Genomic DNA, 72,089 nt, shown 5'->3' on the forward strand with positions numbered 1-72,089 from the left:
CAATGTCCATTGATTCCTCGATCGCTGTAATCTTGGCATGGAATCTCTCAGGCAGAGATCTGAGCACCTTTCTCACAATCTTGGGTTCAAGGATGGTTTCCCCAAGATTGAAAGCTGAGTTCACTATGTCCTTGAGCTTGGCATAGAACTCATCGAACGACTTATCCTCCTCTATCTTAATCTCTTCGAAGCTTGTAATGAGTTTCTGAAGTTTCAAATCCTTGACAGCCTTAGTTCCTTCGTAGGTTGTCTGGAGGATGGTCCATGCCTCCTTTGCAGTTTCAGTGGAGGATATCTTCTTGAATTCCTCATTAGTGACTGCACTGAACAAAGCATTCAATGCCCCACTATTGAAGTTTGTTGTCTTGATCTTGGCTTCATCCCAATCGGCTGGCGCTTCCTTTGGCTTGGTCCAGCCTATCTCAACAGCTTGCCACACCTTCTCATCTAGAGACTGCAAAAAAAACTCTCATGCGTACTTCCCAGTATGCATAGTTAGTGCCATCAAATAAAGAATGTATGATTAAAGACTGTCCTCTATCCATGACAACAGGGGTTAATGGATCAACACAACAAAGATTAAAATCTAATCAGAGTGTGCCTGCTTTGATACCACTTGATAGGCCAAAAATGAATTGACCACTTGTGATAAATTAATTAATTAATTAGCCAAGTTTATTAATTAATCAAATTAACATGCAAATGCGTGGTAGCATAAACAAATCACCAATAAACATTTCTCTCTCCGACGTCGTTTGGAAGAACCTCGGTGGTCGCTTGATCGGTCTATCGTGGAGTGAGGATCATACTTTGGTCTGTATCGTTCAGAGGGAGGGATTGCTGAGATTTTATTGCTAGCTTTTTTATCTTTGAATTTTTATGGTTGCTGGTTTTTTTTGTTTGGGGTTTATTGCTGAGATTTTATTGCTAGTTTTTTGTTTAGGGTTTATTGATGAGATTTTATTGCGATGGTGGCAAAAATTTTCTGGCGTTATTTGTGGGTCCGGCGTGTGGCTGGTGGCTGGGTTGCTGGCCAGTAGGTATGGCTGAATTGGGTATGTGTTTGATATGGATGGTGGCTGAATTTTATCTCTGCTCTTTCTTTCTTTGTGAGTATGGCTGAATTGGCATGGGGGAGAAAAAAAAATGAAGGCTTTTTTTCAAGTTTCAGCAAGGCGTGTATTGTTGGGTGGTTGTTCTGGGTTTAGGTTGGTGGTGGGTGGATGAGAAAGAGAGAAAAATAGAGTGAGGGAGAATAGAGATGAAGAGAGAAGAGAGAGTTATTTGTTTATATTATTTTATTCTGTAATTTATCTTATTTTAATATATCATAGGTAAAAATAGAAATTGGGATGTTAGGTGTATTGTAAAATGATATTGTATAATTGATAAAGTAATTTTTTGAGATGGTAAAATAGGATAGGATGAAATTTCCAACTGTGGATGCTCAAAGAGCTCAAATCCTAAAAATATTATTGGAAAAATTAACTGGAAAAAGTTAATGGATATTTTTACAAATTTTTTATTAAAAAAAAAAAAAAAACAAACAAACATAATTGAGTCTACATTTTTATTTATTTATTTATTTCATAAAGATAATATCAAAATTTTACTACAATAATAAATGCTCGATAATATCTATGGTTACTCTTTTCATATAGTCTATTTGGATAAAACTTATTTTGCTGAAATTGAAAACTGAAAACTGAAAATACTGTAGTAAAATAATTTTTAAATGTGTGAATAGTTCCGTGGGACCTATTTTTAATAAAAAAATTACTGAAAAGTATAATTTGTGGATCCGTAAATAGTATACAGATATACTGTTCACGATAAAAAAAGTCAACATTTACGATTACTATTCAATAAACAGTATATAAACAATAACTATATTACTCCAAAACGTATGGAAAAGAAAAAAAAGAACGAAAACGCAACTTTATAAACGCAGACTAGCTTCAGTGGAATCCAAATGGACACATAATAGTCGACGTCTGTTTTGGTCACACTGCTGTTTTCATCCCCACAGTCATCTGACCCCATCGGTAACAACGACACAGCACTAAAGGTTTTTTTGGCAGAATTGGTTGACGTGTTGACTTGCAAGTTGTGCATCTGTTGTGCCACTTAAAGTGGCACAAGACTTATTCCGTTAGTTAAGAGACGCCCTCATCCTAAAGGCAAACTGTACATCTTCATTGCTCGTACCTATCCTCTAACAAGAACCTAATCCCATTCATACTCATCAAAACATGTACTGATACAATAAAAAAATCTCTGCATAAATACCGAGAGGAAGAAATTAATTCAACAAAATGACTTCCTTCAATCCCTTCTCTTTTCCCATCTTGTTCCTTTCCATACTCAGCTTCCTCAGCCTAACCTCTCATGCTGCTGACCCAGTTAATCTCAACACCGTATGTGAAAACTCCACTTTCAGCTCCAATAGCCTCTACCAAACCAATATCAAGTCTCTCCTCTCTTCAATCTCCTCCAACACCACTCAAAACCTCGAATTCTACAACGCCACGATTGGCCAAAACACCTCCAACCCTGTTTACGGTCTCTTCAATTGTCGCGGTGATGTAACCTCTCAAGTCTGCCGAGACTGCGTGGTCGCAGCAGTGAAAGAAATAACCAGCAAGTGTTCAAGAGAAAAGGTTGCAATCACATGGTACGATGAGTGCATTTTGCGTTACTCGAATCGGTCTTTCTTTTCACAAGTGGATGAAAAACCAAAGTTCGGTTTGTTAAACACTCAGAATGTTACTGATCAGGCCAAGTTTAATCAATTACTGAACTCTTCGATGATTGAGTTAGCAAATAAAACACCCTCGGGTGTTCCAACAGGTGCTAAAAAGTTTGGGACCAGTCAAGTGAACATATCTGCTTTTCAAACACTGTACAACCTTGTACAGTGTACACCGGACCTGTCCAGCGCCAATTGTAGTAGATGTCTTTTGGATGCTATAAAGCTTCTTCCCTGGTGTTGTAGTGGAAAACAAGGGGGTAGAGTTGTTTTTCCCAGTTGCAGCGTTAGGTACGAATTGTACCCTTTTTACCGTATGGTAGCCACTGCACCAACACCTTCACCTGGGGTTCAATCTTCACCACCTCCAAGTCCAAGTTCCGTGAGTGGACCAAAAGGTAAGGTGGTTCACCCATTAATCCCATTTGAACTCTTTTTCATTCTTGATTAGTATTAGTTAATGCTATTTGGTGGCGTTGACTTATGTCAACATTTCACAGCTTGCTTTTTGGAAGAGCTTTATCTTATTCATAGTACAGTAGTCTATAATAATATGTATTCTCTATCAGTTAGGTTTTGGTGTGAATCACTCTCTTTATCTTTAAGAAATATGGAATAATTAAGTACAATGTGATGATCGTGCCCATGAGTGGTTGCAATTATGACTGGTACTGATAACATAAACAACAAATTATATCTTTAAAATAAGCAAGTGTTTCTGTATTTCGACATTTGATTATAGAGTCCATTATACTATTGTAGGTTCTGGACCCCGCCAATATGTGTATTCTATATAGCAGATCAGTTGTACCAAAATTCAACAACAGACAAACGAGGAAAAATTGAAGTGAAAGTTGACTTGATATGATAAATTGAATTACATAATGTTTCATGAATTCAAATCCTCTTTATTTGGACAAACTTCTATTTACTCTAAATTAAAAAATAAAAATTGACAAGGTTGAATACTAAAATGTTTAGTTCATGAGTATTAGTTGTTTTTATTTTAACCTACGGTTACATTCTTTTTATGTGTTTTTGTGATTCTTAGTGGTTGATGGTCTTTTGGACCATTTCCTCTGTTCCGTAGTGCACAACTTGATTTACCTTAAAAAAAAAAAAAAAAAAAAAAAAAAAACAAAATAAAAAACAAAATAAAATGCGTGTGCCCACATGGTACTTGAAGAGGAGGGAGGGAATAGGAATATATACTCCTACCTGCTCTTATATTGTGATAAACTACCACATGTTTTAGAAATTTAAGCTGATAAGAAATGGTGAATCTAGTCACTCAATCATTATTGTGACAATTTATTTCTTATGTACATTTAACTGGAGAATGTAGAATTAAAAAAAAAAAAACTGATCACTATGACTATCAATTATACAGTGCAACTTAATCATTTTCAAGTAAGTGCTTATCATCTCTGACCATTGTATTGTTGAGCATGTCTGAAACATATGGTAATCAACAATGAATTTGAGCTGTACCAAGTGTAATCATACGATGTTGTTTATGCAGATAAAAGCAAACTGTCAACATCAAAACTAGTTGCCATCGTTGCTCCAATTTCTGCTTCTGTGGTTCTATTCGTTGTGGGCTGCTGTTTCCTAATTAGGAGAGGAAAGAAGTACAAAGCTGTAGACGGAGAAAATGGTAATGAATAACAGAATAAGTAAATTGGATATATGCAGTCTTTTATGTCCTCGTGTCCAAATACAATGCTCTTTGGAGTGTAATATCTCACGTATATTCTTTGCATTTGTAGATGCCAATGATATTACAACTGTAGAGTCCTTGCAATTTGATTTTGTTACAATTGAAAGTGCCACAAACAAATTCTCAGAGGATAACAAGCTTGGTGAAGGAGGATTTGGTCAGGTTTACAAGGTATGCAATTAGAATACTTCACTTATTTTATTTTTATTACCATGCTATTTTACAGGGCAGTACTAGGTAAGCATAAAAAATTAAACACATAAAAATATGAGTAATTTAAAGTTCACAACATTTTGATGTTGAAATTTTCAAATTATACAAAGTAAACTATTCTAAGGATTGGTTAAAGTATTTTCTCAGGGTACACTTCCTAATGGACAAGAAATAGCTGTGAAGAGGTTATCAAAAAGCTCAGGACAAGGTGCAGAACAATTTAAGAATGAGGTTGTTGTGGTAGCCCAGCTTCAACACAGAAATTTAGCAAGGCTATTGGGTTTTTGCTTGCAAGGAGAAGAAAAGATACTTGTTTATGAATTTGTGCCCAACAAGAGTCTTGACTATATTCTATATGGTTTGTCCATTTGAATTATGATAACAAAGTAGTAATTAAGAATCATTTGATTAAGCGTTTATTCCTAACATGAAGTAATTTTTGATGAACTTGTAGACCCAAAAAAACAGGGACTACTAGATTGGTCAAGGCGTTACAAGATAATAGGCGGGATTGCTCGGGGAATCCAATATCTACATGAAGATTCTCGACTTCGAATTATACACCGCGATCTCAAAGCTAGCAATGTATTATTGGATGCAGATATGAACCCAAAAATTTCAGATTTTGGCATGGCAAGGATATTTGGAGTTGATCAAACTCAAGGAAACACAAGTAGAATTGTGGGGACATAGTAAGTTCTGAAATTTTTTGCATTACCTCATTTTTGAAATCAGTCAGGAGTCAGCTATGAACTCAACTTAAATAATTAGACTCGTGAGAATAAGGATATTGGCTTCTTATTAACTTTTGTTATGTTCTTGGTGATGCCTTGCAGTGGTTATATGTCTCCAGAGTATGCAATGCATGGAGAATTCTCTGTGAAGTCGGATGTGTATAGCTTTGGTGTCTTGGTTCTAGAGATTATCACTGGCAAGAAGAACAGTAATTTCTATGAATCAGAAGTTGCTGAGGACCTCTTGAGTTATGTAAGTGTGAAATTGATGTTGTAAATATTTTCCCATTTAATGTCTATATCATCTTCTCCAAGTTGCTTAGAAGAGAAGTGTGGCATTCTGAACACAACATGATAAATTGATGCAGGTTTGGATACATTGGAGGGATGGTAGGCCTTTGGAATTGTTGGATCCAGCTTTGGGAGATTCCTTTTCTAGAGATGAAGTCATGAGATGCATCCATATTGGTTTATTATGTGTTCAAGAAGATCCAGCTGACAGACCCACCATGGCGACGATAGTTCTCACACTTACAAGCGGCTCAGTTTCACTGCAAGCACCTCAACAGCCAGCATTTTTTACCAAAACAGACACAAACATCCCAATAAAGGGCCTGGAATCATCAGATCAATCTACGAACAAGTCAATGCCGTGGTCTGTTAATGAAGCATCCATTACTGAATTAGACCCTCGATAGTTATATTTCCAACTTAAGTCTCTGTTTACCAAGTGATGAAGTCTTAAAAAATTGAGTTATGGTTGCATATTACATTTGCTTATGGAATAAAAATTCAATATGTTTAGAGTGCTCAGTAGTTCAGTTCGAACATCTATCCAAATCCTCTGTATGTTTGGTGTATATTATAGTTTTGCTCTGAAGATGAATAAATGGGATGGGCTTCAATTATTTAAGAATGTTGCAATTAAAGTCAATAGTTTCCAAAACTATTTCATTTTGAATCAGTTAAAAACCAACGAGGCTCTTGTAATCTGCAGTCCCATTCTTTTGGCAAATAAAATAACATCAAATAAATATAGTGAAATGAAATAAATACCAGAGCTCAAATATGCAAAAAAATGTTAAATATTGGTAGGCCAAAAATAGATTGACCCTAAATTATCCAAGTTAATTAATTAAGTCAATTTAATATGCAATAGCGTGGTAGTATAAATAAATCATCAAATAACTAAATATAGCGGAAAATAAATTTGACACAAGTGATTTGTTTACGAATAGGGAAAACCACCTAGACAAATCCCTACCGGATGAATTTAAGGTCACCACTACCGAGAATCCACTATTATCAATCACAAGCGGTTACAAGTAAAAAGAATCTCAGTACCCAATACCAACCTACAATTAAACCTTTACCCCAATATCCAATTGGACTTGTATTGTAGTGGCAATCTCTCAATTCAATGCTCGAATCCTAGTATGAGACTAACCAATGATGCATGGATCCCAGTACGTGACTAACACACCAACTTGAGGAAGATGTTGGCTACAAAGTTTTTCAATTCATCCAACAATGAAGATCAGGATACTCCTTGATCACAAAACCCTTAGCGTAAAGACGCAGTAGCTTCTACAGAGAATAAGATGAACTAGAACAATTTATGTCTCTGGTCACAATATGCTTGAATATTTCCTTTGGAATGTTCAATTAGTGTGTAGAACACCTTGAACATTTAGACCCTCAAATTACAAATTACAAATTCAAGCTTATTATTAAACAATGTATGTGTGCAGGATATGAACATAAGTTTAACATAGAATTGATAAAACAATCTAAACCAAATAAAATCACAACCACAGCAAAAATTAAATGGCAAAGATTAAAGGAAGAAAGACGCAAACACAAAGACAACACAGTGATGTGTTATCGAAGAGGAAACTGAAATCCTCGACGTAAAACCTCTCCGCTGGCCTCCAAGCGGTCAATAATCTACTAGAGAATCAAGTTGGGATATATGAACAGCAGAAGACCCTCTGAGCCTAATCTACCCAGTGTACCTAAGCCCTCCAAACTTCTTGCTTCAACAAGGTTACGCCGAACCTTTGTTTTTTTTAACTTACCGGATTCCGCTATAGCCCATAGCATCAACCAATATCAATTGGTCCCTTCCTAACTGCTTCCCAAGCACCAAATAGTCTCCTCACTGATATGGGTATGGTGAGAAAATGTTTTGGCCAATGTACCTCTCAATGATGTAACGATGGAGATAGTGAGAGTAGAGGAATTTGAAGAATCAAAAGATGAAGATTGTGGATGAGTCAATCTTGTTTTTCTTTAAGGTTTTTCTTTCAAAATTCTCTTTGGAAGCTCTCTACATTTCGTGGATATAAGGGGTATTTATACTGGTGTGTGTTTGGAATGTGAAAGGTCAATTTTTCCTAAACAGAGTGGTTTAGCGACTTGGCCTCGCGACTAGATTGAGTCGCGAGTTCAAATCGTGAGCTAATTGCCTGGCCAGCCTGGAACTTTTGTCTTGTAGTGCAACAGCTGGCGCGACTTTAGCTCATCTGCATGCTTCACACAGGTGCCTCTTTTGGCGACTTGCCAGTCGCGAGATCTAGTCACGAGGCCCTGCTAAGTTGCACACTTCTGAGCTTTTCTTCACACTCTCACACACACTACCTTTACATGATTCCCACCTAAATACAGGGTTTCTAAATGCTAAATTACAAGAAAATTTGGCACGGAATAAAGCCAACAAAATGGTTGATTAAATTCAACCTTACAATCTCTCCTTTTGGCTATTCCGTGACAAACCCTAAAACAAACTCTAGACTTACACATAGTAGTTGGGAACAGTTGAACAAAACGCACTCACACCTAACTTTAGAATCTGTGTAGCTCTTGAACCGCAAGTACAAGTATCTCCTGAAAAATCAACAACACAATATGATCATTATATGTAGAAAACTTGTAATGCATATGGAGCATGCACAATGCGATCAAGTAAAATAAAACTAAGCAATAAACCATAGCTTGACCAAAAACGAACAATCACTATAAATAGTGGCCACAATGCTCATTCACACAGGGAATGAACATCCGGACATACAAGCTAATAAGCTCAATGCAAAGTATCATTTACATGTCTAACACTCAACCAATGCAACAACTCAAGGTAATTGTATTAAGGATATAAAATTCAACAAAGGGCACAAGAGTGATGTACTTAAAGAAAATGCATAACATTAATCAACAAGTACTACGCTACAAAGCAAGGATACAAAACAAAATACTAAAATTGAATAAAAAACTTATATATATATATATATATATATATATAAACCAATGATCCAAAAGCTTTTAACCACAAACACTAAAACTATATCCACACAAGCACTGAAATCATATCCAAGAGTTTATAAAAACTGTAAGCAAATAGCTATAAACTAGACTAGCAAAACAAAAGTTTGTTAGGCTATCCAAAAGTATGTGTGAGTGTATGTATCAGCTTCCTTTTGCTCCCCCTGTCACTATGCACATTTCCTTTTTCTTGTGTTGCTCTCCCCCTTACTATATGCTATTTCTCCCTCCTTTTGGCACAAATAGCTAAAGGTTGTCCTCCAGCTTTTATTGAATAGCATCTAACTGTGTCTCAATGGTTGTGAGATGCATTTGAACTTGATTGTTGGTGGAGAAGAGAACTTTTTCAAACTTGGCAATACGCTGATGTAAACTCGTAAACAAAACACCCTACCTGTCATCTTGATGGCTGGATTGTTCATGCTGAGTGCTAGTTGTCTGTGGCACAAGAGTAATGGGAGAAGCAATCTCGATATGCACAAGTGTAGCGGAGCCATGATCGGATGAAGCGGCATGAAGGAAAGGTTCACTCTTAGGTGCTTTAGAGAAGTGACTCTTACTTGCTTAAAGAGATATCATGGATAATGGTAGAAGACGAGTCAATATTTTTCCATCTGTTGGGGGACGAACACCTTTAAGGACCATGATCTTCATAAGAAGACTACAGAAAGGGAGGCATGTTCGTGCTGCTGATCGAGCTACTATTTTCCTAATGGTTTGAAAAATGTGGGCACAAATGTCAATTGGAACTCCAGTGATGAGATCACATAGAAATTGCGCTCTTCCAAGGTTGATGAAAGTGGTGTTCGAGAGTAGGTAGAGGTTGAAGAACATGATCAATTTGAGAGTTGTCAATTCAGGTGCAAACTTTGCAGTGTCTATGGATGTGCCTTTGCTTGAGACCTCATGGTCAGGCTCGAGAACTTGAAGAATGTCTTGTACCTAAAACTATCTATCATCATACAGAGTGAGGTCTACATTTTCCAGTCTAGTGATGCGAAGAACCTTTGCAATGTAGTCTGGATTGATGGTGAACTCTTTTCCTCGTACCCAACACTTCAACTTGACTTCGGTATATCAAGCATTTGAATAGAATTCCTTTACCAATTCATCAATCGGGTCCTCGAAGTTCCTAAACAGATTAGCCCAATCTTTTGCTTCAAATATCCTAGGAATAAATGTAGTTCCCAAGGTATCAAATTTGACCACTCGTTCCACCACAGTAGGAGCTTTCACAAAAATGCTGGAATGTGTTTGTGAATCGAGAGGAGTCCTGAATCTCTCACTGTTTGAGTCTTGAGACGAACGACAAGTCTGTTTCGAAACAGGGGATGATGGAACATCAGTCACAAGCTCTTTTCCTCGAGAGGAATGTCGAGACATTTGCAAAAGAACATACACACAGCAGAGAACCAAGTGCAGAACCACGAGACACAAACATCAACTTAATTAGATCCTAGTTAGTCAATGAAATAAGTGCACATTGATATTTAGAAAGAGATATCACTCAACTACAGTACATGAACCAAGTTAATAGTAAATTACCATGTGCAACATTTGTGCATGTGGTGTGCAAATATGGTGAATGAGTAGGCACAACTAAGTGCAATGTAGGCACAACTAAGTGCAATGTAATCAATGAACACCACAGAGTCACAAGTAACTGTCATTGTGACATTCTACGACAAACATGAAATGCACAACATAGCACAAACATGATATACTACTAAAAAATGAGAAGTATACACAAAAACATGTATATCAAGTATCATATACTCAATGACAGCAATATACATTTAACAAACTCATTAAAATAAACCCAACCCATATTTGAAACTCAGTATTTTCAAAATTCAACATCAACTCAAAAATCAAAGAAATCAAGGCAAGAAACATGAAATACTTAGTGAGAATAAGAAAACCCATACCTTTTTTTTGAAGATTGAAGTAGAAATGATGAACAACAATGGTGGTTTTTCGAGAGTGACACGGTGAGTTTGAGAGTGATAAACGGGGAAGACAATGAACAGTCACAAATGTTCAAGGGAAAATTGAAAAGTTTTTAAAAACTGTCCAATATACGTAAAACACGCATTTTTTGCGACTGAACCAAGTCGCGGACAAGTCGCCAAACACCTTGTGACAAAAATTTGAAAAATTTGTCTAAGTGTTTTTCGTGACTAGAAGGTCCACCCACGAGAAAGTCGCGAAGGGAGCCGTGAAAACTTCTAAGTAAGCTCACAACTAAAGCTTCTTCCCGCAAACAAGTTGCCAAACCGAATTGTGAGAACTTCCAAAACCCATATTTTTGAAAAAAATTTCTAAGTATTTTTCGCGACTGGGACATTGACCCGCCAGTGAGTCGCGTAAACATATTGAGTAAGCTCGCGACTGGGGGCATGCGACTAGTCCCACAACCAAGTCACCAGAATAGGGCAACACTGTTTTTGAAATTTTTGACATTTTTGCAAAAAATAAAACACTTTCCAAAAAAAATTAAAACACTTAAAAATCATTTTGTGTTTGATCAACAAAAATATTGAAAGGGCTAGTGAAGGCCCAATGGAAAAAAAGCCACAAAAGGTTAATGAAGCTATTAATGGGCTGGAATATAGCCAAATATGTAAGAAAAGTGGAAACAAAAGGAAATTGGATATTGAAGAAGGCCCATTTTTGGAGAAGCCAATGAAACTAATCAAAGTAGGATCTGGCCTACTTAAAATCAATTCTCACTCTCAACCTCCAAGATCCTACGGAAATGTCAGACCAATAAGAAAGAAAAAGCTCAAGGCGCTGGCTAGAGAAAGATATGACGGAGACAATCAAAGCATGACACAGGAGGTAAGATCTCTTGATGATGTTAGTGTGTATTCTACTTCCACCCTCGAATCCAAAATGGCTGAGGAGGCGGGCCTTACCATGCCCCCATCCTAGCCATGATTGTCTTAGCATGGAATTGTCGAGGTTTGGCTCGAGCTTCAACAAAAAGATCTTTAAGAGCTATAATAAGGGATATTTGCCCAGATGTGATTTTCTTGTCTGAAACAAAAATTCCCACTAGTAATGCTAGAAAATTTTTGGGGAGTATGGGGTTCTATAATCTGGATTTTGTGGATCTAAAAGGAAAAAAAGGTGGATTGATTGTTGGCTGGAAATTAGGAGCGGATATGGAAGTGACGTTGAAAAGCAAGAAAATAATCAACAGTCTTGTTTTTTCGGACCCAGTAAATGAACCATGGCTTCTTTCTCTAGTTTATGGGCCCCTAATTTTTAGTGAAAAATGTCAGTTCTGGGAATCAATAAGCAAAATGAGGGAGGTTTTCAATGGAGCTTGGCTTTGTATGGGTGATTTTAATCAAGTCTGGTCCCAAGCTGATAAATTAGGAGGAACGCCAATTGCTGATTCTTCTAGTGGAGGCCCTAAATCAGTAATAGAGGAAAATGGGCTCATTGATATGATGTTCTCAGGTAATCCATTTATGTGGTCAAATAAGAGGGAAGGTCTAGCTAATATCAAAGAGAGACTGGATAGAGCCTTTGCAAATGACAGATGGAGATTTTTGTTCCCAAGAGTGACTGTCTATCACTTTCCTGCCTCAACTTCAGATCATTCGCCGATAATATTATTTACTAAAGGAGAGCAAAAGAATCTCAAAAGACCTTTCAAATTTGAGGAAGCCTGGACTCGTGATAAAAGCAAATTTTTTTTTTTTTTTTTTTTTTTTTTTTTTTTGTGTGTGTGTGTGTGTGTGTGTGTGTATGTGTGTGTGTGTGTGTGTGTGGTAGAGAAGGCTTGGAGGAAAGGCCAATAGGGAACCCCAATGTATAAAGTTTGTAGAGAGATCAAGGAGACAAAAGAAGAATTCAAAAGGTGGAGTCGTGAATGGTTTGGTAATATACAAACCAGAATATGTGAATGCTGGGATCAATTAAAAGAATTTCAAAATGTTGAGCCCATTGAAGAAAACTTGAGAGCTAAAGCTAGTGTTTGTGTAGACCTCTAGGAATGGCTTAGAAGGGAGGAGTTATTGTGGAAGAATAAATCTAGGAACAAATGGCTTACCACAACTAATCTGAACACTAAATATTTTCACTTGTCCACAATTATCAGAAGAAGAAGGAACACCATTGATTTCCTCAAAAACCAACAAGGCCGATGGATAATAAGGAGACAACAAATTGGCCAGTGCTTTGTGGATTATTTTATCAACCTATTCTCTATTTCTAACCCCCCCTGTTCCAAATGATTTGGAAAACTCATCTCTCCAAGTCTGTCAGAAGAGGAGGTGGAGATGTTAGCTTGTATGCCATCAGCAGAAGAGATTAAGAATGCTCTTTTCAGTCTAGGCTCTTATAAGGCCCCAGGCCCTGATAGTATGTCAGCTTTTTTTTTTAAAAATGTTATTGGAATGTTATAGGGGGTGAAATTGTAGAAGCAGTAAATAGTTTCTTTACTAAGGGATATATTCTTAAGGAAATCAATCACACTTTTATAGCATTGATCCCTAAAGGTAGTAATGCAGCATCAGTGAACCAATTCCGGCCAATAAGTTTTTGCAATGTTCTTTATAAGATTATTTCAAAGCTTTTAGCGAATAGACTCAAAAAAGTTTTGCACAAATTGTTCTCCCCTTGGCAAACGGCCTTTGTTCCTGGGAGGAAAATACAAGAAAACACTTTCTTGGCTCAAGAAATTATCCATGAGATGAAGAAGAAAAAAGGGAAATCAGGTTGGATGGGACTTAAAATTGATATGGAGAAGGCATATGACAGAATAGAGTGGTCTTTTCTCATGATGGTGATGACAAACTTTGGCTTTCCTTAAATCTGGATTCAATGGGTGATGCAGTGTGTTACCACTACTTCTTTCTCTGTTTTAATTAATGGGAGTCCATTTGGGCATTTCAAACCACAAAGAGGACTGAGACAAGGTGATCCTCTTTCACCTTTCCTTTTTGTTCTTGCATCTGAGGTGCTATCAAAACTTATAGAAAGGGAGGCTACTTCTAACAAAATCAATGGTTTTAAATTGGTGAGAGACTTGGCCCCTATTACCCACCTGCAATTTGTAGATGATCTATTCATCTTTACCCAAGCAAATGAGGAGAATATGAACCAGATAAAAGTTTGTCTAGACACTTTTGAAAAGTGGCTTGGACAAAAAGTGAATTTCTTCAAATCTGTAATTATTTTCAGCAAAAATATGTCTCAAGCTTACAAAAGGTGGTTGGCCAATTTGATAGGCATGAATGCCTCAAACAAAAAAGAGAAGTATCTTGGCCTTCCAATGGTTTCGGGTAGAGAAAAGAAGGCTGCAATAGAGGAAATCACAGAAAAGGTGAAACAGAGGCTTCAAGGTTGGAAAATGAAAACTCTTTCCCAAGCCAGAAGAACCACCCTTATATCTTCAGTTGCTGCAGCTATGCCCTCCTCTCAAGCCTCGTCTCTACTCCTCCCCAAAAAGGTATGTGAAAAACTTGATGCCCTTAACATGAATTTTTGGTGGGGTTGTAGTGATGAGAAAAATCATGGGTTCTATCTTAAAAGTTGGGACTCTATATGCACTTTAAAAGCATTGGGTGGTCTTGGGATAAAGAAAACTAAGGACATGAACCGTGCTCTTGTAGCTAAATTAACTTGGGAGGTGGCTAGTAATGCAGAGAAGCTTTGGGTAAAGATGTTTCAGAAGAAATATGTGACGGGTAAGAATTTTATGAAGATGCCTATGCCCAAATCCATCTCTTGGTCATCTTAGAGTATCTTTGGCTACAGAGATGTGGTAAAAAAAGGGCTTTGTCATAAAATTGGGAGTGGGTGGAATACTTGGATTTTGGATGATCCTTGGGTCCCTGAAGAATTAGATTTCACTCCTAAAGTTAAAAGTGGTGTTGTTCCAACTGAGCATTTGGTGGCCAATAGACCAAGACAGTCGCCAATGGGATAGGGGTAAGTTAGTTGAACTCTTTATTCTAGAATTAGTTAATAGGATTCTTGGAATTCATCTATCACACCAAGCCTCACAAGATCAAATATTTTGGTGCCTCTCTCCATCAAGGGAATTTACAGTTAAATCAGCCTACAATATTCTAAGATCAGTAGCTCAAGTCCCCCATCAACATCGAAGTAGTAAAGATTGGAAAGATATTTGGAAGCTCAAAGCAAATGTAAGACTTAAACGTTTGTTGTGGAAAATAGCTTAGGGAGTTCTTCCAACTTGTGTAGTTATAAACAATAGGTTCTCCATTCCCTCTATTGATTGTTGTTTGTGCAAAAATGCCCCGAAAACTCTTGATCACATATTCCTTCAGTGTGACTGGGCATCCCGAATCTGGCTCCTTGCTCCATAGCCTCTTAATCTTCAGAATATGGGTAACATTTCCATCTTTGTCTGGATAAAGATAATTCTAAATCCTAAAGGTCTGCTTGGTCTAGATGATTGTGATGTAAAGTATTTTCAGCTATATGCTCTAATAGTCCTAGACCAAATTTGGATGACAAGGAACAAAACCAAGTTTGAAGGAAAGAGTTCCAATCCTTTGGAGCTTTCTAGACAAATTCTAAGATCATATCAAGAACATAAACAAGCCTGTAAAGACAATCTTCACAGCCCTATAAGGAAAGCAATATGGAAGCCTCCTCCATATGGGTGGGTTAAATTAAATTTTGATATAGCTGTAAGAGAAGAAAAAACTTCTCTAGCTATAGTGGGCAGGGATGATAAAGGAGAACTGTTGTTTGCTTAGGCAAAACAAATTGAACCAGGTAGTCCTCTAGTGGATGAAGCTAAGGTAGCACTTTGTGCCATTAAGAGAGCCATTGAAAATGGGTTTTCTAAAATCATAATGGAAGGTGATTCTTGGAATGTGATAGATCCTTTGAGTAATGCAGGAAAGACACCTCACTGGAGTATTGTAGAGGTGGTTATAGATATTTTGTATTTTGTAAAGTGTTTTGATGCTATTATATTTTCTTTTCTGTACAGAGAGGGAAATGTTTCAGACCATCTTTTAGCCTAATGAGCGAGTTTTGTTAATTGGGTAGGGCCAATTCCCATCTCTAAGGTCCCTCTCCTAGTTTCTGAGACTGTGGAGAGAGATGGTTTCAGACCCTCCCGTCTTTTGTACTCCGTTATTCATAGATAAAATAGTTATTCAGCAAAAAAAAAAAAAAAAAAAAAAAAAAGAAAAAGAAGAAGAAAGAAGAAGAGGATAAATCCTTGGAAAAAGGAGAAAGAGGAGTATATTGAAAACTTTGGGTTTCATCGGTTCCGAAAGGGTAAATTCCAAATTCATTCATAATAATCTATTACTCAAATAATATTTTCTTTATTAATTATTGTCTTATATCAGAATAAAAAAAATATTAAGGAAAAAGAAAGCACTACTCATCAACAGTGACTTCTGTAGGCCAGTTGCTTTTGTTTGACTTGCCTCTGGAGTCTGGAGACGCCACCTGAACTACTCATCAATCACCCATATTCTCATATTATTTCTTATCCAACTTACCCAAAAAATAAATTGAAACAAACATGAAATTGAACAAATGCTAGGTCACCTTGCAATTGAGGTAACCAAAATGTATTCTTTCAAATTTCCCAGACTCCTTTTGTGTCTTTGGCTAATTACCTTGCTTAGCCTTATCAGTAGTACAGAATCGGCACCCACTTACAGCGCTCACTACTGCTTCAACACAACCTTGTTCACCGCCAACGGTACCTACCAAACCAACCTCAACCTCGTCCTCTCTTCTCTTACCTCAAACTCCACAGACAACAATGGATTCCACAACGCCTCAGCTGGAGGGAACACTCCTGACGAAAATGTGGTCTCTGGTCTCTTCCTCTGTCGTGGCGACGTCAACACCACAGTCTGTCAAGACTGCGTTGCCGCTGCAAAACAAGAGCTATTACGGCGGTGTCCTCTAAACAAAGCCGCTATAATATGGTACGACGAGTGCCTTTTGCGTTACTCAAACGAATCCATCTTTGCCACCATCAACGAAGTGCCTGGGATTGACTTGGTCAGTACGGATAATATCGCAGAGGCAGAGACTGATCGGTTTAACGCTGTGTTGGCCAACGCGATGAACTCTTTGGCGACGAAAGCGTCGAACTCTGACTCGGGCAAGAAGTTTGCGACGGAGGAAGATGAGGTTACGAGTTCAAAGAAGCTGTACAGTCTCGGGCAGTGCACGCCGGACTTGACTGTCTGATTGCTATAGGTGTTTTCGAAGTGCCATAGGAGCTCTTCCTATGTGTTGTAATGGAAAACAAGGTGGAAGAGTTCTGCTCCCAAGTTGTAACATCAGATATGAAGTGTACCCATTTTACAACATCACATCTGCTTCGCCTATACTTCCTCCGCTTGCTCCACCAGGTACGCTAAAAAAGAACATTTTATTTTTTTTCCAGATCTGTTATTCTTGACAATTTCAGACCCTATGTGGCCTTAATTGGCTCTTGCAGTTGAGAGATGGTCCTGTCTCGATCTACTGCTATTGAAGATAGTTTATTTATTTATTTAAATTTTAAACAATTATCTTGGATGTCCAGAATTATTAATTTGTGTAGTCTTACTGTCTTACAAACTGAGTAAATACAGGAGGAATCCTGACATGACACCCATGATACTAGATTGAGGTTTTGATGCATCTAATGCTAAGAGTTATTAATAGACAAAATAGAAATCTTATTGATTAAATTCCTGGTTTGTTGCTATAATATAAAATAACCAGAGTTTAGAAAAGAAGAAGATGTAATTGGGACAATTTTTATTGGTCTTTTTTCCTGCTTCATTCTTTAACTATTACTAATTGGTTGGGCTGTCACTGACATATCATTTGTCTAGTTTATTATTACTAATTATATATATAATGTTATTTTTAATACTAAAGGATCACGATGAGCTGTCTTACTTTCTAAAGTAAATGATGCATATCGATGTGTGCAGGAGAAAAAAAATTGTCATCGATAACAATTGTTGCCATTGTTATCCCAATTGCTGTTTCCGTGGTTCTTCTCTTCATTGGCTGTTGCTTCTTTTGTCGGAGAGCAAGGAAGAAGTACAATACTTTACCAGAGGAAAATGGTGAAGAATAAAAGATTATTATTTGAATACTTTGTTTTTTGGTCTTTGTGGTATAAACAATTTGCAATTGGAATTTTTTTTTTTTAAATCATTATATTTACTGCTTTGTTGTCTAGGTGGAGTCGAAATTACAAATGTAGAGTCCTTGCAGTTTGACTTAGATATCATTGAAGCTGCCACAAACAAGTTCTCCGAGGATAATAAGATAGGTGAAGGAGGATTTGGTGCCGTTTACAAGGTAAAAATTAAGTTAATACCGAAGGTCAATGAGAGTTGTATGCACACAAAAGATTGTTTAATCTTGGTTCAAATATATTTACAGGGTACGCTTCCCAATGGACAATATATAGCTGTGAAAAGATTATTGGTAAGATCTGGACAGGGTGCAGTAGAATTTAAGAATGAGGTTGTATTGGTAGCCAAGCTTCAACACAGAAATCTAGTGAGACTATTAGGATTTTGCTTGGGAGGAGAAGAGAAGATACTTGTCTATGAATATGTTCCCAACAAAAGCCTTGATTACTTTCTATTTGGTTAGGCCCATCTGAACTTATATCCAATTATTTTTTTCTTTCTTGTTTAATGTCTCTAAGGTATGTATGGTTACTGCCTTGCTGGTTAGTATCAGAGTACATGATACTGATCACTTACATATCCTTCAAAATTCACTTGTCTTGAACTTCTCACAAAGTAAATCAGTGCCAAGGAGCAGAAATTCTGAGAGATAAAATTTTGTTTTTGAATTGAATCAGAATATTTCCTTGTCCATTTGAATCTCATTTCTAACTTGTGTATTTAATTATGACAAAATTACAGAGCCATCAAAGCAAGGAGAATTGGATTGGTCAAAACGTTATAAGATTAAAGAAGGAATTGCCCGAGGGATTCTTTATCTTCATGAAGATTCTCGACTTAGAATTATTCATCGTGATATCAAGGCTAGCAATGTTTTGTTAGATGACAATATGAACCCAAAAATTTCAGATTTTGGCATGGCAAGGATATTTGTAGTAGATCAAACTCAAGCCAATACAAATAGAATTGTTGGAACATTGTAAGTTCTTAATCACAAATTTATTTATTTCTTATAACATGTGAGAGTTACAGAAATGAAAAACAGATATACTTTAACACCATCAGTTCATGCTCTGCCTTGTGTAAATGGCAATTCTGTGTGAGGGATTATCTTAGGAGATTGATTAGCCTGAGATATTCCAAAATTTACAGATATGATACTATGATTGACCTTCTAAAAATTACTTCTTTTATTTTACTCAAGCTGTTTTTTTATGATTTTTGATTGTAGTGGTTATATGTCTCCGGAGTATGCTATGCATGGACGATATTCTGTAAAGTCCGATGTGTTTAGCTTTGGAGTCTTAGTTCTAGAGATTATAAGTGGCAAAAAGAATACCCATTTCTATCAATCAGAACTTGCTGAAGACCTATTGAGTTATGTAAGTATGAATAAGATATTTTAAATTTGTCACTTTTACAATGAAATTAATTTTCTCCGTTTGTGAGGAAGAAGATGAACTTGATGAACTTCACATTTTTAACGAGTTTCTGCAGGCTTGGAAACAATGGAGGAATGGAACACCCTTGGAATTGTTGGATACCACTTTGAGAAATTCTTATTCAAGAAATGAGGTTATTAGGTGCATCCATATTGGCTTGTTGTGCGTTCAAGAAAATCCTGCAAATCGACCTACAATGGCAACAATAGCTCTCATGCTTAACAGTTATTCTGTTATGCTACCATTACCTCAGCAACCGGCATTTTTGCATCGAAGCAGAGCGAAGCTAAACAAGCCAATAACGGAGCTTGAGTCTGATCAACATACAAGCCAATCAAATGGATGGTCTGTTAATGAAGCATCATTCACTGAATTATATCCTCGATAGTTTGACTAGACAAGATGCTTTCCAAAATCAGTATGTATTAGTGAATGGTGGAACTTCTATTCCAGTTCTCAGATAGCCCTTGTTTGTGGACTGAAAACTGTAAACAATCATAAATATAAGTTCCCTGTCAATTAGAACTGACATCAGTACGATATCAAAGTTGAGTGTCAATTGTATTTTTCATATGGTTGGTTAATTTTGGATGGGGGTGAATGGCACTTTCTCAATATTCCATTCTCATCATGGTGGAGGATGAGGTATTTTAACTGGTCTCTTATGAAATCGACCTGCTATCACATCATATTATAATAAACATTTAAAAAAAAAAAAAAGAAATTTGATGGTGACTGAGAAATTTCTAAGGCACCTTATAATGAATGTTTTATAATCTTTGCATTATTATTATTATTTTTTTAAGAGGAATTCTGTTTATACATCTGGTCTCTGAGATATTTGTCACAAGAAGACAAGTATTTTGAGGTATAGGTGCCCATACTCATTTTCATTTTCATTTATCATTTATTAGTGAGGTGTTATGGATAACTCCAGTATTTTTTTTGTTTTTTGTTTTTTGAGAAGCTGAAGAACACCGTTTGAGTGGCAAAATTATTTTCTCCAAATGACTTCTAGTAAAGCCTTACCCACTGCGCGACTGTAAACACCAATTTTTACTTTTGTGAACCTTTGGTCTAAGATCAAATTGTATAAGGAGAAATTATTAGTTCAAGACAATATCTATGTAAATGTGTGAGTGAGCTTTCTAATCAGTATTGTGAGGTCGGAGAATTTATGACCCCAGCCCACTTTACATTAGGGCCTAAGGTCCGAGTCGAGGAGAGATATTGCCGAGCACATACAATGAAAATCTGGATGGCCTAGGGATATAGTCGAGGACGATTTTGTCCTCGGCATCCTAGAGCGCTCCTAAAAAAAAGGACGAGCACAGTGTAGGAGCTACCCAAGTAAAAGGCTGCCAATTCTACAATTAAGTACTCTGCACCTGACAGGTCCATACCCTTCACCATACTCTTTAACTTTTATAACCACCCCCAACTACTTTGGGTATGGGCTGAAAAGACAAGTATCAGCCCTAAAAAGCGAAACCTACATATGGACGCATAAGAGAGGGGAAAAACTAATATAAAAGGAAGGGGAAGCAACCAAAGAGAGGGGGGGACAGATCGTCTCCAGGACCATGGAGCCTTGAAAAAGGAGAGTAATAAGAACCTGAAACTCCTCGGACGAGGTCTAAAGGACCGGAGCCACTCAAGCTGTACCGGGCAAATCTTATTAGACACGCTAGGTTTACCCTTGTGCAGTTACTAATAACACTATGACCAACCACAGTCCGGTAACCAAGGCCTTGCCTTTTCGCCCACTCTCTACAAATTTTATTGTTTGGGCCTTTAACTTTTGAACCCAACATACCAATTTGGGGTCGTTACAAAATAAGTCCTTACAAGTATAATAATTAAAAAATTACTATGTAATGTTATATTTACATAAATAATAGCATTTTATTAGTTGGAAAGTTAGAGAAAATTGTGTTAGCAATCATTATGATGGACCTAATAATTTCTCCTTACAGAGTATACTTGTTGTTTTTGTGCCTTTTTGGCCTAAGAAGCCAATGCATAGAATTTTATGGCCTTTTTTTTCTAATACTAGAACTTCTCCTTTCTCCTAGGCTCAGAAATGGGAACTATCCAAGATGAACTTTATTATTGTCTCATATTAGAAAAAAAAATATATATTAGAGAAAAAAGAAAGCACTATTATTAGGTTGGAAATAGATAGGATTTCCTTGACTTCTTTCTCCAATTAAAGTGACTTAGGTTAAATATATTAGCATTGATGTGTATATCTTGTTGTATATGCTAGAGTAGATGCAAAAGAGAAAGCATAAAATAGGAAAACAATAATACGGGGTTACGTGTTTCAGCCTTGATAGGCTACATCTACATAGAAAATTCTTAAGAGTTATATCTTTATTATGTAAGAGTGTAGTATAAAGTCTGTGTTACAATAAACCATAAAATGAGTATATAGAGGAGATTAAACCTTATATCTCTAACATCCTCCCAAACTCAAAGTGGAAGCTTGATGAAGGGTTAAAATTGAATAAACATGAAAAGATTCCTTGAAGATACCTTGAAGAATTCCCTTAAAGAAACTATAATAAAGAATATGCCAATTCAACTATTTTGAAATTGCAAATGAATAAACAGCATCCAAAATTAGAATCCACGCAAGGGCAAGGTTTTTAGACCTGGACCATTCATTGAACCATAAAAGAAAGATGTTCAAGGTTTTTAAGATCAAATCGAGGTTGAACTGGGATCGAACCGTGATGACGTCATAATTAAGTTATTATGTAACTTAAGTTATTATATCATAACTTTCAGTTAAGTTATGATATTTTTTTCATTTTAACCCATTATTATATCTTGGATATTTTTTCCTAATCAGCTCGAATCAAATTGGTTCAACTCACTCAAAAGTTCTCAACATGCTTTTAGCAATTTCATATTTTGCACGTGTAATGGAAATGCTTTTTGGGCTAAGCAAAGAAACATTGGGCCTTGTGATTTAACTTAAAAAAAAAAAAAAGCAAAGTTGTTGTAATTGTTAGGTTCTTTGGGCCCAACATAAATAGCCCATTAGACAATAGTTGTGAATTGATGTGATGATACACCAGGAACCTTCATTCTTCTTCAATAGTACACTAACTAGCACAGCACTTGGAGTCTCTTGTTTCGGTAGGCAGACAGACCAATAAAGCAAATAAATAAAAGTAAATAGTATTAATATAAAATGAAAGTGCTCAACTTCCAAGAATGCGTTGGCAGCACCTCCTCCATGCAAAGTGCTTCAAAGTTGGCATTTTACGGTTCAAAACTTCTCTTTACTTCTTTCTTTGAAAGTTTCAAATGCAGTGCTTTCTATTCTTGTCTTCACTGAGCATCCTCCGCCGTGTGCTTGTGAATTTTCTGTTCTTTTCTTCCTTCTTCACCCCCCCCCCCCTCTTATTTTTGGGTCAACAACTTCTTTCATTTTCTCTATCTCATGTTGGCCTCTCTTCTCTATCACTTGAGAAAAAAGATCCAAACTTTATGGAGAGACACAAAATGGAAGATCTGAAAGCGGAAAAAGAAAAATGCAAAGTGTAAAAAACTATTTGGATTATATATTTTCATAACTCAATTCTCAGTTTTCATAACTCATAACTAAAAAATGGTGAGACCTATAACAAAAAGATTATTTGGCAAACAATAATTCTGTTTCCATCACTCAATTATTTGATTTTTGAGTTATGAGTTATGGAAACTGAAAACATATTTTGGTTGTTTTCAGTTTCTATAACTCATAACTCAATAACATTTTTATAATTAAACACACATAAGGGATCCACAAACAGTACTCAACCACAACTTTTAACCTTTGACTTTTTTTTCCCTTTCTTCTCTGGGTTGGCTGTTCGGTTTGAGTTTCTTCTTCTTCTTTTTTTTTTTTTTTTTTTTTTTTTTTTTTTTTTTTTCACTGGTTCGGTCTTTTTTTTTTTTTTTTTTCCCTTAGGTTGGCTGTTTGGTCTGGGTTTCTTCTTTTTTTTTTTCATTGGTTCGGTCTGTTCTGTTCTTTTTTTTTTTTTTTTTTTTTTTTTCACTAGGTTCGGTGAGTCTGGGTATTGAAGAAAAAAGAAGAAGAAAAAGCTGCACCAGTGATAGGTATGAGACCCACAAATAGTGTGAAAAATATTGAGTGATGAAAAGTGAGTGATGGTGCCAAATAACCTTGGTATTTAGAGTGATGAGTGATGAGTGATAAGTGACGAAAATTGAGTGACAAAAAAATGGTGGCCAAACAACCTCTAATAGTCTAATAGAGAGACACGCAAGAAGAAGGAGGTTCAACAATTTAAATTTTTTTTTTTTTTATTGCTTTGATCTGAATTGTGAAAACCGTGAACGGTTTTTAGACCCGATTGGTTCAAGCACAATTCGAACGATTTCATGCTTTTTATGCATAGAATGATTTTTAGGATTAAAAGAACCGGATTGATGAGAGGCTCACGGTTACGTCCGGTCTGGGTCTAAAAACCATACCCAAAAATTGAGCAAGATAGATCATTTTGGAAAATTTGACTCTTGGTCAAATGCTCCAAAAATAAGTTAAAATCAACGGTCAAAAACTTATGGCCGACAAGTCAACGAGGAACAGTCAAGTTCCTTTTGTTCACTTGCGTCCAGAGACCCCACCCGCACTTTTTTTTTTTGATCCTTATCATATTACCGAATCTTTTATCTTTATGACTTTATTCCATTGTCCAACTTACCCAAAAAAACAAAAATAATTACACATGAATTTGACCAAATATTGGGTGACCTTGCCATTGTTGTACTTGTAATGAAAATGCGTTCTTTCAAATTTGCCATGCTCCTTTTTTCTCTCTGGGTAGTTACCTTGCTTAGCCTTACCAAAACTGAATCAGCACCCACTTACAGCGCTCACTCTTGCTCAAACTCAACATTCTTCATCGCTAACAGTACCTACCAAACGAACCTCAACCTCGTCCTCTCTTCTCTTAACTCTAACGCCACAAACAACAACAATAATGGATTCTACAACGCCTCAGCTGGAGACAACCCAGCTGACGACGTGGTCTCTGGTCTCTTTCTATGTCGTGGCGACGTCAACACCGCCGTCTGTCAAGACTGCGTCGCCACTGCAAGCAAACACATATTGCGGCGATGCCCTCTTGACAAAGTTGCTATAATATGGTACGACGAGTGCCTTTTGCGTTACTCAAACCAATCCATCTTTGCTACCATCAACGAAGTGCCTGGGGTTTACTTGGTCAGTACGGATAATATTGCAGAGGCAGAGAGTGATCGGTTTAACTATGTATTGGCCAAAGCGATGAATTCTTTGGCGACGAGAGCGTCGAACTCTGATTCGGGTAGGAAGTTTGCGACGGAGGAAGATGAATTCACGAGTTCAAAGTCGCTGTACAGTCTTGGTCAGTGCACGCCGGACTTGACTGTGTCTGATTGCTCTAGGTGTTTTCAAAGTGCCATAGGAGCTCTTCCTACGTGTTGTAATGGAAAACAAGGTGGAAGAGTTCTGCTCCCAAGTTGTAATATTAGATATGAACTGTACCCATTTTACAACATCACATCTGCTTCGCCTATAGTTCCTCCTCTTACTCCTGCAGGTACGGTAATTAAGAACATTATTTTTCCAGATCTTTGAATTTTAGACCATATAATATGTCCAGCTCGATTGGGTTTTACACTAGTGAGAGAAAAAAATTTAGGTAATTTCGGAGTATTATTTCGGGCTCTCACAAAAAGAGTGAGCCCGGCCCACACGAGAGTCACACCATAGACCTCCCCTGTCTCTCTTCTGTTATTGAAGGGTTAGTATTTTTATTTCTATATTTTTAGAGGAAGGTGTCGAGAATTCATTGAGCACCAAACCATTTCAGGAGTGTATAGTTCTCCCTCTTACATACACATATAATCACAAGAAGGAATCTCTGCCCAAATGCTAGATTGAGGTTTTGAATTAAAGACCTTGGGCATCTCATGCTTTATAGAATTATTAATAGATAAAGTAGAAATCATAACCAAAGTTTTTTTTTTTTTTTTTTTTAAAGAAAAAATCTTAATGTTATATCACACTTTCCTTTATTTTTCATTATAAATGATTTTATTGGTCTTTTTCTAGTTTCATTACTTAACTATTACTATATTACTAATTGGCTGCCTTGTCACTGACATATTATTTGTCTAGTTTATTATTACTAATATATGTTCTAATGACTCTTCAGTTCATAACAGAAAATTCTAGAATGTGAAAAACACAAAGGACACGAACATTATGGAATGGCAATAAGTAAAAAATATTATGGAAAAATAAGAGACACAAACTGTTAAAGGAATAATAATCAAGAGGCACTTTTTGATTTACCATTTCCAACATTAAAGTAGTATTTCTCATGATGAACTATCTAACATTCTAAGTAAATGATGCATATTGTTGTATGTAGGAGAAAACAAAATGTCATCGCTAACAATTTTGGTCGCCATTGCTATCCCAATTGCTGTTTCTGTGGTTCTTTTCTTCATTGGCTATTGCTTCCTTCGTAGGAGAGCAAGCAAGAAGTTCAATACTTTACCGGAGGAAAATGGTGAAGAATAAAAGATTATTTGACCACTTTTCTTTTTTCTTTTTTGGTCTCTGTGGTATAACTATAAACAATTTGAATTTAAATTTCTTTTTAATAATCATTATATTACTGTTTGTTGTCTAGGTGAAGTCGAAATTCCAGTTGTAGAGTTCTTGCAATTTGGCTTGGATACAATTGAAGCTGCCACAAACAAGTTCTCAGATGATAATAAGATAGGTGAAGGCGGATTTGGTGCCGTTTACAAGGTAAAATTTTAGTTAATACTGAAGTTCAATAAGACTTGTATGCACACAAAAAATTGTTTAATCTTGGTTCAACTATATTTTCAGGGTACCCTTCCCAATGGAGAACAAATAGCTGTGAAAAGATTATCTGTAAGATCTGGGTAGGGTGCAGTGGAATTTAAGAATGAAGTTGTATTGGTAGCCAAACTTCAACACAGAAATCTAGTGAGACTATTAGGATTTTGTCTGGAAGGAGAAGAGAAGTTGCTCATTTATGAATATGTGCCCAACAAAAGCCTTGATCACTTATTATTTGGTTAGGCCCATATGAACTTATACCCAGCTAATTTTCTTTCTTGGTTTTGCTATTTTTCTTTCTTGGTTTTATGTCTAAGGATGGCATGATTAGCATCAGAGTACACGATTCTAATCACTTTACAAATCCTTCAAAATTCACTTGTCATGAACTTCTGACAAATTGAATCAACGCCAAGGAGCTGAAATTCTAATGAAATAACGAGAATATATATATATTTTTTCGTATTGAATCAAATTATTTCCTTGTCCATTTGAATCTCATTCCTAACTTGAGTATTTTATCATGACAAAATTGTAGAGCCAGCAAAGCAAGGAGAATTGAATTGGTCAAAGCGTTACAAGATTATAGAAGGAATTGCTCGAGGGATTCTTTATCTTCATGAAGATTCTCGACTTAGAATTATTCATCGTGATGTCAAAGCTAGCAATGTTTTGTTAGATCACAGTATGAACTCAAAAATTTCAGATTTTGGCATGGCAAGGATATTTGTAGAAGACCAAACTCAAGCAAATACAAATAGAATTGTTGGAACATTGTAAGTTCTTAATCATTATATCTGTCATTGAATAATCTAAATTAACAAATTTATTTATTTCTTATTACATTCAAGATTTATTGAAATGAAAAATAGATATAATTACTTTAACACAGCCAATCCATGCTCTAACTTGTGTAAATAGCAATGCTGTGAGAGTGTCAAAGAGATTATCTTAGGACATTGATTAGCATGAGATGCTTCAAAATTTACAAATTTGATACTATGATTGACCTTCTGAAATTTTCTTCTCATATTTTACTTAAGATTTTTTACTTTTTTAATAAAATTTTTTATGGTTCTTGATTTTAGTGGTTATATGTCTCCGGAGTATGCTATGCATGGAAGATATTCTGTGAAGTCCGATGTGTTTAGCTTTGGAGTCTTGATTCTAGAGATTATAAGTGGAAAAAAGAATACCCATTTCTATCAATCAGAACTTTCTGAGGACCTCTTGAGTTATGTAAGTCTGAAGTAGTTATTTTAATTTTGGGTTATTTAAGGAAATTATTTTGGCTGTGGTCGTGAGGAAGAAAGTTGAACTTCACATTTTTAACGGGTTTCTGCAGGCTTGGAAACAATGGAGGAATGGAACGCCCTTGGAATTGTTGGATCCCTCTCTGAGAAATTCTTTTTCTAGAAATGAAGTTATTAGGTGCATCCATATTGGCTTATTGTGCATTCAAGAAAATCCTGCAAATCGACCAACAATGGCAACAATAGGTCTCATGCTTAACAGTTATTCTGCTACGCTACCATTACCTCAGCAACCATCATTTTTGCATCGAAGCAGAGCAAAGCTAAACAAGCCAATGACGGAGCTTGAGTCTGGTCAACATAATAGCCAATCATGAATGGTCTGTTAATGAAGCATCATTCACTGAAATATATCCTTGATAGTTTGACTAGACAAGGTGCTTTCCAAAATCAGTATATATTAGTAAGTGGCGGAACTTCTATTCTAGCACTCAGATAGCCCTTGTTTATGGATTGAAAACTGTAAACAATCGTAAATATAAGTTCCCTGTCATTTAGAGTTGACATTAGTACAATATCGATGTTGTGTGTCAATTGTATTTCTCATAGGGTTGGTTAATTTTGGATGGGGGACGACACTTTCTTAATATTTCCATCCTCATTTTTATTCTGTGTAATTAAAGTCGGCAAAAGCACAGGCTGCTGTGGTCTCAATGGTTTGTTTGTTTCATTTTAACCCCACTCTTGGGGGACTGAAAAAATGTTGCTTGATGTGCCGGATACATAATAATAAATTGTAGATACTGGCTGAGTATTTGTAATGGATATTTTTGGAAGAAAAAAAAAAATATTGACCATTATGTTAACTCATAAGTAACATTCAATTTGTCTTAGATTCTGATGGGTGATACCAATATTCCAAACATAATTGCAGATAATATCATTCATAGGATTTTGTTTGTTCATTTAGACCCCTTAAACCAGATTGTTTAACCTAATAAATTAATCAAGTGATTACTTAGGTTTATTATTCAAATCTAGGTTAAACAATAATTAATCATATCATGCAAAATAGTGGAAAGTAAATGACACCATGCTATGATAACCTAGGAAAATCAATGAAACGAACTGTTTCAAGATAAAAACCTGGGGATGATTTGACTTAACTATTTTCAAGGCAAAACAAATCTACTATAAGAGAATTGAAGTTTTTACACCAACACAAGTTGCTTTGCTTGTGACTTTGAGATCTCACTCAAAGGTTTCAGATCACCATTAGTAATGATCTTGATGTAGCAACTATGTTTTACTTATGCTTGAATATTGTAGATTTTGCTCTAGTAGATTCTTGTGTAGTTAGAAGGTACAAAACCTCTCAAATCTCACAAAGAGTAACAAACAAGTCTTTCGAAAGTTTGAAAAACGTAGCTAGGGTTTCCCTTTTATATGTGGAGAAGTTTAGATGAAACCCTAAACGTTTTCGCGAGCTTGGGCCTATTTAAAAATTCAGCAGAAAAACTAGACCTATGATTTTCGATCAGTCGAGTAAGGCAGAACCACACTTCTTTTTTCTGCAATTAGCTGGACCTAAACCTTGAAATAACCACTTTTAAGCATTGCCTAAAGACTTAGACTAGATATGTTTTGTTCTTGGTTTGCCAACATAATGAAAACATGATTCTAAACATTTAAACCTAAATCTTTAGAACCTAACAGATTCAGATCCTTTAAATTTTCTAGGATACTCTATCAATAAATTTTCTTAGATCCTAACAACAGTTTAATGATTTAATGGTCTAAATTCTGCCATGTTAACATTCCACTAACAATATTCTTAAAATAATAAAATAATGTTGCAAACAAAACAATTAAGATTATTGTTAGTGGAATGCTGATGTGGTAAAACTTAGACCATTAAATCATTAAAGAATGGTTAAGATTTAAGGAAATCTAGAAGACCTGAATCCATCTTTCATAGGCATTGATCTGGTTTTTGGCTTTGTATATTTACTTATTTAGTCAAGTATTCCATGTTTTAAAAACCAAATCATACGTTTAGTCAAGTATCCAATGTTTTAACATAAAGGTACATTACAACTCCACTCAAAAGTTATGGTAACTTTTAAGGGAGGGTGAGATAAGTTATACTATACACAAAACCTCTTTCCCTCTCCTTTGCATGTGTATGTGCGTGTGTGTGTTTTTCAAAATAAGAAGAAGAGTATCCCATGTTTTAAAAACCAAATCCTATGTTTGAAAGCCAAGGGGCTTGTAGTTCAACTTATTACTATCTCTTGGTGTTTATAACAGAGACATATAAAGTTCAAATTCTCTCTTTCCATTGTAAACATTAAATTATCTTTGAAAAAAAAAAAATCATACGTTGACAATATAAAGAATGAGATGTTCAAGGTTTTGAGATTTGATTAGTGTTTTGGTGCCGAGAGAGAGAGAGAGAGAGAGAGAGAGAGAGAGAGAGAGAGAGAGAGAGAGAGAGAGAGAGAGAGAGAGAGAGAGAGAGAGAGTTTTGGGGCTTATTTTTGGCCTTTGGATTTTTTTCCCCACGTGGCTTTTATGCATATTAAAATGGGAGAGAACGGGAGAATAATAAATAGGAGAGGAGTTGGACCCAATTTAGACTACTACAATGTTGACTCCACACACACATTACTATAGTAAATTCACCTATATTTAATTGTTTCAACTAACTTAAGCATAGAATTATTTTTAATATTTTTTTATTGCATGTGCTACTAAAAATGTTTTTATTTTTAGATGGTATTTCTTTCAATTGTTGGTTTCCAAAGCTACAAAACATGAGAAAGAATGTCATATTTCAAATAAGTTTTTATTTTTATTTAAATTTTATGAAATTAACCCTATAAGTTCATTTTTTTATTATAAATAATTGAAACACCATATATATAGATAGGACAAAGTTTGGGAATAAATTTGATTGTCCTACTAATAGCAGTAAAATAATTACATGTTTTGAAAATTTTCCCGTTAGATTATATGTTCTTAACATGCATGTCAAATTATGAGTCTATTAGATGTTATTTACTATTCGATCTATAAACTTATTTTCTATGCATAATTTTAAATTATAAAAACTTGAATTTAAAATATTTAATTGATAATATAGCTATTAAGATTTGACCTTTTAAAATTTTTTCAAGCATGTAAAAAATAAGAAGAAAATGTAATCTAATGGTGAATTTGTCAAAATTTATATCCAATAAAAAATATTAAATGTAGTTGTAGAAATTAGTTATAATAAAGTTTTTAACCAAATTTTATTTATACAAATAATTAATATATGGAATTAAATACGTTTATGTCACATATGGAAATTTATTCATAGACTAACAGAAATGTATCTTATTTTAGATAGAGGAGGCTAATTAAAAAGAATTATCATTCATTCATGAAGGAGAATTTGGGTCTTTGGACTCGCATATGCAAGTTGTTAACCAATGCAAATGCCTTCCACATTGGTCTCCTTCCGAGCCACTAGCATACTCTTTGACCCACAAAAGAAGTCTTCGCATTTTAATTTTGGCTAAATGGTAAGTTACACACCTAAGGATTGAGGGAGTTTGTATTTTACATCATGAAGTTTAAGAATTTGGAATTTAACTCTTGAAGTTCTATTCCGTTTGTATCAGTAGTCATTTCATTCATATTTTTCATTAAGTGACATATAAGCTTGTCATGCTAATTTATTTTATCCAATAAAATAATGTTATGTCATTTTTATTATGCCATGTCATTTTAATTTTTTTAGTTTGCAAAAGTGATGTATTTTTTTTTTGAACAAACTAAACACATAACAAGTTTATGTGGCATTTAATGAAAAATACGAATAAAATAACTATTTATGCAAACGAAATAGAATTTTAAAGAGTAAATTGTAAATTCTAAAATTTAGAATATAAAATTTAAATACTCTCAAAGTTTAAGAATATAATTTGCAATTTTTCGGCTAGCATTTAAGGGGAGGAATTCGAATTTCAACTCTAGATAGAGAATTTAGACAAGAGTGCTATTATAGACCACGGTTTCACTACAGTAGAAAGTAAATCAGTTTGGGCAATGCTTCCGTCACAGTTCGACTCTAATCTCCACCCATCAACGGAATATTCTTAACGCGTTTTACTTTTTCGTATGTCCCAGAGAGGAGTGAGGACATATAAATATAATTACTAAGTTTATCAAAAAAAAAAAATATATATATATATATATATGTATGGGTTCGGTTAATGTGTGCCCTAAGGGCATATATTAACAAATCAAGTTTTGGAAAAGTTTTATTGAGAATTGAAAAAGTTGTCAAAACTTTTTCAATTTTCGATAAACTTTTTCTTAAATTGGTTTACTATTGTGTGCTCTTAGGCACACATTAGTAAAATCCTCTATATATATATATATATATATATATATATAATTACTAAAGTTTACATGACTTACGTCCTGTCCTAAGTCCTATCCTGATCTAAGAGGCGGTGAAAGGTATCCTAAATTCCAACGACTAACCCTATCCTTGATTCTCAAAAAAAAAAAAATAATAATAATAATAATAATACTAATAATAAAAAAAAAAAATCTAACCTTATCCTTAAGCAAATGGCTGCCTCTACACCACTGATGTCTTCTTCGTAGTGATTTTTTTATTTTACAAATATTATAGAATTTTAATTTATTGTGTCTAATTAATTATATTTGTTTTTTATTATCATGGTATATAATTGGTAATACATCAATTAATTTTGAATATAAGTGGAGTTCGAATTCTAAATATATTATTCAACCACAAGAGATTAATCAATTTTTAATATCTCTGAGGTTCAAATCCCAAATTTCTTAATAGTAAGTAAGAGAATTTTTAACAATTGAGCTGACTGCACTTATTTAATTTTTTTTATTAGATGACACTTAAGAAAACACAAATTAAAATAAAACAGAACAGGACAATAAAAGGAAAAATATCTCCATCTCTATCTCGTGAAAAAAAAAAAAAAAAAAAAAAAAGATTTCAAAGGTGGGTATCGCTCCTATCCTACTATTTGTTTATTATATATGTCTTAAAGTTTCATTAATTTAAAATAGTTTAACTTTAGTTGACTTCATAATAATTTTTCGTATAAATTTTTGAAACCTCAAAATTTGACACGTTAATATTTTAACAAATATATTTTTTAACTGAATTTAGATTATGTTCTATATATAAACCTTCCTCTAAAATATTACCACATTATTAGAATAGATAAATGCATATACAAATAAAATTATTATAAATTCCTATTAATTGTTCTATAGGTATCAATTTTATTTTTAAGACAAAAAAAAAAAAACAAAAAACAAAGCAAATATATATATATATATATATATATTTATTTATTTGTATATTGCACGACTTATCCACTATTTTTAAGTATAATTATATTTTTGTGAACCTTCTTAAAAAAAACAAATTATTTTGTTCTTTTGTGTATAAATAAAAACAAAACAAAACAAAAATCGAATGCAAATACGCACATATTTCCCACGTGTTCCGAGATATTATAAGAGATGTGGACCAAAAAATTCATCTTCAAAATAGCATTTCCTTATCTAAAATCTTATCAATACTCACTCACTCCATCAATAAAAGCAGAAAATCAGGTACAGTTACACACATTGGAAGAGACTGGACTATCAAAATGACTTCTTTGAGCTTGAATCCCTCCATCACCCTTCTATTCCTTTCCATGCTTAGTCTCCTTTGCTTGACCACTCATGCAACTGCCCCAATTCACCTCAATGAGGTATGTGCAAACACCACTTTCAGCTCCAATAGCATCTACCAATCCAATCTCAACTCCCTCCTCTCTTCACTCTCCTCCAACGCCACACACAACCTTGAATTCTACAACACCACCAGTGGCGAAAACACCTCCAACCCCGTCTACGGCCTCTTCCTCTGCCGCGGCGATGTCACTCCTCAACTCTGCCAAGAATGTGTAGCTGCAGCAGTCAAAGAGATAACCAAAAAATGTTCCAGAGAAAAGGTTGCCGTAATATGGTACGATGAGTGCATGTTGCGTTACTCAAATCGGTCATTCTTTTCCACAGTGGACGAAAAGCCAAAGTTTGCCCTATTGAACACGCAGAATATCACTGAACAGGACCGGTTTAACAAGCTACTGGCTAAGTCAATGAATGAGACAGCAGCTCAGGCCTCTAATGCTCCTATTGGTTCCAAAAAGTTTGGAACCAAAGAAGTAAATATCTCTGCTTTTCAAACACTGTACAACCTTGTACAGTGCACAGCGGACTTGTCCAGAAACGATTGTAGTACTTGTCTTCAGGCTGCTATAAATCTTCTTCCATGGTGTTGTAGTGGAAAGCAAGGGGGAAGAGTCATTTTTCCGAGTTGTAATGTTAGGTACGAATTGTACCCTTTTTACCGGATGGAAAATGCGGCATTCATGCCTACATCAGCTCATACATTTTCACATCCAGGTTCGGTTACTGAACTTTGAATGCTTTTTCCCTTTTTAATGGCGTAATGCTATAGATACAAATTATTGAAGTGATGTGTGATTATTTGCAAATGAAAAAAGTGATATTAATGATGAACTTGTATAAAAACTAAAAAAAAGTTAACCACTTCAACATTTTATAAAAATATTGTAAAATAGTTTGTAACTGTAATATTACTCTACAATATTGGCTATTGGAACGGTGCTTCAATTTTCACGGCATACTTTATCATTCTTTGCCGTTACTGATAATTTTGTTGTGTATGATTTTACTGCGAGTCCTTCTCTCTTTAACGAATAGGGACAATTAGCTATGTACAAAGTCAGGTCCAAGTGGGTTACAACTCTAAAGGATGGAGCTATTAGATAAAACAAACACTATGGAGTAGGCAACAAGCCATTCCATTGGACCATTGCCCACCAACATTGTTCGGTGAGGGGTAGAATGTAGACCGACCATTGGCAGGGCTGATATCCCTCTATGATTCACTTTCCTGAGAAAGTAATTCTTGTAGCAAATTATACCAAGTCAAATGTAAGTAGGGCTATCCAAGAAACCTGGCTACCCGATAGAACCGATGGAACCAACCGAAACCGACCGCCGGCGGCCCAAACTAATCCCTTCGTCAATCGGCCACAGGTTCCTTCTCTCAAAAACCGATTTCGGTAGGTCGAGTGATGGGTGTCCTCCACCAAAATCTAAGCCACCCAACCCGATCGGAAAACCACTTTAAGAAACCTTCAAATCTACCAAATTCTATCCTGATTCGGCGACTATTAGGCCTTCAAAGCTCAGATCTAGCCACGTTTGGCCTTTCTTTGCTTAAATCCACTTAAATTCGGCAATGTTTAACCTAGATTTCTAAGATTCGACAATGTTTGACTTAGATCTGCTTAGATCCAATGATGTTGGTCTCAAATCCGGTGACATTTGGCACAGATTCGACAAGGTTTGACTCAAATCTGATTGAATCTTTCTCTCCTTCACTCAGATCGGACGAAGATCTACCACCTTCCACCCACCACCACTCCTTCATTGGTTTTGATCAAACCGACCCAATCATTTGTCAGAGCTCGCCCGATTTGACTTGAACCACAGACCCGTTGATAGCCCTAAGTGTAAGTCACACACATAACCACTAATAGGTTTTGAGAAACGTACCATGCCTAGGTTGAATAATAGGTTTTGGATCAATATGGTAGATCTATTGAACAACCTTTCCTTCCCAGTAACAATGTGTGGACTCCAAAGTCATGTGAGGCCCATATTTTGTGAGAGGGATGATGCATGAGATATATTTTTCTCTTTTCTCTTCTTGATCAACATTCTAACTAAAAAAAAAAAAAAAAAATTAATAAATAAATAAATTCTGATTTCATGTGAGAAATTTAAATCATTCAGTTTATGAAAAACATTTTTAGAGAATTTTTTTTTTCTCTTACATCAAAGAAACAAAAAGAAGAAGAAAGTTTTGTTTGATATTAAGTTTCTCAAAAAAAAAAAAGTTGTTCAGCTATTGAGTTGGTTGATTTTCCACCTATAGCTATCTTCTTTTCTTACTGTGAGTGATGACTGTCCATTTTCCTAAATTAATGAGCGAAATGATCCCCTCCTATTGATACATTAAACTCTCTCATTTTTAGTCAGATATGTGACAAATAACATTTATTTGATCTACATCTATTTCATCTAAAAAGAAAATGTAAGGAATTGGAGGATTAAATGGGAGGAAGTGGTCTGGCATACGACTCAAATTCCCCTCTCCACCTGCAATGTATCCAGAATTTTTTTTAAAATATATTTAAAAAAAAAAAAAAAAAAAAAAAAAAAAAAAAAACCAGCCAATCTTGCTATATAGTCAAATGGCACTTTTGCCTTCATTTGTACGGAAAGGACTGGGGTCGCATCCTCAATTTTTTCAAGGGAAAACAAAAAGAAAAATGACTCAAAGTAGACTTATTAGACCTAAATAATTGAGTAATGTTTATTAAACATAAACTGTTTTACACAAATTTTACACACAATAGTTACGATTTTCACTGCCTTTTGGAGTGTGCATACAACTGAGTAAAACAGTTTCTGTAAAACAAGTTTAACCCTATATCTTTTATTGGGCAACTCTCTCCTAACGAGCCGTAAACTGTTGTCAATGAAACATGATATTGTTTACGCAGGAAAGGACAAAAGCTCAACGGCAACGATAATCGCCATTGTTGTTCCAATAGCTGCCTTGGTGCTAGTCCTACTCATCCTATCCTTCTGTTTCCTAAGGAGGGCAAGAAAGAAGACCAATGCTATAAAGGAAGAGAGTACTAAGAAAGCTAATCATATCCTAAATTATCAAGGTAAGCAAGTAGTCTTATATTTACATCATATGTCACTTTCTTCTCATTTTTAAGTATACATGAAAATGATGTTAACATATTTGAGTGAGTGGTGTACTTCAAGTGTGAGTGGTGTAGTTAGGTAAATGTTCGAGTTCCACATTAGATAATAACCACAAAAATAAGTGGTTAATATAACATAATTAGATTTATATATAAAGAAAAAAAATTAATTGGACACAAACCCATTAATTTAAGACATTTTTTTGTTTTAATATATATTTATATGATAGAATTTCAATCTATAATATTTGCTCTATGATAATTATTTTTTAATATCAGATCAAGACGTCAATTGATTTTTGGATCACACCAAAATACCAATTGATCTTTGATAGAGGCGGGGTTTTTAAACAACTAGATCTCTTATTCGACAATAAGAGACTTTACCAATTGAGTTAATTGGAGCCTACGATTTAAGTTGTTCTCGAGGGAGTGTTAAAAACTACTTGTAGGTTAAATTTCTAGGATATATGGTAGTTTTTCAGGAAATGAGAAAGAACTTATTGATTATGTACAAACTCTCACCTTATGATAAGCTAACATTGCTCTTTCTAGTGTAATATCTTACTTTTATTTTTTGGATGTTTAGCTGCAAGTGAATTAACAACCGTGGAGTCTTTGCAATTTGATTTTGGGACAATTGAAGCCGCCACAAACAAATTCTCAGATGACAACAAGATTAGTGAAGGTGGATTTGGTAAAGTATACATGGTATATATCAAATTTTTTTTTTTTTTTTTTTTGGGTACTCAAATAAGCATACGTAGCAAATTTACTGCATATATATAATCACAATTTAGATGTGAAAAGTTTTGCCATGAACCTTATAGCTTAATTAGTTGACACCTTCTAGTAATTCTAATGAAACATTCAGAGTTTAAATCCCCTATCCCCAATTGTTGAATTATAAAAAAATAAATAAATAAATAAATGAAAAGCTTTCGAAGTACTGGAATTTAATAAATTCCATGAATTAAACTATTCTAAAGCTATTTAAAATACATACATTACCAGGGTACACTTCCTAGTGGACAAGAAATAGCTGTAAAGAGGTTATGGAAAAGTTCTGGACAAGGAGTAGAACAATTTAAACAATTCAAAAACGAGGTTGAACTACAAGCAAAGCTTCAACACAAAAATTTGGCAAGGCTATTGGGATACTGCTTGGAAGGAGAAGAAAAGATACTTATCTACGAATTTGTGCCCGATAAGAGTCTTGACAATTTTATATATGGTTTGTCTATCTAAACACGCATCCAATAGTTTTATGTGCATTTGGAATTCTTTGTTTTTATTTTATTTTATTTTTCTTTTGATGAACGTTTAGATTCAAAAAAACAAGGACTATTGCATTGGGAAACACGATATAAGATAATTGGAGGGATTGCTCAAGGAATACAATATCTTCATGAAGATTCTCAACTTAGAATCATACATTGTGATCTAAAGGCCAGCAGCATACTGTTAGATGCAGAAATGAATCCAAAAATTTCAGATTTTGGTATCGCACGGACTCTTGAAGTTGATCAAACTCAAAGAAATGCAAGTGAAATTGTGGAGACATAGTAAGTTCCAAATGGTTTTTCTTCTAATTTGCATCATTAGAATTAATGCATTTATTCCAGTCCCATTCCAACTAATAAATCACTGAAAAAAATTTATAAAAAATGCAAAAAAAAAGGTAATTTTGACACATTGAACTCGAAGAACATAATCATGAGGTTCCTCATTGTCATTTAGTAACACTACTATGTGTTTGTGGTGTTGGTTTGCAGTGGTTATATGTCTCCAGAGTACGCAATGCAGGGGGAATTCTCTGAGAAATCTAATGTGTATAGTTTTGGTGTCCTCGTCCTTGAAATTATCACTGGAAAAAAGAATAGTAACTTTGAATCAAAAGGGGCTGAGGACCTCTTGAGCTACGTGAGTATATAACATATAGTGTAATTTGTTTCCCTTTCTTAATGCCTAGGGTCACCACTAGTAGCATGACATTCTGCTTTATAAAATGTGCAGGCATGGATACATTGGAGGGATGGGAGGCCCTTGGAATTGTTGGATCCAACTTTGGAAGGTTTTTATTTGATAGATGAAGCCATTAAATGCATCCACATTGGCTTATTATGCGTTCAGAAGGATCCAGCTGACAGACCCACTATGGCATCAATAGTTCTCGCGCTTAATAGCCACTCTGTTAGTCTACCAGCACCGCAACAGCCAGCTTTTTTCCTTCGCAACACAGACCAGAACTTGCTCCAAATGTCTATGGAGTCTGATCAATCTACTAGCATGTCCATGTCATGGTCTGTCAATGAAGAATCTGTTACTGAACCACACGCTCGATAGTTTACAGAAGCCAGGAATGCACAAGTTTTGTGCAAACGGGTGGGCATAAAGTTTAAAGCTAAGACATTAAATTATTTGGGTTTTTGTACAACGAGTCCAAGGCCATTACATTTTTAAAAACATCTTTTACGATCACTGACATGAGTTGTTTTTATTGTATGTAATAAATGTGGCATCGGTACTGATGGACCGAAGTAGAAATATACAACATCTCATGTTAGTAATTATAAAAAAATTATGTCGCATTACTCTTACAATGAAATAACCAATTGGCTTATTTATTGTGACTTTTAGTTAGTTTAACTGATAAAATATCTAATGGTTGAATAAGATATCGGGAGTTCAATCTCTACCTACACTAAAAATTGATTGGTGTCTTAGTCTAACTAACAAAAACTATCATTAGGAGCGGATGTCATAGGTTAAAACTATCTTTAAAAAAAAAAAAATTGGTTATTTAACCAAAGAAAAAAGCACGCTGATTTTGAGGAATTGGATTCACTTGTAATCAAGAGAGCATAATAATGGATGTTCTCACTGCAAGAAATGTTAATATTTGTGAAAATCCAACACGGTCACAATGGTCTCTACTCTTTTGTTAGAGATAGTATCTCATGTTCTCAATGGGAAGTAACAATCTCTAATTTAGGGGTCACCCCCAGTAATTGTAAGGGTATATTGGAAATTTCCAATGTACGAGTCATATATGGAGGCACCATAAATTATTGTAAACCTTCTATATGAATTTTTTGGCACTCACTCTTGTGGATGTAGGCCCACTGTCAAATTACATAAATCTCTATGTGAATTTGCTCTCTTTTTTTCTCTAATTTTACTACTATGCTAAGATCTGAAATCATCAATATTTCTATTGGCCTATCTAGCTAACAAAGGTAAGGGTTTTTTTTTTTTTTTTTTTTTTTTGATACATCAGTAGTTGGGGGTACGGGGATTTGAACTCTAAATGTCTTGGTTGGAAACATCAAGAGTTGTCAGCCAATTAAATTATAAGACTCTTGACAATTAAAGGAGCTAGTCGTAGAGCCAATGTGGATAAATAATTATTTTGCTTGGTAATATAATGTTGTAATTTTTTCTCTAAAATTATTTGAAGATAATTTGTTCTCCTTAAAAATTAAACAATTTCTATTCTATCCAATTAGATCTATTTTGGTCCAATTTGGTCCAATTCAACTCACACAGTCAATTTTAGTCTCCTTTAGTTCATGTTAGACTAATTAGGCCTCAAATTGATTCTTTTTGTAGGCTGTCTTTTCAGATTTAGCTTACAATTTTTTTATTTTTTTTTTTTTTGAGTTGAAAAGTATGAAATTTTATTATATTTGGGTTAAACTCTATAGTTTTGAGTTAATAAATACCAAGAAAATAGACATTATAAATTGGAAATATGAGCCCTAAAAATGATAAATATTCAAAAGTCTCATTCGGTTCACATTGATTCTATTTGGTCCATTCTATCCTCTTTGGTCTAGTTTGGTCCTATTTAGTCTGTACGGTCCTAATTGGTTCATTTAGTCCATTCTATCCACTAAAGTTCTATTTGGTCCAAATCGGTACATTGGTTCTTATTTAGTCAACTTTAGTTTTATTCGGTCCATTCAGTCCACATTGGCTCTATTTGGTCCATATTGGTCCTAATTTGTCCACTTTAGTCCTATTCAACCCATTTTGCCCACTTTGGTTCTATTTGGTCCTATTCCGTCAATTTTGTCCACTTCAGTTCTATTCGGGCCATTTGGTCCACTTGGTGATATTCAATCCATTTTGTCCACTTTGGTTCTATTTAGTCTACTTTGGTCCATTCGTTCTTATTCGGTCCACCTTGTTCGTATTTCGTCCATTCAGTTCATTCAATCCACATTGGCTCTATTTGGTCCATATTGGTCCAATTTGGTTCTATTCGGTCCACTTTGGTTCTATTTAGTCTTTTTTGGTCCATTCCATCCACTTTAGTCTACTTCAGTCATATTCGGGCCATTTGGTCTATTTTGGTTATATTTAGTCCATTTTGTCTACTATGGTTCTATTTAGTCTACTTTGGTCCGTTTGTTCTTATTCGGCACAACTTGATCTGATTCGGTCCACCTTGTTTGTATTCGGTCCATACTGTCATAGTCCATCCATTTGATTTACTTTGTTCAATTTGGTCCAATTTTGTCCATTTGGACCACTTCAATCTATTTTATGCAATTACATATGGAAAAAGACAAATTTGGGTTAAAAGCACCTAATCTAAATCCAAATATATTAAGAGAAATATAAATCTCAAACTCATAATATCTAAAATCTTAAGTATAGACTGCCAATACAATCTATGAAAATTCTCTGCTTGCCTTCCTACCGCAATAGTGATAGAACTATCTAATAGTGATAGAACTATCTTTTTATGGTGATTTGCTCCATGAACTCCTCGTTCACATTAAGCCATAATCTCTAGCACTCCAAGGAACCTTCGTAAATATTTTGCAACAGTTTACCTCACTCGAAATATGGTTGCAATCTCTCTAACCTTCGTATTATATAATTAAAAAACATTAAGATTTGGCCTTAATTTCTTGAAACTGAGTAAAAAAATTACCAAAATGCTTATACGTGGATGCTTGCATTGGTCTTACTCTGACCGACTACCCCATGAAAGAACCAATTGAGATGGTATTGTACCTTCTAAGGGCTGAGATTAAGAGTTAATTTTTGAACTTTTTCACTTAGCTATTAGATTGGAAAAGTTAAAATGTAAATAATAATAACAATAATAATCATCAAATCTAATGGTTAAAGGTCACTACAAGAAAAGAGCCTACTAGCGAAGGTAAAATGCCCTCGCAAAAATTCAAATATCATCGCAAAAGGTTATTAACGAGGGCATATGGCCCTCGAAGGCCGTCGTATTTGCTCTTGTTGCTAAAAGAGATTTTGCGACCATACCTTCGCAAATAGATAATTTACGAGGGCAATCTACCATCTTTATTGAACAAATTTGTCCTCACAAATATATTACCAAACGAAGAGAAAAGTCGAAACTTATTTTTAGCGAGAGGAAGCAATCGTCGTTAACAGCTATTTGTGAGGACCTTCATACCCTCACAATTAATTATTTGCAAATTCTAAATTGACAGCATACTTTTTAGAGACAAATAGTGTCGTCACTAAAATTTATTTGTGAGGGCTTTAACGGCGGGCAATAAACATCGCTATAGGGCTTATTAAACAACAGACCTTATGCACCTTTTAGCGGTGGTTATGCCCACTGCTATATGTATGAAGCTATAGCGACAGCCTATAAATGCCGCTATAGGTCTTCAATTATATCATAATTTTAAACCTTTAGCGGCGCTTTTTGCCTGCAACTATAGGCTATTTTTTTTTTCCTCCTGGGTTTTAAAACCAGTCCTATTAAAAACAACCTATAATAATTTTAGTTCTACTGAAACAATACCACAAATATAACTAATTAACAACACAACAAATGTCTCCAAACTAACATTATATTAACATAAAAATATATTATCAAATACATAACATTGTCTATAACCATCATCAAAGTTCCAAAGTGTTTAAAAATATCCTTTAACACTTCAAAAAATGCAATTGTTCAAATGTAGTTCTTTGTACACAAAAAGTCATCAAACACCAACATAAAACTTAGAAGTAGCTGGTTGATGGGATGTAGCTAATGATTTTTAGAGAGCTGGAGATTGTTGGATGAACATCCTACATACAACCAAGATTACTTAATAAGTGCATATAAATGGTTCAAATAGAATGATAAGAAAATCTTAGAGATTTAGGGCTTTTCATCTTGCTCATTCAATAAGTGCATACAAACCAAGATTATTCAATAAGTGCATATAAATATTAGCTCATCAAGACTGTTAAGACTTTTCCATGATTTTGTTTGGGACTTGATATGGTTCTATATATTCAGTTGGGCTTCTTCATTTAATTTTATCAGCTATTTCTCCATTGCAACACCATTAGCATGTAATGGATATCTCAATACATTTGGTAACTATAACATCATTACTAGCAATATTCTTTAGTAATGGATATCTCTTTAAATATCCCATTTCATTTTAGTGTTCCACATGTGTGAAAAAGATAGAGAGAAGCCCCTAAAATGAACTAATCAAATAAAAACAACTCAACAAGAATCATCCAAAATTGCCTAAAACAATCAACACTCCCAATATCAACTAAAACCACCTTATAACTTCATACAAGCCACCTGCTTGCCCCAATTCAACTACTCACCACAGAGAGAGAGAGAGAGAGAGAGAGCTGCTCTGGAAGTGTGTAGTAGTAAGTAAATTAGGCAGCTTGCCCGTGGATGAACCAAATCCAAACTAGCACACAGACATGAAAAAAGGTAGCAAGAGACAGAACACTCAAAATCCACAATACTCTTTTCATTTTTTTTTCTTAGAACCCATTAGAAAAAGAAGCACCAAAAAAAAAAAAAAAAAAAAAAAAAAAAAACCCCAAAGAGAGAGTACCTTAAGCAAAAGGAGATAGATAGCTGCTCAAAAGTGTGTAGTAGTAAGTAAACTAGGCAGGCTGCCTCTGGATGAACCAAACGGAGAACATATTATTGGATGATTTTATTTTATTTTTGATAATCTATATTGCAGACAACATATTCTTAAATCCAACTCCTATGCAAAGCAATTAGGACCAACAAAGACACAATACAAAAAACAAAACACACCTATCTGCAAAACTGGACAAAGAAATGAGGATGGTACCAACTTTGTTGAAATTTAGGGTAACGTTTTCACTTTTATTGAAGCCAATTGAAGTTGATTTTATTATGCTAACTTCAACCTACAAGAATGAAACAATTAAAATATAACTAGTGGTTAGTGACAAAGACCTAGTATCTATATTTTTCTCTCTGCCAACCTTTGTTTTTCCCATATTACTATTTCTTTGAATTTTGTTTTCAAAAGTTGAAAACATACTCTTGTTTGCGGGGAACCATATTAAACAACTTTCCAACCAAATTAAACTTACAAGTCCACTGTCACATCATCCATATTTATATCTAAAAATCTTTGGCTTACAATTGCTCTTTGCATATCCAACTACACAGCACTGATTTTCCCAGGGAATAAATTCCACTTACATAGTGTTCCCCACCCTCAGTATCAATTGAACTTCAATCAAAATTTGTAGTTATGAAACCTATTGATTCAAACTACCACATGAAATGAAAACTGAACATTGATATCCTTACCAAGTGCCAACTTTAGGCACAAGTGTTTGTCTAGGAGAAATTCACAACATAATTGATCAGCCCTTAAGTGGCAGTGCATGTGCATGTGCTTAAGATAGCTTAATCAAAAGACACACTGATTTTAAAATGTATATTACATTCATCACAGTCTCATAACATTATTGTAATTGTTAGGATCGAAATGATTTTATTATATTATATAGTTAGCAAAGAAAAATTATATATTTATAGACATTAGCAACCAGTCAGACTTAAGAATACGGGAAGAAATTATTACAATTTTAGTTTGGCATACCATCTAAAAGATACTCTGGGGCTACATAACCCAAAGTTCCTGAAAGCTTAATGTTGTTCCTGTTTTGGGCCCCATTGGACACTGCAAGACCAAAATCTGAAAGCTGATTCCAGACAATGTGAGAAAGAAAGAGAGCTTCAGTGAGTTAAATGGAAGATAATTAAAATGTTCAGTAGCAATATATATAAGACAAATTCAAGAATTTTATAAAGGAAATCATAGACTACAATGTTTTTTTAAATAAATTTTACCTTAGCATTGTAGTTGGAATCCAAAAGTATAATTGGTCCTTGTCGCAAAAGACTAATCCCTGTAGCCTAGGTGTCTACTCTACTTTCCAAAGAAAATAATAGATGGACACTAAGAACTAAGAAGGCATCATCACAAACCTCTAACCTATGCTTGTTAGATTTAAATCAGACTACATATATCCCAACTCTGATCAAGCAAACCAGAATGTTCTTTATAAAATTAGAGAGCATTTTTACAAAAAAAAATTTATATAGACAATTCAAAGAACTATTTAAAAACTTGAGACCGAATAAAATAGCTTTCATCTAATGCTATACATAAAATGGGTTGACAGAAAATTGCAAATCAATTTTCATATTGGTTATCTCTAAAAAAGGGAACATGAATTGGCAGGTGTACTACTTGTTAGACATTGAGCTTGAGTCCAAGCAAATGAGTGTCTATATAATCAACTAAAGGGGGAAAGACCGTAGCTTTTCTAACTTCCCACGCTTGCTCCTACTTTTTAACATAAAAGTACATTACATAAAAATAAGATAAAAAATAAGTTGATACAAAATTGAAAAAAGGAAGAAAACTCGGAGCTAAATTGTTGGGTGTCTGTAAGAGGCAAAGTTGGAACAGCAGGGGTCACTGTTTTAGTATGACTCCATGATCTCCTTCCAACCTCCTTAAATTTAAATGAAGATAAAGTCTATTAAAAAAAGAAAAGGGGGGGGGGGGGGGGGGGGGGGGGGGGGGACCAATTTGCTCGCCACTAAAACAGTAAATGAACTTTGGTGGTGAGGAAATAAGTGAAATTCACCCAGACACTTTCCATTATACTCAATAACCCACCAAAGTTCAGCAGGTCAGACACAGAGAGAGAGAGAGGTGATTGGCAAAAGCTGCGACCCAGATCCAATTCCACCACACTAGCAGAACCTATCACTAGATTCATCACCTAAAATACTCAATCATTGTCCAGGTCATGGATTTTCCATAATATGACAGATCAAAATAAGATTTAAAAATAAAAAAGAGACGCTGAAACTCATAGGCGGAGAAACACTAAAATAGAGCACACAATAAGGTTAAGTTGATAATCATTCTTCTAAGCTGGTAGCAGTGGCACCAAATAAATAAATATATATATATATATATATATTTGTATATATATAAAAAGTAGTCTTAACATGCAATCAATCAGTGAAGCAACAGCATACAATCATGTTAATCAAGTAAGCATACACCCAAGTAACAAACCTGAATTTCCTTAAGGCTTGTAGTCACCCCATTTAGCAACTCACATGTGATTCCACTAAACCTGAATATCCACAATGAATTATTATCAATGGAAAATAGTCAAGTCAAATCACTTTTGACACACTGATAACATATATGCCTTTTTTTTATATAGGAAATAAAAATTTTATTGAATAAAATGAACATCGTGTTCATGATGATGAACACTCTGGACATGAAAACTGACAACATACATACAGAGAGAGAGGATATCCAATTGGCACAGTCAAAGTGTGTAAGACTCAACTTTTTTTATTATATAGTATATGATATATAAAATAAGAAAACAGTCATACTTAAAAAAAAATTTAAATAAATAAATAAAAAGACAGTATTGATGAATCATGGGAAGTTGCTAAAACTCCAACAAAGTTTCTTAGCATTACAGCTTGCTTTAATGACGAAAACACAAGATATCCAAAACCCAAATATTTCTGTTGAGTTCATTTCTTAAAAATCAGCTCAAAAATATCCAAATAAATGTCTACCAAAAGCTCAAACAAAAGTGTATAAATGTCTACTAGAAGCTCAAACGAAAGTGTACCTGGTGTTGTAGTCAGTGACAGTGTTTGATGGTTTAACCAATTTATCTAGCGTGACCCGGAAAAATTCAGTCATGGCTAATTAGACATCCAAGAAAAATAACGTTGATTACCAAATCTTGTATATACTGTAGGAAGAAATAAACATGTCCACGTAATAGACCTGCAAAATGAAAATTTTAAAAAGTTAGATTCTACAAAAAGAAGAAAACATTCAGGTATTCTATCAAACAATTTCTGTGCATGTAATAAAAAGTTTGTTAGTTAAGTCTACCCCAGCAACAGCAAATTTTTTTGAGAAAAGGGGGTGATTTGCAGAGAGAGAAACAAATTAAACTTTATAGAATAGAAAATAATCAAACCTTGAATTAGAGGGTGAAATCAATGTGACCAAAATATGCTCCGATTGAGTCAGGGAAAGTAGCTATGAGAAGGAGATAAAACGCTCCAAGCAGAATGGCATCGAATGAGTAAAATGCTTGAGTGTGATATATAATTGGCTGAAAGGATAAGGGAAAGTAGCTGGATTGAAGGCCAAAAGACCAAATACTGAAACCAAGTCGCACCTAACGGCGACATTGGAGGTCGACGACGACGGCGGCGGCGGTGGCTAGCATCGGTGGCAGATGGGTGGCTGTGCAATGGGTGGCGGTTGCAGACGGGTCCGATGGAGGGGAAAAAGAGAGAAGAGGAGTGAGGGAAGAAAGAGAGATTACCGTGAGAGAGAAAAGACAGAGGGAAAAAAATTTGGGGAAATTCTGTGAGGGGGAAAGAGTGAAAGGGAAAAATTTGTATATTGCGGATGAAAAAGAAATTTCAGACTTTCAGAAATAGATTCAAATTTAAATCAATAACAAATTATTTGTTATGAAAATATTATAATCAAAACAATACTCTTTTGATAATGAGTAAGTATTAAACCCATCAACTTAATAAATTAGAGCCAACATGATCTAACCCAACATGACACTTTAAATTTGTTTTCATAAGTTGATAGATTCTCTTAAAAACGCAAAAATTGGAGTTGTTGACAAAACTTTCAATCTAACCCATACCGTGTTATTAATACTTCTAAAAATATATTTATATTTGAAATCATTTAGTTTAATTTATTTAGCATTTAAATAAATAATAAATCACAAATTTTTTTTTAAAATAATTAATTTTTAAAAAAATAAAATAAGATAATTAAATTATTTTTTTTATTCCTTTCATTATTATTAATTTTTTGGCAAAACATGTTTATGTTCTTTGTGTTCTTTCCAAAATATAACTCATATTCTTAAATCAATAAAAATTAATCAAAATAACATTTTATTAAGCATTTTCTCACACATTCACACACTCAAAAGAAAAATTTAGCCCTAAAACCTAATTCTCAAACCAGATTTCCAAATCTTCTAAGACATTCTCAATCCTTCCTCTCTCTAACTCCATGACCGAGCACCGCCACCTTCGCTCATCACATCACCACGACCAGATCTCTCTTTAACTCCATGACCGAGCACTACCATCTTTGCTCTTTGCTCATCGCTCATCGATTCGCTCTCTCTATCTCTCAATTTTGCTCAAAATCAGACCCAAATGTCTTAAACTTCTCCATTCTCAGATCAGTTTCTCTCTCTCTTAAACCGGTGGGTCTCTTTCTCACTTAGATCGATGTCTCTCTCTCAAAGATCGGTGCTTCACTCTCTCTTTCTCTTAAATAAATTTCTCTCTCTTAGTGGGACTCTCTCTTGATGGATCTCTCTCTTTTTGCCTCGTCCCTCCTTGGTGGTGGTGGTTGGTGGTTTTGGAAGTGGTGGTCAATTGGGTTCGGTGATGAGTCGTGGGGTGGGTTTGTTGACTGCTTGGTTTTGGTCTCAATGGGTTTTGGTGTTTTGGATTTGAGATGTTTTGGTGTTTTGGAGTTTGTTGGGTTTTGTTCTCAATGGGTTTTAGTGCTTGGTCGCTAAGAAAATGCAAGAAAAGAAAAAAAAAATCAAACTCAAATGTCTCAAACTTCTTCTTTCTTAGATCGGTTTCTCTCTCTCTCTCTCTCAAATCGGTGGGTCTCTCTCTCGCTCAGATTGATGTCTCTCTCTCAAAGATTGGTGCTTCACTCTTTCTTCTACTCAAATAAATGTCTCTCTTTTAGTGGGTCTCTCTCTTTTTGCCTTGTCCTTCCATGGTGGTGGTGGTTGGTGGTTGTGGAAGTGGTGGTCAGTTGGGTCCAGTGATGAGTCATGGGGTGGGTTTTTTGATTGCTTGATTTTGGCCTCAATGGGTTTTGGTCTTTTGGATTTGAGGTGTTTCTATGTTTACTTGGTTTTGTTCTCAATGGGTTTTGGTGTTTGATTGCTAAGAAAATGCAAGAAAAGAAACAAAAAGTTGACTAATCCAATTTTATATCTGTGGCAATGAGGATGTGTGCTGGTGAGGATGCATGTTGGTGGTGGTGGTGGTGGTGGTTGGTTCCAATGAGACTTTTTGAAAATTTATGTGTATCTTTGTCATTTTAATTGTTTTACCAATATTTCAATCTTTGAAGTTTTAAGGATATTTTGATCATATTAGGCATATCAAAGGTATTTGAATCATTTTAGATTCGGAATTGGGCTGATAATTAATTTATAATGTGGGCTATGGATTTCCTACTATGGGTAATTCCTAGCCAAGCCTGGATTATGTGTTGCTTTTCCTTAGTAGAGCTCTCTTCTCCTGTTAAGTTACTTTCCCTTTATTAGTGTTCTCTCTCTTTCTCTTGCTCTCTCTTTCGCTTAGAATGACCAATCCCTTCTCTCTACTCCTTTTTCCTATTTATACCTTGAGGTTGGTAGGGTGCTCATGATTACCTTCTGGCCTCACTCGTGTGGGTGGGGCCCAATCTGATTATTCCTTACAAGGAATATGCTTCCTTGGAAACAGTGGTAATGGCATTGGAATTGGTTCCAGTCTCCAAAAAGTTGCTCGACAGTGATATTCCCTAAGGCAATACCGAGTTGTCGAGGTTGCGAGCTGCCCCTAGTAAGTACAGCCCCCCACTAATCCATACATGATCGGCATGAGCTTGTCTAACTTGCAATCAATGGAACAGGCATACCATTGGGTTTGGGCTTAAGAAAGTCTTAGGGGTGTGTCTGGGGCAAGGCCCAAGGCCCAATGGGCCTAAGGCCGTATGTTGTACCGTGGTTATTTTGAAGAGTTAGTGTTATTGAGCAAAGTCAATTATTTAAAAGTTATTGAATGGTAAACCATTTAATGCCCACTTCAAATGGGTAATAAAATAGTGAATATCATTAATCCAATTTATCAAAAGATAAAACTTAGGTACAATACATTAGGTGTACTATATTAGGATCTCCAATTGAATTCAAATGTTTGGCTGCATTGAATTTAATTGTCATTTGAAAAGACAAGACTATTTTTATTTTTTTATTAATGCCCCAAGGTTTTGAAATCAATTAGGAAGGAAAAAAAAAAAAAATCCTAATGTACTACAACTAAAAGGCTATACCTAAAATTTACTCTTTATTTTATGGGCAAATTATTACCAGGCATAAATTTATCTTGAATCTTTTGTAGAAAAATATTTTCAACTAGTCTATTATATTTATTAGAAAAAACATATTACTAGAAACATAGTAATCATTTAGTTCTATTTCGGTTTAATTTAACAAAATATTTTATTCTAGTCACTAAACCAATACACTTAACCCCCTTTGTTCCACTTTGACTCAAATTTTAATCGATTTTGGTTGTCTTAGCCATTTTTAATCAATTCGGTAGGTATGCATTTGAAATATTATTTTTGTTTAAGTTATAGCTTCACATCTAATAATTTTACTTATTAATTTTTTAAAAAACAAGATAAAATAAAAACTACAATGAATAAATGTTTGGTAAATGTGTTATGAGAAGCATTAATTTATAATTTGATGTTCTAATGATTAATTCGAAAGGCTAATCTTGGTCATTAAATTGATTTATTATTAGTGGGTGTATATTTTTAACCATCACAAATAATACACTTTTTGTGAGGAAATTCTATTGTCCCTAGCAAAAAGTATGGAGGGAAAATTTCCCTCCAAAAGTTTTTATATTTTAATGATTATTTGCAAAGGTCAATCTTAGTCCTCAGTCCTCACAAATAATTATTATTAGTGAGCGCATTTTATTAACCCTCACAAATAATATCCTTTTCATGAGGGATTTTCATTGCCCCTCGCAAATAATTTGACGAAAATTTTTATCTCCAAAAAAAGTTTATATTTTAATGATTATTTGCGAAGGCCAATCTTGGTCCTTGCAAATAATGGGGATTCTAGCATTTTACCCTTATTTTTAAAAAAATTTAGCAATATGCCCCTATTTTGAAACTATTTAAGTCCGTGCCCCTGTTTTAAAACTCGATTTATAGAAAATCGAGTATCGGACGATCAAACTTAAAAAAAAAAAAAAAAAAAAAAAAAAAAAAAAAAAAAAAAAAAAAAAAAAAGCATGGAACTCTAGTTCATGGATCTTGAGTTCCATTTAAAACGCCACTATAGGACAATCAAAACGTAGCTATAGGTTAACTTAAAAAAAAAAAAAAAAAAAAATTGCTTGTAACTCGAGTTCACGGAGCTTGAGTTCCATTTAAAACACCACTATAGGACAATCAAAACATAGCTATAGGTTTGGCCCGATCAAACTAAAAAAAAAAATCCATGGAACTCGATTTCATGGAGCTCGAGTTCCATTTAAAACGCCACTATAGGACAATCAAAACGTAGCTATAGGTATGGAACTCGATCTCCATGAACTCGAGTTTCATGCAAATTTTTTTTTTCAAGTTTAATCGGGCATAACTTGATTTTAAACTAATCGAAACTCGATTTTAGTAAAATCGAGTTTCAAAACAAGGGCATATACCTAAATAGTTTTAAAACAGGGACATATTGCTAAATTTTTTTAAAAATAAGGGTAAAATGCTAGAATCCCCTGCAAATAATATAGTATTAGTAAGGGCATATTTTTAACCCACACAAAAAAAAAAAAAAAAAAAAAAACTTTCTACAGGGGATTTTTATTGTCCCTCAGAAATAATTTGGCGGGAACATTTCCCTCCAAAATTTTTGACATTTTAATGATTATTTGCGAAGGTCGATCTTGGCCCTTGCAAATAATTTAGTATTAGTGACAACATATTTTTAACAATCATAAATAATACACTTTTTGCAAGAGAATTTTAATTGTCACTTGCAAATAATATGGAGGGAAAATTTCCCTCCAAAATATTAGCATTTGTGACAGCTGCAACACATAATTGTTACAACTTTTTTTGTTGGTCACAAATGTTTCACATTTTACCAAGTATTTGCGAGGGCTTTATTTTGCCATCAGAAATAGGAATTTTTGAGAGGGCTTTTTGGGTTTGTCAAAAATTCTTCGTTGCTAAAAGGCATTTTTCTTTTAGATTTGTCGGATATTTTATGGGTAAATTTAAAGATTGGGAAAAACTTAATTCTCAAATAATAATAAAAATTTTTCTATTTCTAAACAAATGAATATCTTAATAAAAATGATTTTAATTTAACTAAAAACCATAATAGCATGAAAATAAAAAATTTAAAATATTATTTAAAAGAAAAAAAATCAGATCACACAAAAATTATAGCAAAAATTTTGATTGTAGGAGGTCCTATGTCATGGGTCCCATGGCTCATGTAATTAGGTCTAAGTAACCTCATAACTAATAATTATGACTTTTGACTAGAATTGTGATGTATTTTTATATTAGAATTTCTTTTTCTCTTCCTTATGTGCTTATGTGTATTTGTTTCTAAAAAAAAAGTAAAAAATATCAGTAACTAGTAACTATTAGAAGACTATTCTCTTTAGCCAACGGAAGCACACTTGTCAAAAGGTTCACTTCTGTCCCCACCATGTACTGTTCAACGACAAAATCATATGGTTGAGGTTATCTATGATGTTCACTGTTCACTTATTGCGATTTGGGAATTTGAAATTTCAACGAACCTTATTTTAATAATATTAACTAGTCTCATCATAAGAGCACTAGTACTGGGGCGTAAAAACTCCGGTTCCTATTTTAGCAATTAGATCCTTTAAAGCAAGCTCCATCCATTGAGGGTGTAAGCACCTCATACAACTCAAAAGAGCAAAAACCCACTCCATTTGGGTTTATATATATATATATATATATATATATATATCCTTTAAAGCAAGCTCCATCCATTGAGCGTGTAAGCACCTCATACAACTCAAAAGAGCAAAAACCCACTCCATTTGGGTTTATATATATATATATATATATATATATTTATATCAGGTATGTAAACCTAAAAAATTTTCTATCTTAGTTATAATAAGAGTACTAACATTGAGGGTGTAAATACTTCAGTTGCTATTTTACAACCCAAAAGAGCAAAAACCCACTCCATTTGTGTGTGTGTGTGTGTGTGTGTGTATTCATTCTTCAGCAATTGATATGTCTTACTTGCACATCACTAGGTCCAATTGTACCCTTATGGCCTACACAATCTTGATGAGTAATTTCCCCTCAAAATCTGATAGGCCAAGAATGTATTGATCTCTTGTGATGAATTAACAAATTAATTAGCCAAGTTAATTAATTAATTCAATTAGCATGCAATACGTGTGGTAGCACAAACAAATCATCAATTAACTAAATGCAGCGAAAATTAAATTGACACAGTGATTTGTTTACGAATGAGGAAAACCTACACGGCAAAAACCCCACCGGGTGATTTTAAGATCACCACTCTCGAGAATTCACTATTATCACAACAAGCGGTTACAAGTAAAGGAATCCTATTACTTTATATCAACCTACAGTTGAACCCTTACCCCAATACCTAATTGAACTTGTTTTGTAGTAACAATCTCTCCTTTTAATGCACAGCTCCCAGTACGTGACTAACCAATAGATGCGTGGATCCCAATACGTGACTTAATCACCAACTTGAGAAAGATGTTAACTGCAAAGTTCTTCAGTTCATCACATGATGAAGAACACAAAACCCTACGGTGTACAAATACAACAGCTTCTTCAAGAGAAAGATGAATTATGACAAATTCTATCTCCAGTCACAATTTGCATGAACAAAACTTTGCTTCACACTTGCACAACCTTTGACTGCCTTTAAAATAATCCTTATATATATTTAGGGTTGTGAGAAAAGAAAACCCAAACATATACACACATATTGGATGAAAATCAACTTTGAAAAACTGAATTTCATAAATCTCGGCAGATAGGGTATCTATCAAGCTAGCTGTCGAGCATTGGACTTCAGCAGCTTTTTAAACCTTGATAGATTCTAGCTGTCGAACTTTAAAATCTAACACTTCTTCACTTGTTTCTTGGACAGATTTGCATGACTTTAACACTAGAACTTAAAACCTTGTTCCTTGAAGCATTAAACACATCCTAGATCTACCCAATTACAAGTAAAATGTATTTTGTCAAAGGATTAGCCAATTCTAAATTGACATATGTTCCTAACATCAATTCACATATGTCCTAATAAAATCCAAAAAACTCAACTTTAGTTTCTTTACAATTAAACCTAATAGTAATCAAGTAATCAAATAGCATTTAGACAAAGTATACCTGTAACATGTACATTGATAAACATAATCCAAAACAAACTTGGACTATGTTAAGGTCAAAAACTATCTTTATAAGCCATGCCTCCAAGCCAGGCATTTTGTCGAACACTTTGAGGGTGATGGGGTTGGCCTCTTTTCTCTTTTTATGCATAGTTTAATAAAATTAAATTGCTGCACATCAATTATTGCAAAATGATAGAAGAACTAAGAATATTACATTGTACTTATATTCTACATGATGACAATAAAGTTATAAAATAAGAGCTAAAGGGAAAAAATCAAAAGAATACAGTTTGAATGGAGAGAGAGAGAGAGAGAGAGAGAGAGAGAGAGAGAGAGAGAGAGAGAGAGAGAGAGCAACTCATGTCCAATATCAATTATCAAATAACTCTTGTATGTAAATATCATACACTACAACATTAGGGATAGATATCATAACGATGATAACTGACTAAATCACATATAGTGGAAAGTCTTGTGCCACTCAGTGGCAAGCTCACAATTAACAACCTCCACATCATTAGGTTTTACATGAATGGCCATTTTGAATCACTTGGAGATAATTTTATTCTTGGAATGAACACACATTTGCCTATATTAGTGCCAGTTATGATTTTTGCTTCTATCACCCATGTAGCCAATCTTGTTATAATGAGTCTTGATCCATTACAAAGACCTTCATTCTGATTCAAGTTTCTAACCAACATTACAGGCAAACCTATTTTTAATGTCAGTTAATGGTTTGGCAATCTTGGAAATCTCAACGTGTTCAAAAATTCAACAGTATACAAGACATCTTGGTCAGGAACATTTGAAGAAGCCTTGCATATAGAATTTGAACTTAGATATTCATGAACTTCTCCATTTAAGGATAACACAATGTAGTCATTTAGTTCTTCTACAACTTCATTTGTAGGGGCAAGAATTGCCCTATCTTGTAGGTAACTTGGATCTGTGTATTTATTTTCCAAACCTGGATATGTGTTGTCAATAATATCTTGCATTGGATTCTCTGAAGGTTAGATAATCAAATCACTTGGAATTGAAATGTTGTAATCCCCATCTCCTTCTCCCAATTCACCATTACCTATTTTAAGAATCCACTCACTAAAGTCCTTTATAGATGATGTTTCTATTCCACTCATACTGTTCTGTAGAAGCCTCATATTTGTTTGGAGTTTAAAGACATTACAATCATTCCATAGATATAACTTGCTAATTGAGGATTGGACTATATCTTCTCGTCTTCCCTTTCTCACAACTGGAAGTATTTGTCAAAAATCACCCCCTAGAACTACAACTTTACCACCAAAAGGTTTTTCAGCATTTTGAGGATCTTCAATTTGTAGTATATCTTGTAATGTGCGGTCAGTAGCTTCAAAACAATTCCTATGTGCCATTGATGCTTCATCCCAAAGTATAATACTTGTTTTTGAGATAAGTTCCATTGCTTGTGTTCTTTGCTTTATGTCACAGGTAGAGTCATCATTTACATTAATTGGGATATGAAATCTTGAGTGAGCAGTCCTTCCACCAGGAAGCAACAAAGCAGCAATTCCTGAAGACGCAACAGTAAGAGCAATTTTGCCTTTTGATCTTATACCAAACAAGATGGTTCTATAAAGATACGTTTTACTCGTTCCACAATGTCCATAGACAAAAAACATTCCCCCTCTTTTAGTAGCAACAACTTCCATTATAGAATTGTAGATTATTCTCTGTTCATTGTTTAGGCCAGAAATTAGGATCTCATGTTCTCTTTTCAAACTTGATACATCATACGACATTTCTTCTTGAATAAGTCTATTCCCATTCTGAATAAGATCCATATTTGGCTGGGGCATTTGTGGATAATCTCTAAGTGATCTTCCATATTATTGGAGGATTTTTTTCAATTTCTTACAATCCATAATTTCTCAATTGGTCATCTGATAAAATTAGTTCTTGGAATTGGAGGATACGCCTTTGCCTATTTAGTATATCTTCTGTAATTAGTTTCCAGTTGGATTCCCAAAGACTTAATCGATCAGCTACTTCACAGATCAATAGCATTGTAACAAATAGTTGACGCAATTGTTGCCCATTGGCCCAACTTGAAGCTTCAATTAGGGAATCATGCCATTCTTTGTCATCATCAAGAAGTCCAAGTGCATAATAGGCTTCCTTATAAGTTGGATAAGTAACACTGTTTATAGTCCTTAATTCTTTAAAGTTTCTTGGACCTTTGACAATGTTAAGCAATATTCTCTAATAAAACCTTTCACCACTTGAAGGATGTGCGTAATACACTCTTCCAATACAATATTTAGATTTCCTTCTTTGCCATTGCTTATCATTACTATGCCATACCCATTTTGTAGGAAATTCAGCATAAGTCAACTCTCGAGCATCTTCAAAAGCCTCATTTGTTTTCATCCATTCTGTAAACTTTGTTTCTTCAATACCAGGTATATTTAAAACAATATCCAAGCTTGTATTTTCCGGATAAATGATGCGATGTTTGTCTTCCAAATGAAAATTTAATCTTTCAATAGGTGGATATCGAAATTGAATTGGAAATTCAAATATTCTCCAACATGCTTCAAAAGCTGAAATATATCTACAATCCAAGTATGCTTTTGTCTCATCAACAACAATGTCGGTCTCTTGTCCATCACTCCCAATATTTGGCAAATTCTCTTCTACAACAACTGTTGCTCTATCTGATCCCTTGTTTATATATTTAAACAAATATTTGATCGATCGAGATCTATTACACCATTCTACATTCAAATGGGATTGGTACTTCACCAAAAGATCTACATTATAAGGTACAACATATCGGTTATCCAAAAGAATTTCGTTCTTCTCTATTGTTTTTCCATCATTTCTCCTTCTATATACTGGAAAGCCTTCTTCATCAATTGTTGTTTCTTCATAAAATCTTTTTGGAAAATGTTTTGTACATTTACCATTCATCATGCACAGTGATTTTGGTTTTGCAGATCCACATGGGCCATGCATCATAAATTGTTTTACAACTTTATTAGCAACAGGATCCTCATCTGGATCTGGTATCTCAGCCATAATGATACCATCAATGTCTGTTGGACTTGGACACTTATCCTTTGGATCCAAGAATAGAAGAATATGTGCATGTGGGAGTCCTCTTTTTTGGAATTCAATTGTATACACAATTGCAATAACTTTTCCAAAATGAGATTTATGCCTTAAATCATGTAATAGTTCATCCAATTTTATCTTAAAAACCCTTGCTACAATATCTGGCCGATCCTCATATTTTAGGCCTTCTATAAATTCTAAGGAATGATTGATTTTTGGCCATTTTGGATTGCAAATTATAGGTAAGTCATATTGCCTTTCACCAGAATTACGACTTCGTATTAAACGAATTCTGACATTATGTATATTTGATTCATCAAATCTATCCCTGACCATTCTAAAACATTTAACCAAATGGTTGCACTGGTCTAACATTTCCATCAACTCGGTAACAATATCTAGATCCACATAATTTCTATCATCTTCATGTATAACTTCATCAATTCTATTTTTAATTTCATTATCAGTTTCATAAATATAAAGCTGTGCATACTTAGGTTTTTGGCCATGGACAGGAAGAAGTGATCCAATTCTATGATGAGTTTAACCATTTACACGAAACACACATGGACCAGAACCATTATTCACTGATCTATCAACATTACCCCCCAAAGAAGTGAAAGCAAAGAGAGAGTTGTAGATTCTTATCCCTAGTCGAAAGTTTATTGATCTCTGATCACTATTAATATTGAGTAAGTTTCCAAGAAAGGGTGGAGGTTCTTTCAATAGAGGGAGTTCAACTCTTCCTTCAGAACAGCACAAACTAAACTTTGGTTTTGTAGGCGTTTTTGACTTTATAGTTCTCTCTTCATACCAAAGTTGAGCTCCACAATGTTCACATACTATTGTTGGAGGTCCTAAATCCAATGGTTTCGTAAATTTTCCTATAACAACAAAAATAAAAATTCACTTTTTCTTCCTAATTTTAGAACATTTTTGGGAGAACTAAAAAATGTAACACTTACATTGTTTTCTGCTTTCATCATTAATGCTATATTGTCTACATCGAATACTCCTTTCAAATGGCTCGTCATCTCTTGTTCTTGTTTGGCCTAGGTTACATACTAATTATGAGTTTTTTAAAGAAAAATATATTTTTTAATATGTCAATATTGTACCCCTTCTATTTCTCTTTTTAGATAAAATTAATCTTCTTCTCAATCTTGCATAGAAAGCAGACTCCATGCTTGGGGAATAAACTAAAAGCAAAGCATTCACAAAATTTTAATTCATAAATATAACTATATAGCAAAAACATATATAACAAATTAGAAATTAGATGTTATAGAAAGGGGAAAACTTGAAGAAAAATATAGCATTCACATACTAACTTCAGAATTAAAAACACATAAAGATATGATTATTTGATAAAATAAAAATTGTATTACAATTTGTATAAAATATGATCATATTCCAATTTCAAATTCTCTCTACAAACATATTACCAATAAATATGCAATAAACAGTACAGAATAAAGGAAAGACTAGTAAATACCTGACTTTCCTCTTTCCTCGTCTTGTAGTTGTATTACAAAATAAGCCAGATATCAAAATGCTAAATCCCTACCTGCAAAACCATAAGAATCCAATTTTCAGCCAAGAATCATTAATAGAAGACAAATAGTATAGTGCAGAAAAAAACAGATTTAAAATAGCAACCATATATTTGCTGCTATACACATATATACAGCAACTTTTTCATCACAATGATAAAAGCAAATTTAAAACAACAACCATATATACAACATATTAAACTATACACATATATACAGCCAACAAAAGAAAAAAAAACTCTTGACACACACAATGATACTATTTGATTTTTTTTTTTTTAGATCCAAGTGTTTTTTTTTTTTTGGGAGTTGCACAAAAAAAGATCAATTACTATACCGGTGTATTTTTATGCTTAAAAAAATAACAAATGACAAAGTCTAAGAGGTTAAAAATAGACAATAAAGAAACTTTGACTTAAGGCTATTATAGATACAGCCAACAAAAAAAAAAAAAAAAAAAAAAAAAACTCTTGACACACACAATGATACTATTTAATTTTTTTTATTAAAAAAATAAGGATTGGTATTTGGTACTACTTGGTTATCTAAAAGAGGTCTTTTTTGTGCATGGGTATATGTTAGTCACTACAGGTTAGTCTTGTTAGATCTAAGTTTTTTTTTTTTGGGAGTTGCACAAAAAAAGATCAATTGCTATAGCGGTGTATTTTTATGCTTAAAAAAATAACAAAGGACAAAGTCTAAGGGGTTAAAAATAGACAATAAAGAAACTTTGACTTGAGACTATTATAGATTCAAAAGTAAAATGAAAATAGAACATTGGATCATGAATGTCTGGTTCTTCTTCATCACAAACGCAAAACGAAAAGAAAAAAAAAAAAAAAAAAAACTCTCACCACACACATACACAAATTAATACAATAAGCAGTATACTACCAACCCATTACACTGTACACACACACACACACATATATATATATATATATATATATAGCAACTTCTTCATAACAAACGCAAAATGAAAAGAAGAAAAAATCCATTGCACCATATTGAAAGACCATAATTATTACTTACAAATAGAATAAAGAATCCAAATTTGCGAACAGAACACTATAATATACTATGTTATTAAAACTCCAAGCATAAAAGCAGATTTAAAACAGCAACCATATATTTGCTGCTGTACACATATATACAGCAACTTCTTCATCACAAATGCAAAACAAAAAAAAAAAAAAAAAAAAAAAAAAACTCTCACCACACACATACACAAATTAATACAATACTAATTTACCTCACAAACAGCATAGATCTTTTCTTAGGTTTCTTTAGTAAAACTGACCACTATCAAAGTATTTGTATTTGCACATTTCTAGCAATTACGCAATTTACACTTGGTCATTCAATATGTGAGATGAGACCAAGATACATTTTTCATAATGTTTCCCCTGGTTCAACTTATTTCCTTTTTCCTAATCCACGTTTCTAAATATGTATCAATTTTCACATGGGTCCCATCATTCACTATGTGAGCTGAAAAAAAAAAAAAACCACATTCACAATGTTTCCACATGTTCATCCTATTAACTATCTAATTGGGAAAACAGTAGCACCTTTTTTTGGGAGGGGGGGGTGTTCCTATTTTGGTAAGCTAATAAACACAAGTTAAAATATATAAACATTGAGAACCCCCATATATCGTATAATAGTGTGCATTGTGGCAGGCCTTTCCTATCACAACACTCTCATCTCTCTAACCATTCTTTCTTACCTTATAGGCGTGATAAAGGTCGCATGCCTCAAAATCAACCTCAAATGTGCCATTCACGGCATCTCCATATTGTCCAATGCATTGGACACAACAATTTTACACACCAATACACTGCATTGCTACCCATTAATTTCATATATATAATATAGCCCAAACCAAAGTCAGATCCTAGCATTACCAAAAACCCAGATATATATTTTCAACTCATAAACAGGGCAAAACCCAAGTGGGGGATTTCCATTGAATTTGGTTCAATTTGCAATGAGAGGAATAAGATGATGACATTAGAATTTAGAAGGCTAGATACATTACAGACCAGAAGTTGACAGAGGAGCTACATATCAAACTAAGATTGGAAAAACTAATAAGGAATTGGGATCCAAGACTTTAATAAGTTAGCAGTCAAAATTTTTCTTCTTGAATTGTTACACGTGTGGCAGAGCTAGAATCAAGTAATGCAAAAGCTCCATTAAAGTCTATAATGACTCATTCTATAAGATCAAGTATAGTCCACAATGATTCCCTGTATATGAATTCTCATTAAATTTTAATGATAATCAGTTTCAAATAGTTAGATTTTTTTGTTTGGTTAAAAGTTTCTCGCACATTTTGTAGGTGCATTGTTTGCCGAGAGCAATTCCTTTTAGTGAGAATTCTTTAGGCCTGGTGTATAAAATTGTGAGCAATCGATCCATACATTGAGTGGCTGTGAATTTGTGCTGGGACAGAATCACTTGTGCCTTTTTTAGCTATTTTTTTACATCATGGTTATTAAGAATTCTGTTTCGTATTCAATGATGCTAGCTGATTCTACAAGCCCTCTTATGGAAACAAACAAATGGTATCTGATATATATAGCCTAGTGGAATGAGTTTGTATTGCGTTTAATATAAAGAATTCAGTAGTCACCCATATATGAGCTCTTAGTAGAGTCCCCAACCCTCTGAAAATGCCTCATATGGCAGCTCTACCTCCCCCAAAGCAAGTTTTGGTTTGACTCTTTTGAGTATACGCCCTCCCTTTGTTATTTGCAACTATCCATTGACAATCCCATCAAAATCCCGTAATATCAAGCAACAACAAAGAGGAAAAAAAATTAGGTCCAACTGGTTTTTATTGTTGTTTAACATTAAAAAAAAAAAAAAAAATTTACCAATAAATGTTAATCATTATTAAAATGATAAGTTGTATATGTTTCAAAGTGAGTGGTTAATTTTAATGACGACTAGTTGGGGTCACATTATATAGAGAAGAACAACATCACCTGTTTAGTGAGCTTATGATGAAAGTCAACAATGTATTAGACAAAAAAGCCTGGACTATGAAATTCAATATGAGCTTGGAAATTTAGGTCTTTGGGACTCCAATTTTTTTTGTATTTATGTCCTTTATGATGGCTTTGTGGCTACTGACTATGGTTCTTCAATGACCAACAACAATTTGCTAAATTTAGAATTAGCATGTTTCTTGAACTAAATAAAAGACAAATTTGGTCAGGAAAATGCCCTATTTGATGGCTAATGTATCAGCTATCATCCAATTTGACACATTTAAATTAGTCAAGCTTAAGCTTGCTCATCAGCTTATGTTTAATTGTGCTAAGTGCAAACTATTTGTTATATTGACCTGTACCAAGTCATGCATCCAAGCGACTCCATATTTGAACATCTATTAGATTTGCTTAAATGTGAACATCACAAGGAACTTCTCAAAGAACATGACATGTCATATCATTGATAGCAGGCAGGGGCGGCTGCACATATACTTCAAATTTTACATATAAACCACGCATAATCAAAGCCATACTTCTAACAACAAAATATACCAAAGAAGAAATGTTACAGAAAATTAATTTATATCTATGAAAAGAAACATATATATATATATATACAGCAATTTCTTCATCACAATTTGTGAACAGAACACTACAATATACTATGATATTAAAACTCCAAGCATAAAAGCAGATTTAAAACATCAACCAAATATTTGCTGTAACTATTAAAAACCTGCTCCATATCTGTAAAGAAAAGAAAAAAAAAAAAAGATATATAATTCAGTATGAACAATGTATTGAATAACTAACCTCAATGTACTCCACACCAATTTCGCTAAGATTATTAGGAAGCAAGCTGATAACTCCACCTTACTCAGTTTCCACTAAACAAATTCAAACCCATAGCTCAGTTTCCACACAAAAACAATTCAAATTGACCAATAGCTCAATTTCCACACAAAAACAATTCAAATTGACCAATAGCTCAGTTTCCACAGAAAAACATATATTCAAATTGATTATCTAAGTGTGTGCACAAAAACTACAATTCAATCAACTCTAGAATACAAAATAGGCTGGGGTAAAAAATAAACCATAGCTCAGTTTCCACACAAAAACAGTTCAAATTGACCAATAGCTCAATTTTTACACAAAAACATATAACTAAAATTAAAAAAAAAGTTAAGAAATCCACACTAAAATAGTTAGAAATCAGATGTACATAGATTATCACAGAGGCAAATGAATACCATACCTTTAACCCTGATTCAAATGGAGGAAAAGAATGAAGAGAAAGGCAATAGCAATAAACCTAGAAATTGAACAGCCGTGAAAAAAAAAAAAAAAAAAAAACCTAATAATAATCAACTATTTATATATAAGATAATAGTTATAGAGTTCACATTCATAAAATATATATATATATATATATATATATATTATAGGTTTATAAGATAATACCTTTGGGCCGGTCTCGACGGGCTGGGTTGGTTGTATTGCTGACCGACATAGTTGATGGGCCATGGGTTGGATGAGACCCATGGCAAATGGGGCTCCGTTTCTGTTCTAAGGAAGAGTGGAAACTGAGCAAAGTGGACATGGGTATGGTGGGATCTGTGGCCATGGGCTTGATGAGACCCACGACAAATGGGTCGCCATTTCTGGGTTGTAAAGGGTGGATGTGGGTGTTTTGTGGCAAATCGGTGGTCTGAGGAAGGAGATCGATGGTCTGAGGCAAATCGGTGGTCTGAGGAAGGAGATATCGGTGGTCTGAGGAAGGTGCTTGTTGGGTATTTAGATGCGATGGTGGGTATGGTGGATCTTTACATGCGATGCGATGCCGTCGTCGGTGGTCTGATGAAGGAGATCGATGGTTTGAAGAAGGTAGATGATCGATGGTCTATGGTGGGAAAGGCAGAGGATTGGGAAAGGCAGAGCATTGTGAAAAGCATCGTGAAAGGGAATGGGAAAGGATTTTTTTTTTTTTTTTTTGGTTTTGGTTTTATTTTTTTGTTTTATTATTTTTTTAATACTGTGCTGACGTGGAAAATTGTGGGAGTTTCAAAAGCTTCGGTTTTATATATATATATATATATATAGATAATAATAATAATAATAATAGAATCTAATGGTTAAGGGAGAAAGTTAACTTTTTAATTTTTAATTTCAATTCTTGGATTGTATGCACCAAATCTTAGTCCAAAAAGAACTATATAGAATTTTATGCCGAGCAATATTATAACAAAAGCATTATTTATTCCTATCAAAAAAAAAAAGAAGCATTATTTATTTATTTTTATAAAATAACAAAAGCGTTGTTAATTATGTACTAGGGGAAAAGACTCATGCATAGGGCAAGGAACACAAACAAAAGTGTTGTTAATTATGGATCACACTGTTTTTTTGAACCAAATTATAGATTGCATTTTTATTTTTATTTTTTTGTTAATGTATGGAAGCGGTGTACCAACTTTTAGTGAGACAATTTTACTCCGTATTCATAACGCATCTTAAAAATCTTATGAATTAATAGGGTAGTATATCAAACCTGCAATTTAGGCGTTTACGTTACACTCAAGACTAATGAACCCACAACTCGAATACCGGACTTTCACTATATTGGAAATCCTGTTACACCGTTTGTGTGAGACAAACACGGCCCATTGGAAATCGGCCAAAAAACTCTATGCTTCGGTCACAGTCCTACTCCGGTCTTCACCCAACGATGACTTTACCGCTCAAGTAGCACAACAATTCTGACCAGAATCTTACATTTTTCACTTTATCATTTGTTATTTTCCTTCTAGAAAGCATATAAAAATTAATTAAAGTATTCTTGACTCGGCATGTGTATATTTTTAGTGAAAATGCGATTTTAGTCCTTACATTTTGGGCATATTCTTGTTTTGGTTTCTAATTTGATTTTGCGTCTATGAAAATGAAAAATTATATCCATTTTAGTCCCTGCCCTCAACTCACTAACAAAACTTTCATACGTGATAGATGGAATGCACTGTTTGCACAGTAAATTCTAACGTGGCTAATAAAATAATAATAATAAATTTTGTTTGGCTTTTAGAACGTGACACGTCAACATTTTAATAAATTAAAAAAACCATGTCAGAAAATTTAAAAATAAAATAAAATAAAAAGCAAAACCTTAAATCTAATTAATTTTTTTTATTACATTTCATTAGTTTTTTGGAAGAACATAAGAACATGTTCTTCATGTTCTTCCCCAACATATCCAATCGGCCAACCCATTTGGATTATCAAACTCAACAAATTATAACACAATCAACACCGAATTCTCCACAAAATCAAACTCATAAACTCAGTAAACAAACTAATCTCCAACAAACCCAAAACTAGAAATTTTCTCGTGAAACAAACACAAAAAAACTCATAAAATTGACAGTGGACTATGTTAAGGACATATTTTATGTAATTGGCTAATCCTTTGACAAAATGCACTTTACTTGTAATTAGGTAGATCTAGGATGAGTTTGGTACTTCAAGAAACAAGAGTTCACGTCAAGTATTAAAACCATGAAGATTGGACCAAGAAACAAGTGAAGAAAAGCTATTCATTAAAACTCAACAGATACCTCGACAGAAGTAGTATCTATCGAGATTTAAGAATGAAGTTCGATAGAAGCTCAATCTGTCAAGATCTACGAAATCATAAGCTAAAATGTAGAAAGTGATCTAGTGCCTTATTCTCTCTGCAAGAAGTTATTACGTCTTTTGCGCCCTAGGGTTTTGTAACCAAGTACTTCTTGATCTTCATTGTTAATGGAGTGAAGAACTTTGCAATCAACAACATCTTCAAGTTGCTGGAGTTAGTCATGTACTGGGATCCGTGCAAAAGGGTGGCGTTCATATATTGAAGAGTTTAAAGATTCTGAAGCGATAGAAGGTTTCTGCTGTAAGTTCATTTACGGAAATTGTAGAGTCTAGGGACAAATGTTTTGTGCTAGATCTGAAACTTCTCATTATTATAGTGAATTACTTTTCCAGAAGGTTTCCCCCTAGGTTTTTTATTGTGAAATTAGTTTGTTTCATTGGTTTTTTTGGGTCATCATATCTTGTCTTATTTACTATTTTGCTGTGCATGATTTTGACATGATATTGATGTTTGTTTGTTTTAACAAGGTTTATTCATAATAAATCTAATTAACAACTTGAGTTTAAAACTTGTTAATTCTATCAACGGGGTCTAAATTTCCCAACAAGTGGTATCAAAGTGGGTACACTTTGATTGGATTAATTTCCTAAGTGTGATCCTTGACCCCCGTTGTCATCAATCATGGACAATATCTTTTGATTCCTCCTTTGTTTGATGGTACTAACTATGCGTACTAGAAAGTTCATATGATTTTTTTTTTTTTTGTAAGCTCTTGGTGAAAAAGTATGGCAAGTTGTTGAAGCCGACTGGGCTAAGCCAAAGGAAGCGCCGGTGGATTGGGATGAAGCAAAGATCAAAGCAGAAAATTTCAATAGTAGGGCTTTGAATGCTCTGTTTAGTGGTGTGAGCAATAAGGAATTCAAGAAAATATCATCCACAAAAATTGCTAAGGAAGCATGGACTATTCATGAGACCACCTATGAAGGTACCAAGGCAGTGAAGACCACTAAGCTTCAAAGACTCACCAGAAGTTTTGAAGAAATAAGGATGGAGGACGATGAAACCTTTGATAATTTCTAAACTAAACTTAACGTTATTGTGAATTTTGCCTTCACTACCATTAAAGATTCCTTAGGTCCCTACTTGAAAGGTTTCATGCCAAGATCACTGCCATTAAAGAAGTGAAGGACATTGATCAAATTCCTTTGACTGAGCTTGTAGGGAACCTTCAAACCTATAAGATGGGATTAGGTAAAATGGGAAAAGGTGGAAAGAGTAGGAACATGGCTTTTAAGGGTATAGAGGAAGAGAGTGATGACTCTGAAGATGAAGATGAGGACTTAACCTTCATAGTTAATGAGATTATCAAGATTCTCTAATATAGGAAAAAGGATAAGAACAAAGCCCCTAGGAAATCTGAATCCTCTAGAAAGGGCAAGAAAGAGAAACCCTTCATCCAGTGCCATGAGTGTAAAGGTTTTGGTCATGTGAGGATAAAGTGCCCAAACTATCTTATGAAGGAAAAGACCAAGAATTCAAAAGGTAAAGTGTTGGTTGCTACCTTAAGTGATTCTGAGAGTGATCTTTCTGATGAGTATGAGGATGAATGTGGTCATTATATGGCTTTTGCTGCCACAACTACTAAGGTGAAACCTTCATAGTTAATGAGATTATCAAGCTTCTCCAATATAGGAAAAATGATAAGAACAAAGCCCCTAGGAAATTTGAATCCTCTAGGAAGGGCAAGAATGAGAGACCCCTCATCTAGTGCCATGAGTGTAAAGGTTTTGGTCATATAAGGATAGAGTGCCCAAACTATCTTATGAAGGAAAAAACCAAGAATTCAAAAGGTAAAGTGTTGGTTGTTACCTTGAGTGATTTTGAGAGTGATCTTTCTAATGAGTATAAGGATGAATGTAGTCATTATATGGCTTTTGCTGCCACAACAGATAAGGTGATTGTGGAGAATGCTAGTGACAATGAGGATTCTTCTGATAATGAAGTACTCAAGAAGTTGACCCTTCAGGAAACCTATGATAAGCTATGTACTGTATTTATAAAATCTGAAAAGATTTCTTATCTTGGTAGAAAAGAGCTTAATGAGGTAAAAACTAAAAAAGCTGAACTGTTAGTCAAACTAGATGAGACTACAAGGTTAGTCTAGACTCTTGTTGTGGAGAACACCTCATTAGAAGAGAATGTCAAGAATCTTGAGGTTGATCTTAGTCAAGCTAGAACTCAAATAATAAGAATATCTAGTGCAAATCTTGATGAGGTATTGAGTGCTCAAAAGCCTAGTTTTGAAGATATGCTATTTCCTTTGGCCTTTCCTCTTCCATGGCTTTTGGATCATAGACTGTCTTTGTGCCCCAATCTGAGAAATGTGATAAAGGTATGAAATCCAAAACTAATTTGGCTAATTCTAAATCCTTTGTTAGACCTCACTCTAGGAAGTCTAGTAGTTCAAAAACTACTCATGTTTGTCACCGTTGTGGTGTTTCTGGACACATTCATCCTAATTGCTTCAAGTTGTATCCTCGTAAGTAAGTGTCCAAACGGTTACAAGTTCCCTCTCAAGGTTCAACACCTTTGTTTGGAGAGTTATTAAAAGCTTTGAGCTTTTTAACTCAATTTCAGTAGAATTCTAATTCTTCTATATCCTTTAGTAGACATACTAGGACACGTGCCTTTTTATCTTCACAGCCAAAGACTCGTGCTGTGTGGGTGATGAAGGATCCTAAGACTTAATTTTTTGTCCTCTACTTTAATTATTTCTATCTAAAGTTGGACTTTCTTGCTTGATTTCTTATCTTCTTTTAGAATCATGCTTGCATGCTTTCATGTTGTTTTCTGTTTTTATTTGGTTGTTTAGTCTTTATTTTGTTTGTTTTTCAAAAAAAAAAAAAAGGAAAAAAAAGTGTGTGTTTGTGTATATTGGTACTTGTGTACCTTGGATGGCCATTGAAACAAAGTTTCTAAACATTGTATCTCTTATAGCTTAAATGAGCATTTTAATGCACAACTAAGCAAGTGAGCTTTGTGGCTTGTGCTGGTGATGAGTAAGATTAAGTAATCTTTTATACTTAATACTCATATCACTCTTTTTGATGGGAAGGACTAGAAAACCTTAAGAGAAAAGCATAAATAACCATCTCACCACTAAAGCCCGCCAATCATGTATAACATCGGTGTGCTTCGATATAGCAAAATTGTGATGTTTTGGCTTACGTAATTGGGTATTTCTTTTCTCTCTTATATACCCATGCATGATATGTTCATAAAGAAAATATGCAAAGAATATAAAAATAAAAAGAATCAAAATGCTTCTAAAATGATTGTAAGTGTGTTTCTAGGAGATGTGAGAGTTATATGATGTACCTTAAAGGTGATAGTCCCCATCAAACAGTTATGATTGTGTGCGAGTGTATTAGATGTTCTCATATCTCAAATCATCATATATGAGAAACTTGTGCACACTTGTTATTCTTTCACACACAACACACATACTCTTTGCTACTCTTGATATATGTGCAGGTACAATGTGTTTTGGCCATCACAAGAGATACATGTGTTAATATATACTTGCTAAACTATCTTAACTTGTTTTTGAAATATAAAATTGGTTAGACTTATTTAGTGTGTTTATGGATCTAGGAATGCTTTGCAACTAGAGTTGAGGTGTGGTTTGAGTGCTTAACATGTTTCTTGGATGCTTGTTTGAGTAGCCATCTTGTTGTTTTCTCATCTTATGTGTTTTCCCCCCTTGAAAGACCTCTTTTCTGCATCCTCAATAGCTTCTTGATAGAATCTCGACAGATAACTCTTTTATCGAGATTTATAGGTTTGACCTTGACAGCTTCTCGACAGATAGGTCGATCCATTGAGCCAAAATCTTGCGCTTTCTGTCTGCTCGACAATTCCTCGACAGATTCTTGATCCATTAAGGTTGGCTTCTTCACAATAGATTCTCGACACTTCCTTGATCGATCGAGATACCCTCTTGCATGCATTGTGTTAGGACATATGTGATTCATTTGTTAGGAACAGATGTCACTATTTTATGAAATTGGCTAATCCTTTGATAAAATGCACTTTACTTGTATTTGGGTAGATCTAGGATGTGTTTAATACTTCAAGAAACATTGTTTCAAGATCAAGTGTTGAAGTGATGAAAGTCTGTTCAAGATTCAATTCTGAAAAGTGCCTGTCATTAAATCTCGACAGCTAGCTCGATACCTAGCCATCTATTGGGCTTGAAGATCTATTTGGGTAGATCTAGTGTGATGAACTGAAGAACTTTGTAGCCAACAACTTTCTCTAGTTGGTGATTGAAGTTGTGTACTAGGATCCGCGTAATTGGTTAGTCATGTACTAGGAGCCGTGCATCAAAAGGAGAGATTGTCACTATAGAACAAGTCCAATTGGGTATTGGGGTAAGGGTTCAACTGTAGGTTGATATAAGGTACTGAGATTCCTTTACTTGTAACTGCTTGTTGTGATAATAGTGGATTCTCGGGAGTGGTGACCTTAAAATCACCCGGTGGGGTTTTTGTCGTATTGGTTTTCCCCATTCGTAAACAAATCACCATGTCAATTTATTTTCTATTGCACTTAGTTTAATTGGTGATTTGTTTGTGCTACCACGCGTTTGCATGTTAATTTGATTAATTAATAATCTTGACTGATTAATCAATTAATTCATCACAAGGGGTCAATTCGTTTTTGGCCTATCACATTGTTTTTCACATGTTTTGCATCTTTCTATTATCTTGTCATCCATATCATCTTGTTTCATTACATTTATGCATTTATATGGATTCCTTGTGCCCCCTTGATCATCTTTGATCATCTTTATGTTTCTTGGGTGAAGTTTTATAACTTCTTGTACCCTTTGTCAATCATTACAAAAAGGGAGAGAAAATGTGGTTTGTTTTTAAGATTCTATATGTTAGGGGGAGAAATGCATGCCTTTATAAGGGCGAGTTGTGTTTTATCTTGTTAGGGGGAGTGTTTGCCTCCTTATTGTTTTAGGAGCTTATTTTAACTTCTTGTACACCGGTCTTGTGACCATTTTTACATACATTGCGCTTATCTTTGATATATATATATGATGATGTATGTCTTCTTCACCTATCTTTACATGTGTCGTTTCTTCTCTATCTTTATATGCATGTTTCTTTATGTACACAATCTTTATTTCCGTTTCACACATGATGCCTTGATGAGTTTTGTTTAAGTGTTGGGATAATTACACTTTACCCACCTGTGGTTTGCCTCTAATTCTAAGTGCCTACTCGTGGTTTCAATTTTGACACTTTGCCCACTTGTGATTCTCACTGTTACTGTGCCGTAACCCACCTCTCTACTTTCTGTTACTCTAACACAGAAAATGTAAAAAACAAAACCCCAAACGGATCAAAACACTCTCACTCAAACCTTGAACATGAACATACCCAAAACTCAAAGACAAAGCCAAAGTCATTTTTCTTTCCCTCAGACTTTACTCTTTTCTCTTGTCCCACAACTTCTTTTTTAGATTTCCTTCTCTCTACAACCCGACCCACTCTCTGGTGCTCATCAGTCGAATTGTTAGGTACCAAACCAAATTTCAAAGATATACATCCCACCAATCACGACGTGAACAATATATATAACTTTCATCATTTGTTCAATCCAAAATCAGCATGAAATGCGGGGCATACAATAATTGGAATGTGTAAATTACATTTGAAAGGAATTAATGAAAACAGAACTGATAATTAATTTTCTAAAGTTGACTAAGCCTAAAATCAATGGAAAAATCTGAATAGATATGAAAAAACGTGCGGCATTTTCCCTTCAATTTGGTGTGTACCACTGAATCATTGTGACTCAAAGACAAAGCCAAAGTCATTTTTCTTTCCCTCAAACTTTACTCTTTTCTCTTGTCCCATAATTTCTTTCTCAGATTTCCCTTCTCTCTACAACCTGACCCACTCTCTCTCAGGGGTGTTCATCAAATCGTTAGGTACCACTGAATCATTGTGGGACAATTTTCCTTTGATTGGCATCGAGCAAGATCACCTGAGTTCGTTTTTTCAGTATATACGGCGGTGGTTTTCAGCTGGGTTTTCAACTGGTTTTCGGTGGTAGTTTTCAGCTGGGTTTTCAACTGGTTTCGGCGGTGGTTTTCATCTGGGTTTTCATCTGGTTTTCGGCGGTGGTTTGTCGGTGCTCCGATCAGATACACGAACCAAATCTGGGTTAAAAATCGTTAGATCTGGGTTTGAACTTAAGCCAACTTGAAACAAATCTAGGAAGATCTTGGTGCGAAAGCTTTTAAATTTGGGTTTGAATCAACCGAATCGGCCGGAGTCACTTTTGATATGGATCGATTTGCAGTGGGGGGTGGTTGTGGCTTCTGATATGGTGATTGGTTTGCTATGATTTTTTTGGATTTGAGTTGTGTTGTAAGATTTGGGTTTTGTTATGGGTTTGGCTGGGATTTTTTTTTTTTAATTTTTTGGATTTAAGTTTTGATGTAAGATTTGAGTTTTGTTGTTGTGGTTTGGGCCTAAATTGGATATTGTTTTTGGGTTCAACTTCCTGTAATTTTTCAGATTTTTGGGTATGTTCTTCATGTTCAAGATTTGAAAGTGTTTTGATCTGTTTGGTGTTTTGTTTTTCACATTTTCTTTGTTAGAGTAACGGAAAGTAGAGAGGTGGGTTACGACATAGTAACGGTGAGAATCACAGGTGGGCAAAGTGTCAAAATTGAAACCACGGGTAGGCACTTAGAATTAGAGGCAAACCACAGGTGGGTAAAGTGTAATTATCCCTTAAGTGT

At 34.4% G+C, this 72,089-nt stretch overlaps 3 protein-coding genes and 2 pseudogenes across 4 annotated transcripts; 4 read left to right on the forward strand and 1 right to left on the reverse strand.

The window, feature by feature from the left end:
* Window positions 1-2,152: 2,152 nt before the first annotated feature.
* LOC115988927 (cysteine-rich receptor-like protein kinase 10) lies at window positions 2,153-6,324 on the forward strand. Its single transcript, XM_031112564.1, has 7 exons — window positions 2,153-3,147; window positions 4,272-4,406; window positions 4,519-4,640; window positions 4,830-5,040; window positions 5,137-5,374; window positions 5,519-5,669; window positions 5,785-6,324. Exons 1-7 carry the CDS (start codon window positions 2,316-2,318, stop codon window positions 6,112-6,114), a joined length of 2,019 nt encoding a protein of 672 aa, XP_030968424.1. The 5' UTR covers window positions 2,153-2,315; the 3' UTR covers window positions 6,115-6,324.
* A 9,823-nt stretch (window positions 6,325-16,147) lies between these two features.
* On the forward strand, window positions 16,148-19,957 carry LOC115988924 (annotated as a pseudogene).
* A 4,181-nt stretch (window positions 19,958-24,138) lies between these two features.
* LOC115988931 lies at window positions 24,139-28,285 on the forward strand (annotated as a pseudogene).
* A 4,815-nt stretch (window positions 28,286-33,100) lies between these two features.
* Window positions 33,101-38,951, forward strand: LOC115988922 (cysteine-rich receptor-like protein kinase 25). The gene is made up of 7 exons (XM_031112559.1): window positions 33,101-33,977; window positions 36,173-36,343; window positions 36,975-37,096; window positions 37,400-37,619; window positions 37,713-37,950; window positions 38,161-38,308; window positions 38,402-38,951. Exons 1-7 carry the CDS (start codon window positions 33,176-33,178, stop codon window positions 38,729-38,731), a joined length of 2,031 nt encoding a protein of 676 aa, XP_030968419.1. The 5' UTR covers window positions 33,101-33,175; the 3' UTR covers window positions 38,732-38,951.
* Window positions 38,952-42,232: 3,281 nt separating this feature from the next.
* LOC115988943 lies at window positions 42,233-47,152 on the reverse strand. Of its 2 annotated transcripts, XM_031112581.1 has the most exons (6): window positions 46,721-47,152; window positions 46,361-46,521; window positions 45,778-45,838; window positions 44,281-44,383; window positions 43,246-43,312; window positions 42,233-42,463 (listed from the first exon to the last, which is right to left on the reverse strand). In XM_031112581.1, exons 2-6 carry the CDS (start codon window positions 46,432-46,434, stop codon window positions 42,433-42,435), a joined length of 336 nt encoding a protein of 111 aa, XP_030968441.1. In that variant the 5' UTR covers window positions 46,435-46,521; window positions 46,721-47,152; the 3' UTR covers window positions 42,233-42,432. The 2 variants fall into 2 exon arrangements, with proteins under 2 accessions (XP_030968441.1, XP_030968442.1); XM_031112582.1 differs by lacking the exon at window positions 43,246-43,312 and having other exon boundaries at window positions 42,235-42,463.
* Between the last annotated feature and the right edge of the window lie 24,937 nt (window positions 47,153-72,089).

This window comes from Quercus lobata, chromosome 5 (genome assembly GCF_001633185.2).
Source record: "Quercus lobata isolate SW786 chromosome 5, ValleyOak3.0 Primary Assembly, whole genome shotgun sequence".
Taxonomy (NCBI): domain Eukaryota; kingdom Viridiplantae; phylum Streptophyta; class Magnoliopsida; order Fagales; family Fagaceae; genus Quercus; species Quercus lobata.

Coding starts and splice junctions, on each gene's coding strand:
- LOC115988927 (XM_031112564.1), top strand. CDS start 2,316: ATGACTTCCTTCAATCCCTTCTCTTTTCCCATCTTGTTCCTTTCCATA. Junction 3,148..4,271: donor TTCCGTGAGTGGACCAAAAG/GTAAGGTGGTTC, acceptor TTGTTTATGCAG/ATAAAAGCAAACTGTCAACA. Junction 5,041..5,136: donor TCTTGACTATATTCTATATG/GTTTGTCCATTT, acceptor ATGAACTTGTAG/ACCCAAAAAAACAGGGACTA.
- LOC115988922 (XM_031112559.1), top strand. CDS start 33,176: ATGACTTCTTTGAGCTTGAATCCCTCCATCACCCTTCTATTCCTTTCC. Junction 33,978..36,172: donor TCATACATTTTCACATCCAG/GTTCGGTTACTG, acceptor TTGTTTACGCAG/GAAAGGACAAAAGCTCAACG. Junction 38,309..38,401: donor CTGAGGACCTCTTGAGCTAC/GTGAGTATATAA, acceptor TAAAATGTGCAG/GCATGGATACATTGGAGGGA.
- LOC115988943 (XM_031112581.1), bottom strand. CDS start 46,434: ATGACTGAATTTTTCCGGGTCACGCTAGATAAATTGGTTAAACCATCA. Junction 45,839..46,360: donor GTCACTGACTACAACACCAG/GTACACTTTCGT, acceptor GTGGATATTCAG/GTTTAGTGGAATCACATGTG. Junction 42,464..43,245: donor TCTATCTCCTTTTGCTTAAG/GTACTCTCTCTT, acceptor GGTTGTATGTAG/GATGTTCATCCAACAATCTC.